Source organism: Coregonus lavaretus, assembly GCF_964263955.1.
Source record: "Coregonus lavaretus genome assembly, chromosome: 12".
Lineage (NCBI taxonomy): Eukaryota > Metazoa > Chordata > Actinopteri > Salmoniformes > Salmonidae > Coregonus > Coregonus lavaretus.
Genome location: NC_139999.1, coordinates 10,525,682 through 10,586,629, shown reverse-complemented (window position 1 = coordinate 10,586,629; position 60,948 = coordinate 10,525,682). Strand labels below are relative to the sequence as shown.

General features: G+C 40.3%; 1 protein-coding gene across 1 annotated transcript; it reads right to left on the bottom strand.

The window, feature by feature from the left end:
• Positions 1-4,137: 4,137 nt before the first annotated feature.
• igfn1.1 (immunoglobulin like and fibronectin type III domain containing 1, tandem duplicate 1) lies at positions 4,138-26,197 on the bottom strand (the record flags this gene model as incomplete). The annotated part of the gene is made up of 22 exons (XM_084173000.1): positions 4,138-4,142; positions 4,307-4,633; positions 5,040-5,336; positions 5,446-5,638; positions 5,780-5,865; positions 6,031-6,339; positions 6,442-6,570; positions 6,717-6,896; positions 7,099-7,395; positions 7,938-8,231; positions 8,342-8,483; positions 8,731-8,855; positions 16,294-16,872; positions 17,035-17,307; positions 17,582-17,750; positions 19,750-19,863; positions 20,017-20,194; positions 20,533-20,623; positions 20,775-20,874; positions 21,355-21,494; positions 22,672-22,791; positions 26,146-26,197. 22 exons carry the CDS (start codon positions 26,195-26,197, stop codon positions 4,138-4,140), a joined length of 4,200 nt encoding a protein of 1,399 aa, XP_084029126.1.
• Positions 26,198-60,948: the final 34,751 nt, after the last annotated feature.

Below are 60,948 nucleotides of genomic sequence, written 5' to 3'. Positions count from 1 at the left end.
AGTAAATTAAAGAATTCCTGTGATCACAGAATACTTAGCATGCCCAAAGTAGGCTGTGGCAAGTGACCTGCCTCATTTTGCATGCAATAGGTCAAATAGATCATAAAACTATCCATCATGGAGCAACATGTGACGCAAGTCACTCGCTGAAAATGGAACAGGCGACTGTAGACTACCTCCCTCATGTCCATTTAATTTTAATGCAATTTTAAAATCAATAGGAGCAAAAGGTCATTCTCAGAAGTATCAGGTCATGAGCCAATATATGTATTGTGTTTGTCCACTTTGACAGAATGCATTGGAGCTTGAATATATGCTACATTTAATGCTATTGCTTATGTGAAATGAATATAAATATTAATTGAATATTTGGAAATGATTATATATCCCATTCTCCTGGCAGTGTTACATTGCTAAAAGCTTCTCCTTGTTCACCATCTTCATCCTGACTTCTTCACCTCCTTTTTACTCTGGCACCTCTGCTTTTTGCTACGAGGTTAGCCAAGGAATGAAATGTTTTTCACATAAAAAAACTAATTGTTGCTAGGAGACAATCCATGATTCTTTTTTCACTAGCTGTACAGTTCACAGTTGTAAGACTTCAAATGCACTTATTTTAGGAATTCCATTAACAACTTTTGCATGCTTTTGGATTGTTAATGAGACAACCAAAGTAATGTAATCCAGCCAGGAGGCGGATTTTCGTCAGGATTCCGTGCAAGTTTGAACGTCGTCGTCTACGCTGTGCTGTACTTCCATATTTGTATGGGATGAAAAATAGCCCTGTCTAGCAACTGCGCTGTGGGATTGATTTATAAATAAGATGGGTATGTGGCAGGTCTATGTCCCAGGACGCCGAGCTCCGTCTAGTGGCAATCAGTCTCTTTTTACTGCCTGGGCAGTTCCAGTGGGGGTTTGTGTCTACACAGCATCATCTTGACAGTTAGAAGATGCCTCTTTTAGCTGCTCCGATCGTTTGAAAGGAGGGCGTCACAAGATGTATCAAACCATTAAAGTTTGGGAACATATCAGTATTGCCCACATTTACTTTTGGTTAGTTATCATTATACTGTATCAACATTGAGCACCCATCGTACATCCACTACAAAGCTAAGCTCATAAGGCATCTAATGCTCAAGCTCATTTCATCTCCAGCTCAAAAGGCATCTCATCTTTTAGTTACAGTACTAGATAGCTGTGTATCCCTGAAAATAGACCATCATCATCTGCCAATTGGTTCCAGATAATATAAACATGATGAATGCCATTTTCCTATGTAATCACTATTGGACTGTAAATTGAGCAACAACTTGAAATCTACTTAATTTCACTATTATATATTTTGGTTTTTAATTGTGTTTTTCAGTTCAATAGACATCTTAATCATTGTTTGTCATCACTAAGTAATGGATGTTTTATTTGGGAATTGGATGCTGTGCCTCCATCTCCATCAGCATTCAATTAGATGTACTTATGCCCTTCCTTGCATCATAACAACCTTACATTAATTTGGATTATTTACAGGACATAATGACGTCATATACCATTAGCCTTTAAAACAGCTTAGGATCATTTTACAATTGGTTTATGATCAAAAAGGTGTGCAGAGAGACCCACTGTACATATAGTGTATTTGAGTATAGGTACACAGGACAGATTTTTATCAATAATGATATCAATATGTCATGAATTATTATCATGCCCACATGTTGACATTTAGCCCCTTGCCCTGTGCCCAGGGAATGGACTTACTTGTTCTCGCTCAGTGGATGGTGCTCTTCTCTCTGCTCCTTCTAGCCACAGTTCTTCTGATACTTGAGTGTGGTGTCTTCGTTTTGAGAGGCAATAAACCCTTTTTGAGATGCTCAGTGCAAGCCTTGGCCGTGTCCTTCCACCGTGACTGCTGGATAGGCTTACTGACATATACATTATTTGGCCCAAGTGCTGCAGGTCTTGAAAAGGAGGTACCAAAGTCAACCAAGAGTTGACGGATAGCTAACTCCTCCCTCAAAATGAAGGTACCCGCTTGACATTGGACCGAATTCATTCTTATAGAGTACGTTTTTTAAAAGAGGTTCTAGAAGTGTCATAATGAGAGCAACAACACACATTGAACACTGTCCGGGCATCTCTACATCCTGCATTTTAAAGGTACGTTTCCACTTCTGTCGATGGACCTAGACTGGTTAGTATGCTACGTAAGATGACTATGGATGTTAGACTGCATGCCACAGGAAATAGTATGCGTATAATGATGACCAATTATCTTTAATCCGGTTGCAAATTAGCAATGTTTAACTTATTTGAGCACGTAGTTTCACTCTATTGGAGTTGGTCATTTATTGGGTATGAGTAATCAAAATCTACTTAAAGTACTGTCTTCTATGAGCAGGGTATTTCAGCTATAGAGAATGATCATGTCAATGTGGAAAAAGAGAGCTTTATCCTGTCAAAACATTAAAGTTAGATTTTATATTGTGTTGAAATTGACATTCCTAACTGAAATTGAAAACGGACTTGGTACCATAGTAAACCTTGGATGGAGTTTTAGCTCTGAGTTAACAGATAACCCTCTCTTCTTCAATGACACCAAACTTGGACAACTGTTCTGACCCCACAAAACAACTATGCCCTGAGTAATACAAGGAGACAGGACATACATTCCTCACATAATAGGTGTGTACAGTATGTCACAAATATTTTTCAAGTAGTATCAGCAAAATGTAAAATGAGTGCTCTATAAAAATAACAGGTTGTTATGTTATATACTGTAATATTCAGTAGGTATAAATTATTCCCACACATTTCAAAGCCATCAAGAAAGCTATGTAGCTGACTAAAACCACTCAAAGTTAGACACGGATCACCTAAGCATTCCGGTGTGTCTAAAAAGCATCACAAAAATGTACATAAATTAAACTAATAATCACTGATTTTTATTGACTCTCCTGTTCAAACATTTAGAATTCAAAATTCCAACATCGTATGAGCTTGAAATATGTATTTACACCAAGCTCTTGTATATAGCGTAACCAACATAAAAACATCTCCTTTACAACACACCATTCAGATCCATTATTTGTTTAATTTCTGCATTGTATTTAGTTGAAGATAGTAGATTGATTAAGTTCTATTATATTAAAATGGTAACCTTTTTAAAAAATAAATAAAGATAGCCTAAAGGAAATGAAAGAGGAAAACAATCACTACAGACATCACCGATAGACAACTCATTTTGATTCTTGTTTTCAAAGAATAAATAGGCAAATCAGCATTACTCCATGAGAAGCATAAACAGCAGGCAAACACATTTCACAAATTACTAAGTACCTTTGAAGTTAATGAACCACAGCCACACATTTGCAGTTCTCATTTGAATGTTTACGCCAGTAAACCATGCAAAGGATTACATTGTGATCCCTCGCTCTCTGCTTGTTTTTACTGTTCATTTTCTAGATCAAATGTACTAAAAAGTCACTGAAAACAATAGCAACATGCATCATTTCAATTTCCAATCATCTTTCCTATACCAATGTTGCACTTTGAGGAATAAAACACAAACACAACACTTCATGACTTGCTTTTAGGCTGCTTTTGATTATTGAACACAATTTTATTACGTTACATAATTGTCTCTCCTTAATTCAAAGAGTGATGCATTGTAATGTACTCAACCTGAGCCTCCAAACATATGCAGCACCCAGAATGTAGAATATTATTACATTAAATGTGATACAGGGAACGCTTAACTAAAAAAATATACACTGTCATTTCTACACAGAACTAGAAAACAAAACAGAGGACCTCTGTGAAAGGAAAATTCCACCCAAAAACGATATTTTGTTATTTGTTTCATTAGTCCATTGTTGATACAATGGTTTTCAAGATACACAACTTTCAAAATACAGAAATCATCCTCCATATGATGCATTTTGCATGATGCTAAATGCATCATACGGGGATGATTTCTGTATTTTGAAAGTGACATATCTTGAAAACGTGATTGCTGACAAGCAAAACATTTTGGGACTATGTCAACAATGAACTAATGAAACAAACACCAAAAGATAGTTTTTGGGTGGAGTTTTCCTTTAAGAAAAAAAATAAGGGCGTGATTGTCTTCTTTCTAATGCCAATCTAATCTGAAAAACAAGAACACAAAATGGGATTATAAGTAAATCACACTGTTTTGAAATGTATTGGTTTCTATTTCAAATTCATTATTGGCTCTCAAAACACTAGAATAAATTAGTTTTGTCTCTGAGATTTACATTTCAATGTAGTACAGCAAAACAGTTGTTTATACCTGAGACAGTGAGCTTAGTGGAGCACTCTGCCCTGCCCAGGGGGTTCTCTGCAATGATTTTGTACTCTCCAGTGTCCTTGGGTCCGACCCTCAGTATGAGCATGGAGCAGACCCCACAGGTGTTGGAGATTAGGTAGTTGGTGTTGGTGTTGAGGCTGATATTATTGCGGTACCATGTGACATGGGGCGTTGGGTCCCCTCTCACGGCGCAGCTCATGTAGCACTCATAACCTTGTGGAGCGTTGTGCATTTTCAACGGGACAAGGAACTTGGGAGGACGCTCTAGGTTGCAGGTCTTAGACTCCGGCATGTCCAGCACAAACCTTTCTGAAAACACAAACACAGAGGCAACACATACCTTGTTAAAGATTACAGTAGTTATTACACACATCCAAATTTGGCAAATGGGGTGGACAGAAATGAAAGGATAGCTGTAGAAAGTATAAATGTCCGCTCACCGTTTGCTGATATATATTTTTTTTTATATTTGATAAAGCTTTAGCATGATACAATAAAGTTCAAAGCGTTATTAAAGATCCCTTCTGGGAGCAGCAAACCATGAATGGACACTTCCCTTCATCTAATGACTAGCCGGGGAGACTTTGGACCAGTCAGTGCCCAAGCTCTCAGTTTTTGGAATTACCAACAAGTGACCCATAAAATTGCTAGCCTTTTTGATGCATTTCAAAGCACGTGGACTATGCAAAGAGTGACCCAAACAGCTTTTACAAACCTCTTTTGCCTGTGATTTCCCACTTTGGTGATTCAGAGGGTTGAGAAGAGCCCATGTCATTCTTGGCGTAGACACGAAACTGGTACTCTCTGCCAGGCATGATGTTACAGGCTGTGAACTTGTTGTTAAAGATGTGATCTGCCACTGTGTGCCACGTTCTCTTGCTCGAGTCGCGTTTAGACACCATGTAGTGCAGCCTGTCGTCCCTCTTCTCATCAGGAGATGGCGTCCAGGAGACGGTCACGGTTCCCGGTACGTTCTCATCTACCTCCACAGGACCTGGAGGTTTGGGCTCGTCTAGATCGGACCACAAATAATTGTGTGATGAATGATTAACACTGGACCTCAACTGCTTTTAACTTGGTTATTTACAGAACCGCAGTCAGCCATGCCATCAGCATCTCACCTGTAACTCTGATCTCAATGCTGAATGTCTCCTGGCCAACGATATTCTTGACCATAATGGTGTAGATTCCTGTATCTGAGCGCTCTGAAGAAGGAATCAAAAGTTGGGATGCCCCTTCAGCATTACTGATGGTAACCCGTTTGGACACAGGCATGCCGTCCTTCAGCCAAGTGACATCTGGCCAAGGGGAGGCCTGTGAAGAATATCAGAATACAATCACTACATCTACATAAGAGTGTTATCCAACCGGTAGTGTGAAGAATTCATTTGGGTTCTTTCCATGTGTATGAAAGTGGATATTTTTTTAGACTTGGAAATAAAACACACTTTTTACCTCAAAGTTCATGTTGAATCGTGCAGAATTCCCTGCTTGCACCACCATGAAACTCTTGACTTTTTGATCAGTGAATCTTGGCCTGACTGGATGACGCAAAAGCATAAGAACAACATTCATTTTTTTTTTGTCTATACAGTCAAAGTTGGGGGTGGGGTGGGGTGGGGTGGGGGGGGGGGGGTGCTTGCAATCAAGCTATGTCATCTCAATATGTTGATGCCAATAGGGATGTTTGAAATTCAAGGTCTTACCAGGAGGGGGCATTGCCAGGATGTAGTTGTCCAGCTCTTGCGGCTTGCCTTCTCCCCCGTCATTGGTGGCGATCACTCTCACCCAGTACATGGCCATTGACTTCATGCCTTTCACTGTGAAGGAGGTCATGGTGATGGGGTTATTGTTACAGCGGTCCCACTCTGGGCTTTCTGCTGGTCTGATCTCCACAAAGTATCCCTTGGCTTCATCCTCAACCCCCTCTTCCTCCCTTGGTTTAGTCCAACCCAGGGACAAGGTGGTGTAGGTGGAGTCCGTCACCTTCAGGTCAAGGACTTTACCGGGGGGCTCTGAAATGATACACATCAGTGACATATTAATAGGTCTCTTAAAACTATGGATTAATTTGAAAGAATTTCTATGTACACAAATTACCATTGAGTATGACCTACTTTTGGGATCCCTGGCAAACACAAACTCAGAAGGAGTGCCAAATTCACCAGCTCCAGAGTTGTTGATAGCTGCCACACGGAACTCGTATTCCACGCCCTCTATCACATCTTTCACACCAAACGCCTTCTCTGTGGTACAAGCAAACATATAAAACAATAGCGCAAGTTATGGGTTAAACCGCTATACTTCATGTATGGAATAACCGTGTTTCATAGTATTTGGAGATGAACAAGAAAATAACAATAAATTAAAACCGAAGTTGTAATGGTGAAACCTTTTATTTTATCATCTGCAGGATTGACAGGGCTCCATAGGTTGCTTCCCTTCTTGCGTTTCTCCATGTTATATCCCAGAATGTTGGTTCCTCCAGTGTTGGAAGGGGGAGACCAAGCCAGGTTGATGCAGTCTTTGAAGGCACTGATCACTTTGGGTGCAGAAGGGGGTCCAGGGTATGCTAAGTACAGAAATATGGTTTAGCGACAACTGTCTTCTGGTTCTGTATTAATATATATATATACACAAAATGAATCACTTCATTTCAGCATTTGAAAATGTGGTATTGGTATTCCATACTAGACAATGCACATTGAGATTTCCAAAATAACAAATAGTATCCTGAATCACGCTAAATTGACCTCACTGATTTATGCACTCACCTTTTGTGCCAGCCTGGACATCCTCTGTCTCCATCAACTCACTGGTTCCCATCTCAGTGTCGGCCCTGATTTTGTAACAGTACCTCCTGCCATGGTCCACATCAGTGTCCTTGTAGTGGGCCTCTGGACCAATTGGACCCAGCTTCTTCCAGGTGTTGCGGCCTATCTGTTGACGTTCCAGGATGTAGTTTTGTATCTTACAGCCACCATCATCCTTCGGGGGCCTCCACTTGACCTCGATGGCATTTTGAGAGGCTTCAATAATCTCCAGAGGTCCCATGGGAGGGGTGGGCTTGTCTGTCAAGAAACAGATGCAGCTTTTACTCTCTGTTGTATTTCTCTTAGCATCATACAATGTCTTCCTGAAGTTAATTAGACAGTGCAATATTTGGGTAATTAAGCCCTTTAACTACTAACCCAGAGTCAGATGAACTCATGCATACCATTTGTATGTCTCTGCGTGCAGTATGAAGTTAGAGTTAGATTTTGAGAGCCAATGCTAACTAGCTTTAACGCAATGACTGGAAGTCTACGGGAACAGCTAACATGGTACCGCCAACTTCCTTCCTACTGGTCGAAGAGAAATACAAATAGTATACATGAGCTCTTCTAACTCTGGGGAAGTAGATAAAGGGCTTCATCTCGCACTATCCCTTTCATTAATCACTTAAATAGTGTAATTATTTTATTTCTTATTATATTGTATTATATAATATATTGCACTGTATTCTAAATACATAGCTTGATAAATAGAATTAGCCCAAGTGACTTGTAACATCCAGGTATTCACACCAAATACAAAATAAGTTATTGTTTGGACCCAGAGAGAATAAACATACCAGTTACAATGATCTTCGCAAAGGCCTCAACAGTTCCAAACTCATTTTTGAGTTTGAACTTGATTTCCCCGGTGTCTTTGCGTTGTAACTTGTTAAGAGTCAGTTGACTATAACCCTCTGCATGCTCTATCTTGATGTTTGTGTCATCTGAGAGCTCCTCCCCCTCATGGTACCATTGGATCTTCATTGGATCCCGACCCACAAATGGTATCTTGAAACTGACTCTTTGACCTTTTTTAATAACGATTGGAACAGCAAACTTTTTCAATTCCTCTGGGTCGAATCTAGGTGGATCTACAAAGAAAGGTACAATAATATAATGAGTGAATTTAAGAATGTTATAAAATATAATTAATGTGGTGCTGAGATTAGATCTAAGATAAAAATGTTAAATAGATTTAGACCTTCAACAACAATCATGGCCTCTGTTTTACGCCCATCTGCCTCAAATTTGTATTTTCCAGCATAGTCCTCTGAGATTTTGCTGATTTTCAGGAATTGGAAGAATCCATCTTTAGACATGGTAAGAACATCATCGGGTTCAATCTGAACAGGAAAACACAATGTTTAGATTGATATATCTCTTCAGTCTTGTCTGCATCTGCAATAGCCATTAAAACAACTAAATTTTTGCTCAAAACACATCAACACTAAACGCAAAATAAGGACTAAACTATAACTATAATAATAATAATAATAATAATAATAACTTATTCGTGTTTTTCTATGGCCATCATAAAAATATGTATTGAAGTGTTGATTGGCTAAATTATACTGCAATGTAGATGCTCACCTGCTCTCCATCCAGGTACCATACCCCATCAACATTTTCTTTGCTCAGCTTACAGAAAAGTTCAGCTTGGTCTCCCACAATGGCGGTGACGTCGGAAAGCCCAAGGGTGAAGTGAACGCCAGGGTCTGGAGGATTTACCAGATTTACAGTTAGTGTCAGTGCTTCAATTGCAGCTCACCCTTATGTAATTACAGTGCCTTGCAAAAGTATTCATCCCCTTTGGCGTTTTTTCTTATTTTGTGGCATTATAACCTGTAATTTAAATGGATTTTTATTTGGATTTCATATAATGGACATACATAAAATAGTCCAAATTGGTGAAGTGAAATGGGTTACAAAAAATTCTAAAAAATAAATAACAGAAAAGTGGTGCGTGCATATGTATTCACCCACTTTGCTACAAAGTCCCTAAATAAGATCTGGTGCAACCAATTACCTTCAGAAGTCACATAATTAGTTAAATAAAGTCCACCTGTGTGCAATCTAAGTGTCACATGATCTCAGTATATATACACCTGTTCTGAAAGGCCCCAGAGTCTGCAACACCACTAAGCAAGCGGCACCATGAAGACCAAGGAGCTCTCCAAACAGGTCAGGGACAAAGTTGTGGAGAAGTACAGATCAGGGTTGGGTTATAAACGGAGCATCATTAAATCCATTATAAAAAAATTGAAAGAATTTGGCACCACAACAAACCAGCCAAGAGAGGGCCGCCCACCAACAAAGAGACCAAAGATAACCCTGAAGGAGTTGCAAATCTCCACAGCAGAGATTGGAGTATCTGTCCATAGGACCACTTTAAGCCGTACACTCCACAGAGCTGGGCTTTACGGAAGAGTGGCCAGAAAAAAAGCCATTGCTTAAAGAAATAAATAAGCAAACACGTTTGGTGTTCGCCAAAAGGCATGTGCGAGACTGCCCAAACATATGGAAGAAGGTGCTCTGGTCAGATGAGACTAAAATTGAGCTTTTTGGCCAACAAGGAAAATGCTATGTCTGGCGCAAACCCAACACCTCTCATCACCCCGAGAACACCATCCCCACAGTGAAGCATAGTGGTGGCAGCATCATGCTGTGGGGATGTTTTTCATCGGCAGGGACTGGGAAATTGGTCAGAATTGAAGGAATGATGGATGGCGCTAAATACATGTAAATTCTTGAGGGAAACCTGTTTCAGTATTCCAGAGATTTGAGACCGGGACAGAGGTTCACCTTCCAGCAGGACAATGACCCTAAGCATACTGCTAAAACAACACTTGAGTGGTTTAAGGGAAAACATTTAAAAGTATTGGAATGGCCTAGTCAAAGCCCAGACCTCAATCCAATTGAGAATCTGTGGTATGACTTAAAGATTGCTGTACACCAGCGGAACCCATCCAACTTGAAGGAGCTGGAGCAGTTTTGCCTTGAAGAATGGGCAAAAATCCCAGTGGCTAGATGTGCCAAGCTTATAGAGACATACTCTAAGAGACTTGCAGCTGTAATTGCTGCAAAAGGTGGCTCTGCAAACTATTGACTTTGGGGGGGTGAATAGTTATCCACGCTCAAGTTTTCATTTTTTTTGTCTTGTTTCTTATATATTCAAAATATTTTGCATCTTCAAAGTGGTTGTGTAAATCAAATGATACAAACCCCCCAAAAATCTATTTTAATTCCAGGTTGTAAGGCAACAAAATAGGAAAAATGCCAAAGGGGGTGAATACTTTCGCAAGCCAATGTACCTGTTAGGGTGAGTGTTGGAATTCGTATTAAGTAAAATAATTGCAATCTTTCTTTGTTATACAGTTCATGCATTTATGTATGCATGGCATACAATATAATGTCATCTTAGTGTACTGACTTACCTAAGCTCCGAGTTCTCAGAATCCTAAATTATTTAAGAGGTGTGATGGACTAAAAACAGATGGCGTTGAACTCCAGTGTGGATGAAGATCGCGAAATGTCATTTCTTCAATTTTGATTGTTTAAGCAAATTATTGAAGATTTCATTTTTCCATGTTATTTCAGGAATTTGTTGATATGTTTATTTTTTTATTTTTTTTCTGTTATATTCTCTTTCTGTTAGCCTGGGTATGGCATGAGTTCATGGTGTTATTCTTCACTCTTCGCCTTCATTCTGGTTTGCCATAGGTCTTCGGTCAAGGTGATCATTGACAAGAGATATTCATATCTTCAGAGTACTGTGTGAATAAATGTAGCCATTCATTCTTGGCTATGCCAATGGTTGTGTGTAAGATGTAAGAGGTGCAGTTTTTTTATGTCACTTTCTAAAACATGAGGTTTTATCTTCCAGGCAAGAAGTCTTCATATATCCTTATTTCTCTTTCTAAAGCTTGAGCTCTTCTTATTTAAGTGATAATGCCCGTGAAGCCGTTGTTTGGAGGATATATTGGCGCGGGTGTTTTTAGGCCTGAGATGAAGTCGAGGGCATTATCACTTTAATACAACGGGTTACCAACATATTCAAATAATGATTGACATATTTTCTTCTTATATTTTCACATCACCTTCCAAACCATCACATCCATTCTTATGTATCACACTTCAATCTTCGTATGGTTTCATGAGTTGCTGACATTTCATGTTTTTTCTTCTTCCTGAAATATGGTTTGAGTCTTCTGTGTTCTTCTGACGTGGTTATATTTTAGTAATGAACCCACATTTTGGAGACTTCGCAACAGTTAATTTAGTACTAGGTTACACAGGCAAGAATGTTTGTTAAGACAAACAAACTACGAACACCGATGCTTTTTAAACACACTGTAGCACACACAAAACACAATTTGCAAACACTAAGGCGGCGACATGGATGCAATTTTGTCATCCATTATTGATATGCCCTGCTAGAAATGACTTGTAAACTACATGGTTTAATAAAATTAAAAAGTTCCTCCCAAACCTATCAATTATAAAACATCTAGAATACATGTAAATGTGCTGTATGATAGTCTATGTGAAGTATGGATTGTTAACCATTGTTAAAGCCACCCTTATTCAAGAACACCATCATCCCAAAGGGTCAGGGAACTAATAACTAAGGATTAAAACCCAGCATTATTCTGAATGATCACACGTGTGTTCTGTAAGCCCAGCCTCAAATAGGAAAAGTCATTTGTTTTATCAAATGACTTTGATCCTTCAACGGTGCCTCCCATGCAGTAGTCAATGCAGTTTCCATGATCTTACCAATGACCGTCTCCTGAAGTATTGGGCTTGGCCTTGTGCGGCCTGTGCGCTTGCCACACTTAGCAGCTTCTGCTGGCTCGTCGGCCTCATCGCCACTTGAAGCCTCATCGCCACTTGCAGCCTCACCATTGTCGGCAGATGCACCGCTGCTTGCTAGCCCGGCGCCACCAGCACCACCTCCGCTCTTTGACTTTCTTTTTTTGCCTTTTGCATCTGTGGCTGTGCCTTTACTATTTGTCTTTCCTATTGATGATTATCATAGTCACTGTCAATCACTCTGATTATTTGTCGATTATCGTTGAGTAAGGCGTTGTAGAGAACAGCAATGGTAACAGTAATAACAAAAACAACATCCACGATAACAAAAGCAACAATAATAACAATAACAATTGCACAACAACAATAACTTTAACAAGGAAGGGGTGGTGAAGAATTTGTTTCCAATTACTTACCCAATACATTGTGATGTGATATGAAGGAGTTCCAGAAACTGACAAGCCTTTTGTATCCATAACTACTCTGGTTAGTAGCTGGATGTAATTAACATTTTCCTCAAAAGAAAAAACATTGATGAAATATGAAGACAATATCCTTTTACGTAAAACTTGTTTTTGTTGTACTTGAATAAGTAACCTGGCAAATTCCTTCACCAATCTCTGTAATGACAAGAGAGCCCCTTTTTCAAAAGCAAACATTCACAAATGGGTCAACACAAGGCACAAATAACATACAGATGAAACATGGAAGCACACACCCGTGGCATATAAAACACAAATATTATGTCATATTTGTCTTTCAAAGAGTGAACAGTTATTATGTACATGCTATGTACATTTTGCATTTTATATAAAGATTAATAAGAGGTATGTTAAACTGTGCATGTTATTATTTGTTAAATTTAGAAGGATGTTAATACTCAAAAGAAAAAAATATAACACCACCAGCTAAGGACTTTCAGAGAAAGGTACTGCTTGAGCTCAACTTGGTTCGGAATTCAATCTTTCCTCATTAAGTATTTATCTGCGGTTCAGACACAAAGTGAAGGGTGCTTCTGCTAGGGACACTAATTGTTTGTTTGGACATTATTTAGACATGGTGGTGACCTGCAATGTGTATGAATTTTACAAACTGCTTCATCAAGTTTATCGCTATATTGTGTAGAACTGTCCAAACAAATAGGCCTATGAATTTATGTATTTCAAATTATGACTATTAGTACATCATAATGTGGCAGATGTTATGTTTAACTACAGTGCCACAGTTTTGGTCAATTATTTCTGACTACATATGAAATCATATGGGACCTATTTTGAATGACATTTTATATATAATGTACAGTGAGGGAAAAAAGTATTTGATCCCCTGCTGATTTTGTACGTTTGCCCACTGACAAATAAATAAAATCTATAATTTTAATGGTAGGTTTATTTGAACAGTGAGAGACAGAATAACAACAAAAAAATCCAGAAAAACGCATGTTAAAAATGTTATAAATTAATTTGCATTTTAATGAGGGAAATAAGTATTTGACCCCCTCTCAATCAGAAAGATTTCTGGCTCCCAGGTGTCTTTTATACAGGTAACGAGCTGAGATTAGGAGCACACTCTTAAAGGGAGTGCTCCTAATCTCAGCTTGTTACCTGTATAAAAGACACCTGTCCACAGAAGCAATCAATCAATCAATCAGATTCCAAACTCTCCACCATGGCCAAGACCAAAGAGCACTCCAAGGATGTCAGGGACAAGATTGTAGACCTACACAAGGCTGGAATGGGCTACAAGACCATCGCCAAGCAGCTTGGTGAGAAGGTGACAACAGTTTGATGCGATTATTCGCAAATTGAAGAAACACAAAAGAACTATCAATCTCCCTCGGAATCAGCCCAGAACTACACGGGAAGATCTTGTCAATGATCTCAAGGCAGCTGGGACCATAGTCACCAAGAAAACAATTGGTAACACACTACGCTGTGAAGGACTGAAATCCTGCAGCGCCCGCAAGGTCCCCCTGCTCAAGAAAGCACATATACAGGCCCGTCTGAAGTTTGGCAATGAACATCTGAATGATTCAGAGGATAACTGGGTGAAAGTGTTATGGTCAAATCGAGCTCTTTGGCATCAACTCAACTCGCCGTGTTTGGAGGAGGAGGAATACTGCCTATGACCCCAAGAACACCATCCCCATCGTCAAACATGGAGGTGGAAACATTATGCTTTGGGGGTATTTTTCTGCTAAGGGGACTTCACCGCATCAAAGGGACGATGGACGGGGCCATGTACCGTCAAATCTTGGGTGAGAACCTCCTTCCCTCAGCCAGGGCATTGAAAATGGGTCATGGATGGGTATTCCAGCATGACAATGACCCAAAACACACGGCCAAGGCAACAAAGGAGTGGCTCAAGAAGAAGCACATTAAGGTCCTGGAGTGGCTTAGCCAGTCTCCAGACCTTAATCCCATAGAAAATCTGTGGAGGGAGCTGAAGGTTCGAGTTGGCAAACGTCAGCCTCGAAACCTTAATGACTTGGAGAAGATCTGCAAAAAGGAGTGGGACAAAATCCCTCCTGAGATGTGTGCAACCCTGGTAGCCAACTACAAGAAACGTCTGACCTCTGTCAGAGGGTTTTGCCACCAAGTACTAAGTCATGTTTTGCAGAGGGGTCAAATACTTATTTCCCTCATTAAAATGCAAATCAATTTATAACATTTTTGACATGCGTTTTTCTGGATTTTTTCGTTGTTATTCTGTCTCTCACTGTTCAAATAAACCTACCATTAAAATTATAGACTGATCATGTCTTTGTCAGTGGGCAAACGTACAAAATCAGCAGGGGATCAAATACTTTTTTTCCTCACTGTATGTACTGTATATCAACTTCAATAACAAACACATCATACATTTGATGGTTAATATTAATCCTGAATTTCAGTGTAAGTATTAAGCTTTCTTTGCGTAAACAAAGATGTCCTTTATTTATCAGGCCGGCGTGCCAAAGTCATTTCCGACAAATGACTGATATTGAACCAACCTGTTTCCATGCATGTTCATCAAATGCAACCTTCACAAAATCTTACCAACAATCTCTTCCTTGAGCAGTGGGCCTTGCCTTGTGCGTTTACCACGTTTCCCCGGTTGCTCACTTGAAGCTTCCTCATCATCATCTATTGGTGATCATCAATTTCAAGATGAAGTCAAACAATTTCAATTGTATGTATTGACCTTGTGAATTTTTGTATTTGCTTTAAAGGCAAAATCATTTTTAATGAAGTTGGTTGGCTAATACATTAATATGATACAATCAGACCATTTTCCATGTACTGATGTTGATTAATAATAATTTCAACTACAATATGCCAAAATGTGCAAGCTAATCACCTAATTAGATTTAGCATCTCCTTTGACAATAATATATGTCAGTTGTTACATACATGGATGTAGTTTCTTACTGTAATTGGATGCTATTGTCTTGGCTGATAAGGTTTTATAATGTTTTATAAGCAGTATAATAACAAATACAATTGCAACCACAATTATGGTAACAAAAATAGCAATAGCATGATTACGAAAGTAACAATGAACAATGTACATTATTAACAATAACAGTATGGGACGAAAATCTGAAAATAAAGCTGGGGTGCCAAAGCGATAACGAAAAAACATAATGATATAATGGACACACACAAAAACAAGTATCTCAGTTGATTTGTACGTTAGTTGACTTGTCAGGGGTGTGTGTCCTGTACTTATTTGTGTATGTTAATGTAAGTACTTCTTAAAGGGATACTTTGGGATTTTGGCAATATCTACTTCCCCAGAGTTAGATGAACTCTTAGATACCATTTTTATGTCTCTGCATGCAGTTTGAAGGAAGTTGCTAACTAGTGCTAGCGCAATTGATAACTAGCATTAGCATAATGACTGGAAGTCATTGTGCTAACGCTAGTTAGCACAGGCTCGCAAAACTACCTCTAACTTCCTTCATACTGGGCACAGAGACATGAAATGGTATCCACAATTCATCTGACTCTGGTAAAGTAGATGAAGGGCATAATAGCCAACATCCCAAAGTATTCCTTTAAGTAGTGTTTTTAAAAGATACCTTACCAAAATTCATCCTCTAGTGTGACTTCAATTACAATCAGGTGTTAATGACCTTCAGACAGTCATCCTAGTCATAGAAATATGACATTTAGGTGAACTATACTTAGTATAGTGGATATACTCTATGGGCCAGTTTCCCAGAACTAAAAAGCATGCTCAATGGAGAATCTCCATTGAAAGTGCTTTTTAGTCTTAATCTGTGTCCGGGATACCGGCCCCGATGTCTTCCATTTAAACTATTTCTAAATCTTATCAATGGAAGAAATAGTTTCTTACCTATGACCGTGTCTGGAACAAGTTGATTGCTTCTCACACGCTTTGTTTTTGTGGCCTCATCTTCCTCATCAGACTCATCTGTGCTTACTACTATGTCTTCATCTGCCGATCCATCTGCAGCGTCTCCCTCAGCCCCACCACCTGCAGCGCCACCAGCTGCAGCCCCACCAGCTGCAGCCCCACCAGCTGCAGCCCCACCACCTGCAGCCCCATCACCTGCAGCCCCATCACCTGAGGCTTTCCCTGAGGCTTTCCTGTTTGCCTTTGCCTTCTCCTTAGCAGCTTTCAATTTAGCAGCTTTTTTCTCTGCCTTAGCCTTAGCCTTAGCTTCCGCAGCCCTAGCAGCCTCTCTGGCGGCTTTGGCGGCTGCATCAGCGGCCTCTTTCGCGACCCGGGCGGCTTCGTCAGTGACACCTCTCTCAGCAGCCTTTATCTTTGCTTCCGCCATCCTCTCTTCCATGTCTTTCTTGTGTTTTTCCGCCTGCTCCTTTGCTATTTCCTCCAGATCCAAATCACTTCCTCCAGCCTGGGTTGTTTTGCGAGCTATCTTCTTGCCTTTATTCGCAGGGTTCTTGTCAACTAAATCAGAGAATTTGAGAGCTATTTAATATAGTGGTAAGACAATGGTAGCCAGTGATGGGTGTGTGTGTGATTCACCGTTCATTTATATGGTTTATGAATACAATTGATAGGCTGAAATATTGTTCAAAAACATTCCATGAGAAAATGAAATAACCTCACCTTCCACCACAAGCCAGGCATTACAGGAATGGATACCTGCCACAGCTGCGTAGATACCAGCGTCCAAAGGCTGACAATCCTTCACTAACAACTTGTGGATGAGCTTGTCTTCAGACACTGTGATTTCAAATTTTTCATTATTTTCTATCGGGGCACTCTTGCCCATCCAGTTAATCTCAGCCATAGGAGCCGTTAAGACACACTGGAAGAGGGCATCTTCTCGTTCTTCTGCCTTCACCTCCTGAATTTTGACGGCGAAATTCACAGGTGGAACTGGTGGATGGATAGAGAATAATAGGGGATAATGCATAACAAGCCCATCCAGTTCACACGATAAAATTGTCATGGTTCTCAAACACACACCTTTTACAAATACTGCAGTTATAGTCCTTGAATGCTGTAATTCCCCAAAAATTAATATTATGATGTATTTGCTCTTGTTTTACTTTAATTCCACATAGTATTATCAACTATTTTGTAATAATCGTATTATTATAGCATTCTTTCTAGTCTCTATTTAGACTGCCATTTTTATATTTATACTCACTTTTGAAATCAGTGGAGAAGACATTAACTCCCTCTACATCCACTGAGTAGAGACCAGCATCTGCCGGGTCTAGATTTTTGATCGTGAAAACAAACTTTTTGCCAACTCGTTTCAGTTGGTGCTTCATTTCTTCTTCCATCTCAACAGTGTAAGGAACCATAACACCATCCTGCAGAGTATTGTTTTTGTAAACATTTAAATCGTTTTGATCTACTTCCCGAGAGTCAGATGAACTCGTAGATACCGGTTTTATGTCTCTGCGTCCAGTATGAAGGAAGTTGGAGGTAGTTTTGTGAGCCAATGCTAACTAGCATTAGCACAATGACAGGAAGTCTACAGCTGTTCCCATAGACTTCCTGTCATTGCGCTAACTCTACTTAGCATTTGCGCAGACTTTTGTTGGCAACTTCCTTTAAACTGCACAGAGACACATAAAAATAGTATCCACAAGTTCATCTGATTTTGGGGATGTAGATATAGTGCATTCGGAAAGTATTCAGACCCCTTGACTTTTTCCACATTTTGTTACATTACAGCCATATTCTAAAATGGATTAAATATATTTTTTCTTCTCATCAATCTACACACAATACCCCATAACGCCAAAGCAAAAACTGGTTTTTAGACATTTTTGCAAATGTATAAATAAAAAATAATCAGACCCTTTGCTATGAGACTCCAAATTGAGTCTCGGTGCATCCTGTTTCCACTGATCATCCTTGAGATGTTTTAACAACTTGATTGGAGTCCACCTGTGGTAAATTCAATTGATTGGACATGATTTGGAATGGCACACACCTGTCTATATAAGGTCCCACATTTGACAGTGCATGTCAGAGCAAAAACCAAGCCATGAGGTCAAAGGAATTGTCCGTAGAGCTCTGAGATAGGATTGTGTCGAGGCACAGATCTGCAGCATTGAAGGTCCCCAAGAACACGGTGGCCTCCATCATTCTTGAATGGAAGAAGTTTGGAACCACCAAGAAGACTCTTCCTTGAGCTGGCTGCCCGGCCATACTGAGCAATCGGGGGAGAAGGGCCTTGGTCAGGGAGGTGACCAAGAACCCGATGGTCACTCTGACAGAGCTCCAGAGTTCCTCTGTGGAGATGGGAGAACCTTCCAAAAGGACAACCATCTCTGCAGCACTCCACCAATCAGGCCTTTATGGTAGAGTGGCCAGACGGAAGCCACTCCTCAGTAAAAGACACATGACAGCCTGCTTTGTTTGCCAAAAGGCACCTAAAGGACTCTCAAACCAAGATTGAACTCTTTGGCCTGAATGCCAAGCGTCACGTCTGGAGGAAACCTGGCATCATCCCTACTGTGAAACATGGTGGTGGCAGCATCTTGCTGTGGGGATGTTTTTCAGCGGCAGGGACTGGGAGACTAGTCAGGATCGAGTGAAAGATGAACAGAGCTGCTCCAGAGAGCTCAGGACCCCTTACTGGGGCGAAAGGTTCACCTTCCAACAGGACAATGGCCCTAGGCAAACAGCCAAGACAATGCAGGAGTGGCTTCGGGACAAGTCTCTGAATGTCCTTGAGTGACCCAGCCAGAGGCCGGACTTGAACCCGATCTCTGGAGAGACCTGAAAATAGCTGTGCAGCTACGCTCCCCATCCAACCTGACAGAGCTTGAGAGGATCTGCAGAGAAGAATGGGAGAAACTCCCCAAATACAGGTGTACCAAGCTTGTAGTGTCATACCCAAGAAAACTTGAGGCTGTAATTGCTGCCAAATGAGCTTCAAGAAAGTACTGAGTAAAGGGTCTGAATACCTATGTAAATGTGATATTTCAGTTTTTTATTTTTAATAAATGTGCAATAATTTCTAAAAACCTGTTTTTGCTTTGTCATTATGGGGTATTGTGTGTAGATTGATGAGGGAGGAATAAACTATTGAATCCATTTTAGAATAAGGCTGTAACGTAACAAATTTGGAAAATGTCAAGGGGTCTGAATACTTTCTGAATGTAAACATCCCAAACTATTCCTTTAAACAAGCAACATTCGTAGTGTGGAATCATGCTTCAACTAAGATCAAAGTGTTAAAGATAACACTTGTTTTAACAATGCACCTTTGTGGCCAATCACCTGATAGTTGGCACCTGGAGGAGAAACTTAAATAAACAGGAGAGGTATTGAACAGTTTTGTATGAGCTTTCATACCTTGTAGAGGAAAATCCTGCTGCTGGGATCCTTAAGATCCATGTCAATTTCAAATGTTGCATTTTCATCAGCATTGACTTCGATGTGTTTGAGCGAACTGATTTGTTTAATAAACTGAAACAGACAAATATAAAGGTATAGTAAAATGACTGAGGAACCATAAGATCTTTTAAAAATCAAACAGGTAACGGACACATTTTACCTTTTTATTTTATTGATATTTTCTTAAAAATAACACCAGCAAAAATATATTCCGTAGTACTATACCTGTGCTTGCTCCTCCTCTCTCTCCCTTTTCATTTCAGCCAGTTTTGTCAGCATCCCACGGAAATTAGTGATGCCATACTCAGCGCAGATGCGCTCATAATCTTTCTTGTTGGCACTCATCAGGATCTCCCAAACTTTCTCTTCAGATTCGAGTGGCTTTTGCTCACGGATTTCTCCACTGCAGATCACACAGGATGATCATTCACCATGCATGCATTCATTTGAATTGCTATTGCAGAGCTGCTGCTTGTATTTAGTCTGCTTTATTAATTCATTGTCCCCTATTATAGAAGTCTTTTCAGCAGTGTTTCCCTTGGTCAATTAGGGCCTGTTTTCCAGACCCGAACCCCTTTCAAACAGAGAGCTTTAACTGATTGTTACCTTATTTTTAGAGGTTTAGGTTGTCTGTATGAAAGGTTTAAGAGATAGGAAACCTGAATTTTAGCCACAAAAAATACCAATTCAAGACTATTTACGCAACCTGTATATAGAGTAGTATGTAATACATTATCTTACCGCTTCTTCAACATTGTTCTAAAAGACGCAGGTTTGGATGCTTCTAGTTCTTCTTTTGACTTGGCTATTTCCTTCGTCTTTTTGAATCCAACTGGAAAGAAAAGTTTCCTAATGTTTATGTCTTGAAGTGTTGATCATTCTTTTTAAATCATTAGAATGCACTTGCTCGTTTGACAAGATAAATATTGCTTAAGAGAGATTTGGATTAGATGTGTTAGAAGTCTATTTTTTATGTGTCATACCTTCAATGACATTCAGCTGGATAGTGCAAACAGCCTTTCCAAACTCATTTGTTGCAAAGCATTTGTAGGTGTCAGCATCTTCTGTACATACTTTGGGGATCTGTAAGCACATTGATCATGTATTTACTGTGTACTTCCCATCAACTGCTATTAAGATCAATAAACCAAATCAATTGGAATATACTTCAAGGGTAATTGTTACTTTTTTGTTTACATATATTTTTTTATTTCAGGAATTTAACCAATCATTATTATAATACATTTTTTCCTAATGTTAAAGGGTTGAAATATAAAGGTTGGAGTAAAAAGGAGGGGACGTGTAGATGTCAAGAGATTGAGCAGCCTTTGATGGAACTGAAGTTGACAATATGTCCCCTTTATTGTTGAGTATAAGCACCAGTTGGTGCTGAGTGGTGATAAATATCCTTACCTCTAGGGTGTGTTCACCAGTTGGTGCTGAATGGTGATAAATATCCTTACCTCTAGGGTGTGTTCACCAGTTGGTGCTGAATGGTGATAAATATCCTTACCTCTAGGGTGTGTTCACCAGTTGGTGCTGAATGGTGATAAATATCCTTACCTCTAGGGTGTGTTCACCAGTCGCCTCGTCATACTTGCTCTGGAACTTCTCCGGGTCGTCTATGTTTCCATTTGCTCGGTTCCATGTCACTTTGGGTGTAGGTTCACCAATCACAATGGCTTTGAACACCCCGAACTTGCCTGATTTGGGTTTAGAGTCATAGAACACATAAATAGTAGCATTTTGTACCATTGTTTTTTTCTTCTGATGTTCAGTATATGTCCATATTTGTGTGTCTAATTAGTCCATCCTTTTGGTGATACAATTTTACATAAGCAACGATTAGTGCGATAGGTAGGACTGTATTTGTTTGATATGTTACTGAATACATTGCATTTTAACCAAATATGATGTGTAACATTTGTTATTCAACTTCCCCCAGTGATGAAAGAGCTAGGCGTTGATTATGGCATATGTTTTAATAAGGAGCTTAACAGACTGCCTCTAGTAAAGGGTGTGTCACCAATCTAAGTGTGTACGTTTTTTTTTTTCTTCCTCAGGTTAAATAAGGATTTGGTATGTGAGTGGGTAGGGCGTAGAAGGTCATCATAATCATAAATAACGTAGAGTCTACATTTCATTTCTGTGTCAAATGAAGTTGATACGAGCCATCTGTAAGGATAGCATTTTGTGGGCTCCACCATACATCACATGCCTTATGACCACTGTCACATGTCATGCTCTGAAGCCTGTGGAACATGCTCCAAATGATATAAATCACTCAACTTGATGTAAAATAAGGCAATCTGGCCTGTCCCTGTCCGTACATGTCCTTATGCTTCTTGTCTTAGTCAGGACATAATATAATATATACAATCTAATTTTATTTGTCAAATGCGCTGAATACAACAGGTGTAGACCTTACAGTGAAATGCTTACTTACAATCCCTTAACCAACAATGCAGTTTTAAGTAAGTATTTCACTGTAAGGTCTGTTTTGGTTGACCCAATTTCTATATGCCATTTAGAAGACACTTTTTATCCAAAGCGCCTTACAGTCATATGTGCATTTTATATATGTTTGACTTATGGGTGGTCCTGGGAATCAAACCCACTCTCCTGGCAATGCAAGTGCCATGCTCTACCAACTGAGCTACGGTGGACCACATGTGTTAATCCCATCAGTACCCCTGCTGCAGTTGGTCACTGTTCCCATTTTGGTTGACCCAATTCCTATGTGCTGCAGCTTGGAATAATATATCTGACTATTTTTTATTTATTTATTTTTTAAAGGCAATAGCAGAACACACAACATTCATTCTAGTATAATAGGAATGTTTGTTAATGCAGAATATTACATGATTAGCTGTTCCTTACCCTCCTGGATAGTCAATGCGATGGGCTTGCGGGTGAAGTCAGGGTGGCTTTTTCCCTCTGGTATTTCATCCACATACTGCGTGATCATAACTCCAGGGACTTTCGATCTGAATTTCTTGCCTGATCACATACAAAAAATACATCATTAGAAAATGGCAAAATTATGATAACATTGTTAGCACTTACTGCTTAAAACACTTGAGATTTACATTTTAATGGATGACCAAATGTAACATACATTATATCTAATGCAATTATAATCACTGTATTATTACATGCATCAATATCATGTAATATTTGACTTTTTACTATGCAAGTGATTGAGGGCCATATTCGGACTCAATATTACTGTAGAAGCAGTTGTAGTACAACTAATAATCCCAAGACAGTCTTTTTAAAGTAATGGCTGATACACCAAAACATGGAACCAAGTAGTAGTATCAGGTCGGAATACTGCCCTAAATCACATGCCACATCTACCAAGAGAATGCACCTACATGCAAAGTTTGCATGTGTTATTTTCATACCAAAAGGAAGCCAACTAAGCAAAAAACATGATATTATCATTATTTTCACTTTAGATCAATGCCTTATTGTTCTGTAAATATTGATGGTAATGTAAGTTCTTCCTTTAAAGCTTAAATCTGTAGTTGGTGAAACTACCATGTCCTGTTTGAGATATTGCAACAACAAATAAGTTACTTCAGACAATGGCACAATGCTGGACGCTCCTCCCGTCCGTTTCATCAACAAAACAATAACAAAGGTGCTGGGGCGAACATTGGCGCTGTTTCCCCTTTTATGGATTTCAGCTTTAATGTGTTATCTCTTCTTTATTATAACAGCTGCAAACTTAGCACTGCTGTAGACTCTTAATCAATCTGACCCCAACTTTTTAAAATTACGTTTGGTCATCCATACTATTTCCATCCATATTTCTATGTTTTACTTGACTACTGTAACTGAACATAAATATAATTCCACAACACTGATGAGTAATCATGAGCAAATAATAGTTTGATGCAGATGTTAATTGTCTGTAAGAACATTTTCTGGATGCCCATAACATAAAACCTAGGTCATGAAGGGCCCAATCTGTTCTCCCACATACTCGACTTGTATTCTCTTGCTCAAGCTACAGTTAGGTTGCAAGACAATATAAGGACCTCATAGCAATCAACCACAATGCCCTTCAGGGACAGTTTGTCAGTATTAATGGATTTGTTTAGAAAACTAAGTGCATCTGTTGTGACGCTGAACGTTTGAGTCACACATGTATACGAATGACACCTTTCATATGATGATGTATAGAGTAGCCTACATGCAACACAGTCATTACTTTCATCCACCATGCTTTGGTACAGTAAAACACCCAGAAAAAAAGATATAAGGTATACTCTCTTAGAAAAAAAGGTGCTATCTAAAACCTTAAAGCGTCCTTCAGCTTTCCCCATAGGAGAACCATTAGAAGAAGCTTTTTGTTTCCATGTAGGGCCCTTTTGGGTTCAATGTAGAACCCTTTTGGGTTCAATGTAGAACCCTTTCCACAGTGGAAACCTTTTTCTAAGATTGTACAAAGAGAAAGACACATTAATGGTAACTCAAGTTGTTGAAGTTTCCTTTTTCTCTTGCATACCTTTTTTGTGGTGGGGCTTTTCCGCAGCACCCTCAGCGCCTTCCACTTTACAAGCAACATGACAGCAAGAGAAAGGAAATAGGACAGGAAACATTAATCCTGACAAAAGCACCAGAGAGAGGCTTGGGAACTTTGACAGGATTATGAATCCACACATACAGTACATAGATACATACAATTAACATTAAACACAAGGACAGGGGAAATATCCAACAAACACAACTTGGAGAGAACAAACCTCCTAAGGTTTCAGAAGATTATTTGTTGGAACAAATGTTTGAAAGAAAGAGTATGGAAGATTAATTGTATATATAAATGAGTAACCATTACACATTTCTGAGTATATCAAATCATGGCGTTAACAGCAATTATATTGTTTCCTAAGTCCTCATGCTGCTTGTCTTAGTCTTAGTTATATATTTTTTTATTCTTTAAAAATATCCTGTTTTTAGCATACAAGGTTATGTTTTCTCTATGACGACGGCCTATTAATACTAACTAAGAACTAATGGTGTTAAATTATACTAAATCTGCTGACCAACTTTGGTGTATCAGATTTCAGATATGCCAGTCCTCATTGGCATCCAATAAGGTCCCATTGAATGTGTTGTGGTTGTCCATAGGGTTGGGCTGTTGGGAATCCTTTTCTGTGCCAGTTACAGTGCATATTAATAGTTGGCTGTAAATTGATTTGGAAAACAGCTGAGGAAGATGAGATATCAGATTATATCTGCTACCAAACAGTTTCTTGTCAGACATCCATCTTTTGAGTCCAGTCTTCCCATTTCAATCTTCCCCACAGTGAAAACTCTTAAAACGCTTCAGTTTACTGGTCAAATATGATCTCAAACGTAATCTTCTGTTTAGATTTGATGACTGAGTAGATATGTTGTCCAGTAGTCAGCACAGGTTTGACCGATTTCTCTTGATGTCAAATCAGTTCTTCAGTTGAGTTTTTCCAGCATAAGTGTGTTGTCTTACAGGTTTGTGATGATTTTTTTGTAAACTACACGTAAATAAAACAATTCACAGCACCTTTCATTCTTCACTCTTCATAATCGCGGTAAACTTCTTAGTTTTCTTTCTTCTGCTGAATCATAGCAATATCTTCATGCCCATTCCCTTTCCAATATCACCCACTGACTGGCTGGTGACATTGCCTTATGATGGCGTTGACAGAGAAGTGTTTGACATGATTGGTTCACTAGAAGTGTTGACATGGTGATTTGACTGCTACCTCACCTTGTAAATTGACTGAAGCAGCTTGTATTTCTTTGTGTGCTGGTCTGGAGAATGCTCCTTTTCTGCAATATCTTCATTCCAAGTATAATTGACACTGTAGTAGGTGTTGTTCATATTTAATCAGAGTGCTCCTGCATGATTCTAGAAGCTCAGATGATTGTGCACAAATATTTGGAGTGAAGGATCTCTTCAACATCCTCTCGATAGCACAAGAGCAGAAGACATTGTTAGGTGATGTTCTTGACGAAGCTTGGCATTTACCTAAATGTCATCTGAAAATATATATCTTCTTATATCTTCTCTTCACTCTGTTGTTTATTGGAAGGTCTAATTGAAACACTTTACATACATCGATTTACTGGCAAACTATCTGTAGAAGACGCTGGAGGACCATGTTGCACACACATTGCAACAATTGTTCTGCCAATACAGCACAACCTAACATTTTAGTGCCTGCAACTGTATCTTGGCAATCAATAATGGGCTATGATTCCTGCCATTTTTGTTATTTCCCCCTTGCATGTGTGTGACTGCATTGGGTGGTTGTCTGTCTTGATTCTAATGATCTGAGGAGAAATCCATCATATTGCACTTACCCTTCTGCCCTTCGGCAGATTGATCTGTCACTTTCGCCTTCATTAACTTCATCTTGGTATCTTTTGGAGCTCTCTTAACTCAGAAGGCTCTGTAACAGACACTCACACAGAGAAAAGGAATGTAAGTTAAAACTGTTAAGTTGAATGGAACGTCACTACCACTGATTTACAGTCGTTGAGATGCCCACTAGGTACGAGACAAAATAAAAAGACACAAGGAGGAAAAAAAAGGGGTTTCAGAAGAGATCATTTACATGAGTGACATTCTCTCCTCTTTGCGCTAATTACCAGCAGGTGCCACTTGGAACTTGGGTTTAGTGTTAGTTTGTACCATGTCTAATCTCATTAAAGGGTTGCGTATCTAAGAAACCCTAAAATTGCTTCATCAGGGTAGTTGTACATTCCAACTCCTCCCAAATGATACAGAAAGAAGCAGCTGCTAGAAACAGGAGGATGAATCTTGATTAAATGGTGTCGTTATTCTACCCAATCAGTAAGAGGCAGCATGCAACATGTCTGTCTATTGGCCTTGTGTCCAACCACTGGATGGATGTCTATCTATCCTAGGAATGTGATGCTGACATGTTTTGATTGAGCCCTGCACTTGTTGAGATCTCTACTAAAACCAAACCATGGGAGGATATTCAGAGGCGGTGGGGTAGCCACAGAGGGACTGAGGGCACTATACACATCAAGGTCTTTGTAGATGGAAAATGGGGAACATAGCTAACGAAGATCTCTGCTGATTACAGATGACTTGTCAATATGATTCTACAGGATTAAGAGTTGATCCTACATTTAGAGAATTCCTTCTAACAGTTTTATGTTGACGATTTAATATTGAATTGTGGTCACACAATACCTGAATCACACAATTTTTCTTAAAGCAATACTATCCTTGCCTGCCTGGTCTTATTTGTATTTTACTTTTTTGTCATTTAGCAGACGCTCTTATCCAGAGCGACTTACAGGAGCAATTAGGGTTAAGTGCCTTGCTCAAGGGCACACCGACAGATTTTTCACCTAGTTGGCTCAGGGATTAGAACCAGCGACCTTTCGGTTACTGGCACAACGCTCTTAACCACTAAGCAACCAGCATATGTTGTTTGGCTTGTCACATGTCCAAGATAAATTAGGATTTTGATTTATAATGTACATCAGGTGTCCTCAGACACAGACTGACAGCACTTTTGGAGACGTATCAGTATCATTGGTCTACACGTGATAGGTAACATAACTCTCTATCCTTCCTTTTTTTGTTGTAGTAGTAAAATTTGACCTAATGGCTGTTCTGCTCATCAAGCCTTAAAATGCTAATTGGTTAGGGGTTGAAGAGGGGGGAGTTATGAAGGGTAAGTTAACTCATATTTTTACATCTCGCCATAGATTCTTAGAAAATACAGTTAAGGAAGAAAACAGTAAGGTGAGTTCTACCGCTTCAGGTCTTATCTAATTATTAATATTTAGGTTTCGTATTTCCGTATCATTGAAGTGATACTTAAGGATAACTTGAGTTAACGTATGAGAAGATAAGTTATTTACGATAAGAACTTAGGTATACAGCATTAAAGCTGAATTACCTTGAAATCATGTAATAACTACATTTTGTTTCTAAACTAGGACTGTATGGTTGCATGCATTGTTTTACCTTATATTCTACTATTATATCTGTACTTTGGATTAGCATTTTACCAGCACTTGCCTGTACTTTGGATTAGCATCTTACCAGCACTTGCCTGTACTTTGGATTAGCATTTTACCAGCACTTGCCTGTACTTTGGATTAGCATTTTACCAGCACTTGCCTGTACTTTGGATTAGCATTTTACCAGCACTTGCCTGTACTTTGGATTAGCATTTTACCAGCACTTGCCTGTACTTTGGATTAGCATCTTACCAGCACTTGCCTGTACTTTGATTTAGCAGGTGGTGCAGATGACTCAGCTTTGCATTTGAAACCGTGAACATTATGTGTTCACATGATTTGCATGGTGCCATAACCCCACCCATCTGTTGGATGTTTTAAATGCATCAACAACATATTAGCGACGTAGCAACTTATTAGCGTCACAGCAACATATTAGCGACATAGCAACACACAGTATGTGTCTTCACATATATAGTACCCTATGAGGACCAGATGGGTATAATTAATTCATTGTGAAAACAGATATTGTAGTGTACAATAAGCTACAAACATGCATCATGAGAAATCTCCCTCATTATGTGATATACAAGTAGGCTAAAGTGGTATTTACTAACATTGGGGATGCTTGAGAACTCAATGCCACCAAACCTGCCTGACTCGACATCCACTGATAACGAGTGAATATCACATGAGAGTTTATACCTTATTTTACTGTTTGTATTTACCTGGTATTAACTACTTATTTTACTGTTTGTATTTAACTCGTGTTATCTTTAACTGGTCTTAGCGTTCTGGTTACCTAATAATTACTTAATATATACATTTGATTGTTTTGGAATTCCATTGAAGCATGCAACGATGTGTACCATTTGGTACAAATTATTAACTAATTAAGTTCCAGTTGGTATCCATTGTTACAAGCTACTAGTTAGTTACCACCTAATAGTAAATAACCAGGTTGATTCTAGTTGTAAAAAATAAGCTAGAGCAGATTTTGTTATCTCAAGCATTCTATCTGAATAATAAAAGCGCTGAACAGGTTTGATAGAATCTGTCCTTAACTCTTCGAGCAGCCTCCACAGGGATGGAATTTAAGGATTTTCGGCACTGGACAGCCAGGCTAGTAGTCCAAAATCTGTGTCATGTGATATTTGTAAATACAAAGTTTCTCTAGATGGCGGGCTACTTGGGCACATTTTCTATTAGGCCGGTCTGAAAAGTATCACTTCAGGCTAGCGGGCTAGATTAATTTCCATCCCTGAACCTCAGGCTATCTTAATAAACACACGAGCTGTGCCATTACTCAAATTGAGAGCTTTATTTTTAGTTCATTACACACTCCCAAGTGTCTGTCCAAAGCAGAGCTGGACTCCAGCAGTGGTCTTGACTCTTGCCGGGGGCTTGAAAATGAACACCAAAGAGCAAAGCAACCTGCCCTAGGAGATATCTGGGCAGGAGCAAAAGGTCCTTCAGGTTACAGGAAACCTGCTACCCTTCTCATCCTCCTAATACACTTTAGATGGCTAAGTTATTAGGCCGCTTCATCAAGTGTTACATCACATTCAGTTTGATGTTTTCTACAATTTCTATCTGTATTAGACAGTATATGCAACCTCCTGCAGAGTAAATTAACTGTCAATAGATCCAGGCTATGCCGTGCCCGTGTGCTATCACGCTGATCTTCACCTGTTTCTCTGATAAGTGGCTGTGCAGTGAGAAATAGGAGCCATGCTTTATAACATAATTACATGCCATGAGTATGTGGGCCATATGCCACGACTGGCAGCATAAGTAATTCACCACACTGGAGGCAGGCTGTCTTGAAATGTGCTGCTACTGTTGATGGAAAGAAGAGTCCTCTTTATTGATAATGTATGTCTGTTTGTATGTATATGTTTACATGACGTATTATTCATGTTGTGGCATATGTTTGTTACTAGTTTTGTACTTTGTTATGTAATTATCACACAAGTGCTTACTTAGACTACTTCATAACTAAATTATATGAAAAAGTGTTGATATTGGATCAGTGATGCAGTTTTGTCTTGTAGCTCCTTCATCTTGCAAATATTCCACATGGTGTTCCACATGAACTCATAAAGGTGTTGTATTACAGAGTGATAGACAACACAGATGTAGCCCTGCCGTGACTTCCAACGTGCAGTCATGAAACTGAATTAATAAACATTTACATTACCATTACATTTACGTCATTTAGCAGACGCTCTTATCCAGAGCGACTTACATTATTCATTTTTTTTTTTTTTTTCATACTGGCCCCCCGTGGGAAACGAACCCACAACCCTGGCGTTGCAAACGCCATGCTCTACCAACTGAGCTACCTCCCTGCCGGCCATTCCCTCCCCTACCCTGGACGACGCTGGGCCAATTGTGCGCCGCCCCATTGGTCTCCCGGTTGCGGCCGGCTACAGCAGAGCCTGGATTCGAACCAGGATCTCTAGTGGCACAGCTAGCACTGCGATGCAGTGCCTTAGACCACTGCGCCACTCGCAACACTCTAAATAAAGTGTCCAGGTTTGATGGAGCACCTTCAACCTCATGACCTTCGTGACTCCATTTAACATGTCCTGTTCACTGGTAAATGTGTTAATATAAACTACACCTTGTTTTTTTGTGATTTAATGTTTAACTTTATCCACTTGGTAGCAAACATTCACACACTGTCCTAACACAAGAAAGTATTGTAATAGTGTGCATGTAAACCTGTGTCAATTTCACCTCTGAGGGAAGATTGACAAAGACCTGTGGGTTCTTGCTATGTAACACTACAGCACCAAGGCCATTAATTTAGGGGCAGGATATAGCTACATTATGAATCAACCAGCTTGACAGTGTGCTGAACCTACAGTGAGCCGTGAGAATGATCTCATCAGGGGCTGAACAGCAAACAAACACATGTTGGTCATTCCACGAAATGGGTGCCTTTTGGACATGCAAACTTTTAAGAAATGAACTTTAAAATATCTCTTCTTTCAATGTTCAATTGCATAGAGGATATGTTTAGCCTATGGAAAAACACTTTTCCCATCTCAAGCATAAACATCCTATGAACTAAGAGCATTTTATCAGCGCTTTTAACACACTATGTGTCAACCCTGTTAAAGACACTTATGTAACTTCCTAACTATTATTTAAAAGCATGTTGGAGATAAATCCAACATGTTCTCATATAATATCAAACTGATAAAGTTACCGTTGGGCCTCTAACAGGGTTGAGGTTTTAGGTGACGATCAGCCATACTCCTCATGTGGTGAAGAGCATGGTACCACATGGTGTTCATTATACATACAGTATGTTCCACAGATTATGAAAGTTTAATCAAATTCAAGTTTTCTTAAGATTAACTGAGCTAACAGGGTTGATGTGTTGAGCTAGACCATCTCATGATTAAACAATTATAAATAGATCAACAACAGTGGTGTAAAGTACTGAAGTAAAAATACTTTAAAGTACTACTTAAATCGTTATTTATTTATTTTTTGAGGGGGGGGGGGGGGGGTTCAGTAATTTGTTATTTTTGACAACTTTTACTTTTACTTCACTGCATTCCTAAAGAAAATATGTAGTTTTTACTCCATACATTTTCCCTGACACCCAAAAGTACTCGTTACATTTTCAATGCTTAGCAGGACAGGAACATTGTCAAATTCAAGCACTTATAAAGAGAACATCCCTGGCCATCCCTACTGCCTGTGATCTGGTTGACTCACTAAACACAAATGCTTAGTTTGTAAATTATGTGTGAGTGTTGGAGTGTGCCCCTGGCTATCCGTAAATAAATTAAAAACAATAAAATTGTGCTTGCTTAATATAAAGAACACTTTTGATACTTAAGTATATTTTAGCAATTACATTTACTTTTGGTACTTAAGTATATTTAAAAACAAATACTTTTAGACTTTTACTCAAGTAGTATTTTACTGGTTGACTTTCACTTTTACTTGAGTCATGTTCTATATAGGTATCTTTACTTTTACTCAAGTATGACAATTGGGTACTTTTTTCCCCACTGCCTATACCAAAGATACTTTTAAGTAACCCTCTGTGCCTATACACACAGCCCCGTGTAGCTCAGTTGGTAGAGCATGGCGCTTGCAATGCGTGGGTTCGTTTCCCACGGGGGGCCAGTATGAAAAAATGTATGCACTCACTAACTGTAAGTCACTCTGGATAAGAGCATCTGCTAAATGACTAAAATGTAAATGTATACTCTCTGGCTCTGCGAATATGTAAGTAGAAACTGATCTAGAATTAAGAATCTTGTTGAGGTTACCATCCCCAAATCTTCACGAAAATTCCAAACTGACCTTAGATCAACACCCAGGGGCAACTTCAGCTTTTAATCCCCGCCTATTCTTACAACTAACGAAATAAAAGGACCAATGAACGGTCAATATGTAAATCTACGAACCACGAAAAGAGATAGAAGACTTATTTCCCTTTCTACCATGCTGTTCAGAAGACCCAAAGGATGTCAACGGCTGTGAATCATTTAACTTGGTGGAATGGTACATTATTTTAAAGGGGCAAATTGTTTGCATAACAGGGTTTCACTTTAAAATTAGAGACAGATGTAAATGCATCACTAATCACATGCATATAAATAATAATCTTCAGAACTTACTTTGTTAAAGCAGCTAAATAACTAGGCCTTTACAATGATGGTGAAAATTGGAGAAATGTTTGGATTAAGTGGGTTGAAATCTTCCTAGAAGTGACAGAGTGTTGATGGAGGGAATGCTGAATTTTGACACAGTAACAAGCCTTTATTCAGATTTTTAAAAAACTGATTTATTGAATTATCCATGTGGTCTATATTAAGTATAGTAAATTCAATATTGGTGGAACATTTGTACTTTAAAAAACAATGGGACGCAAAAGGCACCCATTTCGTGGAATGACCCGCGTACCTATTACTAAAATGGTGCGAGACAAGTCTGAGTAACTCTGTCTTCCACCATTGACTGCACTGTTGACCGCGCACTTGAACTGGCATCTGAGAGGTTCTCAAGTGTCTCTCCCGGCGATTTTTCACACATACCCTGACCACAGCTGAGAGTGTCTAACCCAGATTCTGACTTCAGCTGTATAACTCACACAAAACTGTTCCTTGATGACAAGGGGGTTTTGGCAACAAACGAGTGCTGTATCTGAAGAGTAGCATTTGAATTGGCAAATGGTTTTCTCAATTATTTTCAATTAAGGGAGCTGCCAAGTTCATGCATAAATGACACAATAGAGACTGCAAGGTATGTTTGGCACATGCTTCACCATTGTAACGCACAGGGCATTTTGCTAATGTTATGTTCCTTTTGTTCAACTGCATTGTTTCCAAATACAATCATGTATCTTCTAATTTCTTTCTGTTTCTGTTAAATGACACAACAAAAGTTAATGTAGATACAAGTCATTCGTATTTTCTTAACCGTTAGTCTAAATGTCTGCACACACACACAAGGTACACACTGAGTGTATGAAACATTAGGAACACCTGCTCTTTCCATGACATAGACTGACCAGGTGAATCCAGGTGAAAGCTGTGATGCCTTATTGATGTCACTTGTTAAATCCACTTCAATCAGTGTAGATGAAGGGGAAGAGACAGGTTAAAGAAGGATTTTTTAAGCCCTGAGACAATTGAGATATGGATTGTGTATGTGTGCCATTCAGAGGGTGAACGGGCAAGCCAAAATATTTAAGTGCCTTTGAACAGGGTATGGTAGTAGGTGCCAGGCATACCGGTTTGAGTGTGTTAAGAACTGCAACGCTGCTGGGTTTTTCACGCTCAACAGTTTCCCGTTTATAACAAGAGTGGTCCACCACCCAAAGGACATCCAGCCAACTTGACACAACTGTGGGAAGCACTGGAGTCAACATGGGCCAGCATCCCTGTGGAACACTTTCGACACCTTGTAGAGTCCATGCCCCGGCGAATTGAGGCTGTTCTGAGGGCAAAAGGGGGTGCAAATCAATATTAGGAAGGTGTTCCTAATGTTTCGTATACTCAGTGTGTGTGTGTGTGTGTATATATATATATATATATATATATATATATATATATATATATATATATATATATATATATATATACATTATAGTTTTTTTAATAGTTTTTTATTTTTTTTATTTCACCTTTATTTAACCAGGTAAGCCAGTTGAGAACAAGTTCTCATTTACAACTGCGACCTGGCCAAGATAAAGCAAAGCAGTGCGATAAAAACAACAACACAGAGTTACATATGGGGTAAAACAAAACATAAAGTCAAAAAATACAACAGAAAATGTATATACAGTGTGTGCAAATGTAGCAAGTTATGGAGGTAAGGCAATAAGGCAATAAATAGGCTATAGCCTATATAGCCTATATAGCCTATATATATATATATATATATATATATATATATATATATATATATATATATATATATATATACAGTATATGTATTGTCTAAATTGCACTGATTTCAGAATACCTTTTTGCCGTTTGACTTTAAAACCAGCCCACTCTAGCTATGGCGTCATATATATACATATATATATATATATATATATTGGACTGCATTTTTATTTGACACCTCCGCCTATAGTTAGCCGTCACCCGGCAACCTCACGGCTATGACCTAACGGCTATGACCTCACGGCTATGACCTCACGGCTATGATCCAGCTCCACAAATTCCACAACTGTGAAATTCAAACTGCAGAACACACATGCCCAACTAAAAAGATATTATGCACCACCACCAAGTCAGATGTGCCTCTTCATATGGAATCCCATTCAAATGTACAGTAGAGTATGTCAGACACATAAGTAACTGCAAGTCCATAACAAACTTAATGAGGTATTCAGTAACTTGAGTAACTGAAATTAGAGGGCATTAAAAACTTAAAGACCACAAAGTAAACAGTTGCGACATTTAGTACCCTTCCACCTTTGTCTTTTATGTACCTTTTTAAAGGTATTCAGCCATGCTGAAGTTATTTTACACCCTAATCTTTCAATATCAACTGAAAATCCATGTGGTCATACAAGCACCTGCTTACATACTAATTTGCAGAATAGCATTATCACTATATTTCCCAGAACACCTAAACACTATTAATACTACTTTCTGTACATTATGGAATGTTGAGCTTTCCTCAAGTCACATAATAGAATAACATTACTGGCACAATTTTAAAAAGGTACAAGCCCGGTTTGTTTTTTCCCTCCATGCTGGTCCATCTCGTCCGACCCCCGCATTCTGCCAGAGAGAGGGAAGAACGACCTACCTGCTCACAGTCCTCAGCGCTCTCAGCTGTGCTCCTTTCAAGCAACACTGTGGCTACTCTGATATTTGAGTGCCTGCTCCAAGTTGTGCTAGGTAATAAATCCTTTGCGCAACGTGTGTGTCTCTGCCTGAGGGCCTCTGGTGTCCAGACTCAGCGACTGCCAAAACGAGTTGTCTTTTTGTATTTGTGTTGAGGAATTGCACCAAAGACGTTTGGTTGGGTGGGAAGTGAAGAGGGGGGCACCACTGAGGGTGGGTCAGTAGAGAGAGGGTCTAACTAATACTTCCTTTACAGTGGTACCCTCATAATGCTTATTAACTGGTTCCCATAATCACACCTTCACTTAAAATCATGTTAGAGAAATAATATGAAATGTTCTTGGTGTATATCCAGTGGATTTAACACTGCAAGCTTGTCTGGACCCATTATGGTTATTTTCCACTATACATTTGAGTGTCATTCATTACTAGAATAAGAAGGTCTGTGTTTATTACAGTTGCATTTGACTAATAAATGTAGTATTTTGTGTGTGAATAAATTGTAGTAAGATGTCAATTGTTCATTTCAATAAAGCAGTCAACAAAATGTAAAAGAAAATACAGTGGTTAATGTTTTAATTTCAAAGATTAATCAATATATCAGAAAGACTGCTATGTCATGTCACATTAACATTTTACATTAAGAAATAACAACACAATAGACTACATCAGCTTTATTTACCTTCTGAGTTACATCTCGTCATCCTCAAACCAATTTGCGATTAAGAAACACTTTTATGTTGACCGTAAACCACACAGGTCAGGGCAGGAAATAAATGAAATAAATGCATCAATGTATATTTTTAAATACAAACATTTATTACTGAAAATGACCAGTGATTTTTTATTTTGGCTCAGTGGTTAATATTTGTATGCTCTTCTGTGGTGTTGGAAAGGTTCTTTGGAAGCGTAAATCTTAAGATTTGACTTTGCCCCATTAAATTTAGCGTGGAACGTAACTTGGCTGTTATTTTCCTGCAAGTATGAGGGGCATGGTAGTATTAATTACTGTCTCACTTACTGTAATTCATTTCACTGTGCTTTCTATGGTTACAGTAACCATAATGGTCAATGTTTTTTTTCTTTTTAAATGTTGTGAGAGATTGTATTCCCCCATAACAAAAATGTTTAAGAAAGAAAGAAAATAAACGTGCACTTCTCTTTTCCTACTAGCACTGCCTTTGCTGATAACATCTTTATTGAGGAAAAATGTACTTAAAGCCAGACTCAGTAAGTGTCAGTTTCGTCATTTTGTTTACATTTTATATTTTGTTTTGTCAACAAAACAAACACAGGCAAGACGTCATGACATGCTGTACAGTCGTGGTCAAAAGTTTTGAGAATGACACAAATACTAATTTTCACAAAGTCTGCTGCCTCAGTTTTGATGATGACAATTTGCATATACTCCAGAATGTCATGAAGAGTGATCATATGAATTCCAATTAATTGCAAATTCCCTCTTTGCCAAAAAAAAACATTTCAACTGAATTTCAGCCCTGCCACAAAAGGACCAGCTGCCATCATGTCAGTGATTCTCTTGTTAACACAGGTGAGAGTGTTGACGAGGACAAGGCTGGAGAGCACTCCATCATGCTGATTGAGTTAGAATAACAGACTGGAAGCTTTAAAATGAGGGTGGTGCTTGAAATCATTGTTCTTCCTCTGTTAACCAAGGTTACCTGCAAGGAAACATGTACCGTCATCATTGCTTTGCACAAAAAGAGCTTCACAGGCAAGGATATTGCTGCTAGTAAAATTGCACCTAAATCAACCGTTTATCGGATCATCAAGAACTTCAAGGAGAGAGGTTCAATTGTTGTGAAGAAGGCGTCAGGGCACCCAAGAAAGTCCAGCAAGCGCCAGGACCATCTACTAAAGTTGATTCAGCTGCGGGATCGGGGCACCACCAGTGCAGAGCTTGCTCAGGAATGGCAGCAGGCAGGTGTGAGTGCATTTGCACGCACAGTGAGGCGAAGACTTTTGGAGGATGGCCTGGTGTCAAGAAGGGCAGCGAGGAAGCAACTTCTCTCCAGGAAAAACATCAGGGACAGACTGATATTCTGCAAAAGGTACAGGGATTGGACTGCTGAGGACTGGGGTAAAGTCATTTTCTCTGATGAATCCCCTTTCCGATTGTTTGGGGCATCCGGAAAACACCTTGAAGACAATGTGAGCGCTGCCGTCAGTCCTGTGTCAAGCCAACAGTAAAGCATCCTGAGACCATTCATGTGTGGGGTTGCTTCTCAGCCAAGGGAGTGAGCTCACTCACATTTTTGCCTAAGAACATAGCCATGAATAAAGAATGGTACCAACACATCCTCTGAGAGCAACTTCTCCCAACCATCCAAGAACAGTTTGGTGATGACCAATGCCTTTTCCAGCATGATGGAGCACCTTGCCATAAGGCAAAAGTGATAACTAAGTGGCTCGGGGAACAAAACAAATGTTGGGTCCATGGCTAGGAAACTCCCCAGACCTTAATCCCATTGAGAACTTGAGGTCGATCCTCAAAAGGCGAGTGGACAAACAAAACCCCACAAATTCTGACAAACTCCAAGCATTGATTATGCAAGAATGGGCTGCCATCAGTCAGGATGTGGCCCAGAAGTTAATTGACAGCATGCCAGGGCGGATTGCAGAGGTCTTGAAAAAGAAGGGTCAACACTGCAAATATTGACTCTTTGCATACACTTATGGAATGCTTGTAATTATACTTCAGTATACCATAGTAACATCTGACAAAAATATCTCATAACACTGAAGCAGCGAACTTTGTGAAGACCAAATACGTGTGTCATTATCAAAACTTTGGACCACGACTGTAGAGTCTAGGCTACCTGAGAGTTGTCAAGCAGCTGCTGGGCCAGCCATCCTTTGATCCATATCAACCACTAGGGTCTAATCAAGTTAAAGCATGTAGGCTGCTGTGTTCTAAAAGTCAACTATGAACGTAAGATATAAAATGTAATTCTAATTTACTTTGCTAGACAACAATACACTGTGGGGCAACTATAGTGCCGTTAGCTGCTTGATCTCAGTCTTGCAGTGCAAACACTTGTCTGGAAAAGTCTAACCTTAGCAACTAGCTAGCCTATGTTGAGTTATAAAATAAATTCGCTATTCAAAAGGTTGCAATAGTAAACAAAACATCCAAGAGGAAAACAATTAGCCAGCTAACAACTCCAGAAAAGTTTGCAAGTGCACAAACATTTTGTTTTACTATAGTAGGCTACACCACCGGTTTGCACATTTAGCAATGCTTGAATAATATATCGACAGCTCTTTGCTAGGCAGCTAAATTAGCTCGCTAGCTTGCTGTTTAACTACTGTACTGTAGTTTCACTTACCAGTAGACAGCTAGCTCAGGCTTTTGTGATTATCATTGGCACTGTCCATAGCAGCGTGATACTGGCACTCGTCAATGAGGAATCCCTGTCTTGCTGAATTAAAATTGCCCACAATTCCAGTTTCCAGTTTTATTCAGAAAATCAAGCTAGCAACATCAGAGCAACAGATAGAACGTGCGTGACAAAAATGGTCAACAGGCCTATGCGTGCCTATGCATTATTTTTACCTGGAGAAATCTGACCTGCAATGTGTAAACACAGCTGCTGTACTTTTAACTCATTAAAATGTATCACTTTGAAGTGACCCAAATTTTATTTATTTAACCTTTATTTAACCAGGTAAGCCAGTTCTCATTTACAACTGCGACCTGGCCAAGATAAAGCAAAACAGTGTGATAAAAACAACAACAACACAGAATTACATATGGAATAAACAAAACGTACAGTCAATAACACATTAGAAAATATATATACAGTGTGTGCAAATGTAGTAAGTTATGGAGGTAAGGCAATAAATAGGCCATAGTGCAAAATAATTACAATTTAGTATTAACACTGGAGTGATGGATGTGTAGAACATGATGTGCAAATAGAGATACTGGGGTGCAAATGAGCAAAATAAATATCAATATGGGGATGAGGTAGTTGGGTGGGCTAATTACAGATGGGCTGTGTACAGGTACAGTGATCGGTAAGGTGCTCTGACAACTGATGCTTAAAGTTAGTGAGGGAGATAAGTGTCTCCAGCTTCAGAGACTTTTGCAGTTCGTTCCAGTCATTTGCAGCAGAGAACTGGAAGGAATGGCGGCCAAAGGAGGTGTTGGCTTTGGGGATGACCAGTGAGATATACCTGCTGGAACGCATACTACGGGTGGGTGTTGCTATGGTGACCAATGAGCTAAGATAAGGTGGGAATTTGCCTAGAAGTGATTTATAGATGACCTGGAGCAAGTGGGTTTGGCGACGAATATGTAGTGAGGGCCAGCCAACGAGAGCATACAGGTCACAATGGTGGGTAGTATATGGGGCTTTGGTGACAAAACGGATGGCACTGTGATAGACTACATCCAATTTGCTGAGTAGAGTGTTGGAAGCTATTTTGTAAATGACATCGCCAAAGTCAAGGATCGGTAGGATAGTCAGTTTTACGAGGGCATGTTTAGCAGCATGAGTGAAAGAGGCTTTGTTGCGAAATAGGAAGCCGATTCTAGATTTAACTTTGGATTGGAGATGCTTAATGTGAGTCTGGAAGGAGAGTTTATGGTATAACCAGACACCTAGGTATTTGTAGTTGTCCACATATTCTAAGTCAGACCCGCCGAGAGTAGTGATTCTAGTCGGGCGGGCGGGTGCAAGCAGCGTTCGATTGAAGAGCATGCATTTCATTTTACTAGCGTTTAAGAGCAGTTGGAGGCCACGGAAGGAGTGTTGTATGGTATTGAAGCTCGTTTGGAGGTTTGTTAACACAGTGTCCAATGAAGGGCCAGATGTATACAAAATGGTGTCATCTGCGTAGAGGTGGATCTGAGAGTCACCAGCAGCAAGAAAGAGCGACATCATTGATATACACAGAGAATAGAGTCGGCCTGAGAATTGAACCCTGTGGCACCCCCATAGAGACTGCCAGAGGTCCAGACAACAGGCCCTCCGATTTGACACATTGAACTCTATCTGAGAAGTAGTTGTTGAACCAGGTGAGGCAGTCTTTTGAGAAACCAAGGCTATTTAGTATGCCAATAAGAATGCGGTGATTGACAGAGTCAAAAGCCTTGGCCAGGTCGATGAAGACGGCAAATGGCAAATTAAGCTTTCATTTATCCTTTTCGAAGTATGTTAAGCAAGAAAATAATATTTTATATTTTATTTGGGACTTAGTGAGTCTGGCTTAAATACAACTGTGATATGTGGTTGTCTCACCTAGCTATCTTAAGATGAATGCAATGTAAATGTTTGGGAATGTACTGTAGCACTTTATGGATGAAGCTCTTCTCCAGGGGCCATGTTATTCCGTTATCCAATAAATTATCCATTAGATGGACCTGAAATGATAATTGATATCAAATGTACATTTTATCACAGCCTTTGTAAACGTTCCTTCCATTTTTTTGTCACAATGGTATATCATTCCGATGGAGGATGTTAAATGCAGCTGTTACAATTATTTAAAGCAATATGATCTTATGAGTAAAGTTACAGTTGGTTTATTTCAGTATGTGCTTATAATGAGTATACGGGTGTAAGGAAGATGTTTATTTAGGCGCTGGTTGACATTTGGCATAGTGTTTTAAAAGAGGGTCTAAGTTGTGCCAACTGTGAGTTGTTTAAGTTAATAGGGTAGCTATATATTTTAGGACATAAATAAAAGTTAACTATTGCCCTTGACCCCTGACATAGGAAATTCACAGCAAGATGTCTGAAAAGTCATCTCATCCTGTCGGTGTCAAGCAGGACATACAGCTGTTCTTGTCCCATTACAAATCAATACCATGACCATAACCACCACCACACCACATACAAAGCATACACTATTTATTTATTTATTTATTCATTTATTTATATCTCAAATCTCAGAAACCTTTCCTAGCAATGATACAGTACACTGAATATGTAATGAAAAGTGAAGTTACATTATCCTTTTTAAGCTAAGTTAGATGATAAATAGCTTTACGGTCAAATTCCAAGTCTTGCCCCAATAATGCTTAGTAGTACTGTCCAATGTTACGGACTTGGTTTATGAGTTCGTATTAATAACTGTCTACTTGCAGAGAATGCACCTGCATTAGCTGTAAATATTAAATTACCTTATATATTTTATTACCTTTGGCAAAACCTACCAACACACTCATTTACAGAGAACAAAATGAGATCTGAGGACCTTGAAATGCCCAAGCTTGTTTCCTTCCCTGAGCTGTTCGTTTCAAGCCAATCTTCCTGTGCTCACCCTGCCTGGCCCTTGCAGTAAAACTATTGAACTTTGCCATTAGTGGCAAGAGGTGACATAAATCTGCTATATTAACATAATTATTTTCTGTGGGTATCAAATTTCCATTCTCTCGAAAACCTCATCTCGTATAGTGATAATTCTCTCGTTGTGATAATGGGATAACTAGACAGTGTGTAATTTACAAAATATGTACATTATTATGTGAAACAAATGGTTTTTGGTCAAATATAGCAACTGCCTGGACTTAATAATATGTTGTAAGGTTTACAGGGCTCGATTCAATCCATATCGCAGAAGTTTAGCGCTGTAGCTCGCTTGAAACTTAAAAGGTAATTTCCGATTGAGCATTTACTGTAAATGCAGTCTCCATTAACGCGGGAACATTGCCTTTAAAAACGTAAATTGCGCTACAATGATGATCTTCAGCTCTATGGATTGAATCGAGCCCCTAGCCAGTAAATAACTGTAATTATATTAGTCGTAACATGTGGACAAGGATGACATGTAAGAATACTGTCTACGCTGGATCACAGCACCTCCTTAGGGCATCTCTTCTCTGTTGATGCCATGTCCACGGTCACCACTGTGTTGGAGTGGCTTTACACGTAATCCTTACACAGAGAAGGTGTACATTACATCCTACTTTCTCACATGTTGTTGTTTTTATTTATAATTCAGAAGGACTCAAATTAAATTTCAATGATAATAGTTACCAGGGTGGACTAACTAATTAACAAGTTAATGGATATATTTTTTTATATTTTTCTCCATATAGCAATATTCAAATTGACCATACAATGTATACAATAATAATATTGCTTACCGAAAGTATGTACTACGGTTAGTATGTAACCATAGTGACAAATATCAACATAATAGGCTTTTCCATACTAAGAAGACGTCATATGTTGAGCAATCGTGTTATTCCCTGCCATTTGTTTGTTTTGGTATAGCCAACCCCCTTATCTGATTATATGTAGCTGTTGTCTCACCATACATGTTGATTTGGAAATATATATAAATTTGCATGTTGTATGTTTTTTTATTTTTTTACATTTGATTTCAAATAATACATTTATATTTGTGACATTTTACTCAGTCTGTAGCTCCAATTTCAACTTCAGCACCAAACCCTCTAAATAAGCTGTCGGGTCCGTTACATTGTCACAAATTTACTTTTTCTCCCGGGAAATGTTTTTTTGTCTCCTGAAAATATACTGCTGAATCCAGCTGAACATATTTTAGTTAATTTGTCAAGTTTGTTCTAACAATGAGTACTCTTTGGTACTTCAGTTGGTTACTACCTGGTCCAAATTATTTTAATGATTGCCAAGAAATCCGAAAGAAACCAAAAAGCAATTATTATGTCATTTTCTAAAAGAAAAAATATATTAAATAAACTGTAATTAAAAAGTTATTACACATAATTCTCTAAATTACTAAAATGTAGAGTGTGTATGCAATGTGGGGGGAAAACATTTATATAGTATACTCAATGGGAGAAACAGCTGTCTTACCTCTTGAGACATTTGCTTTGCTAATGTACTCCAAGATATTTGGTGATTGGGCAGCAAATAGTCTGCCAGTTTCATTTACTCTCATATGATGGATGCTCTCAATACAGTCTCACGGTAGAATCAAATGTCAGGTCCTACATATGTTTGATTCTGGATTCAGGGCCAAAATACAGCATGTCTTGATCAAGATGTTCCTGAGAGTATCCCCATCATCATCATCATCATCTTGGAATATTGATTCCGAGTCCATCAACCTTCACCTTAACTTGTAAGATGCTCTTGAAGTTTCCGTTTTGTGATTTGTTCCCTGACATCACGTAGGGGAAAGACATTTCTGTTTTCTCAACCGTCTTGTTTCCGCAGTCATCTCATATGACTCAGGCACAGACAATGATGTCTCAGTTTTCCTCAAATTCCATGACCAGAGTTCCCACAACTCGCTTCTTATAACTGCCTCCATCTGTTTCGAATGCTCTGCCTCATAATTTACACCCTCTTCTGGCTCCCTTTCGACACCCTGTCTGCCACTTTGTTTGCCCTCTGTGTCTGGCCATTTGTTGATACCCCACCCTCCCCCTTTTATTGCAACCGTATCAGAGGTTGTACACCATACCGTATCAGAGGTTGTACACCATACCGTATCAGAGGTTGTACACCATACCGTATCAGAGGTTGTACACCATTCAGTACCAGTCAAAGGTTTGGACACACCTACTCATTCCAGGGTTTTTCTTTATTTTGACTATTTTCTACATTGTAGAATAATAGTGAAGACATAAAAACTATGAAATAACACATATGGAATCATGTAATAACCAAAAAAGTGTTAAACAAATCAAATATATTTTATATTTGAGATTCTTTAAATAGCCACCCTTTGCCTTGATGACAGCTTTGCACACTCTTGGTATTCTCTCAACCAGCTTCATGAGGAATGCTTTTCCAACAGTCTTGAAGGAGTTCCCACATATGCTGAGCACTTGTTGGCTGATTTTCCTTCACTCTGCGGTCCAACTCAACTCAAACCATTTCATTGGGTTGAGGTCTTGTGATTGTGGAGGCCAGGTCATCTGATGCAGCACTCCATCACTCTCCTTGATCAATTAGCCCATACACAGCCTGGAGGTGTGTTTTGGGTCATTGTCCTGTTGGAAAATAAATTATAGTCCCACTAAGCGCAAAATATTGGGCTCCCGAGTGGCGCAGTGGTCTAAGGCACTGCATCTCAGTGCTTCAGGCGTCACTACAGACCCCCTGGTTCGATTCCAGGCTGTATCACTACCGGCCGTGATTGGGAGTCCCATAGGGCGGCGTGCAATTGGCCAAGCGTCGTCCGGGTTTGGCCGGTGTAGGCCGTCATTGTAAATAAGAATTTGTTCTTAACTGACTTGCCTAGTTAAATAAAGGTCAAATTAAAAAATAAATACGTGCAAATCAGATGGGATGGCGTATTGCTGTGGTAGCCATGCTGGTTGTGTGCCTTGAATTCTAAATAAATCACAGACAGCGTCACCAGCAAAGCACCCCCAAACCATCACACCTCCTCCTCTATGCTTCACGGTGGGAACCACACATGCGGAGATAATCCGTTCACCTACTCTGCGTCTCACAAAGACATGGCGGTTGGAACCAAAAATCTCAAATTTGGACTCATCAGACCAAAGGACAGATTTCAACTGGTCTAAAGTCCATTGCTCGTGTTTCTTGGCCCAAGCAAATCTCTTCTTATTATTGGTGTCCTTTAGTAGTGGTTTCTTTCCAGCAATTCGACCATGAAGGCCTGATTCACGCAGTCTCCTCTGAAAAGTTGATGTTGAGAAGTGTCTGTTACTTGAACTCTGTGAAGCATTTATTTGGGCTGCAATCTGTGGTGCAGTTAACTCTAACGAACTTGTCCTCTGCAGCAGAGGTAACTCTGGGTTTTCCTTTCCTGTGGTGGTCCTCATGAGAGCCAGTTCCATCATAGCGCTTGATGGTTTTTGAGACTGAACTTGAAGAAACATTCAAAGTTCTTGAAATGTTCCACATTGACTGACCTTCATGTCTTAAAGTAATGATGGACTGTCGTTTCTCTTTGCTTATTTGAGCTGTTCTTGCCATAATATGGACTTGGTCTTTTACCAAATAGGGCTATCTTCTGTATACCAACCCTACCTTGTCACAACACAACTGATTGGCTCAAATGCAAATTAACTTTTAACAAGGCACACCTGTTAATTGAAATGGCTACCTCATGAAGCTGGTTGAGAGAATGCCAAGAGTGTGCAAAGCTGTATTCAAGGCAAATGGTGGCTACTTTGAAGAATCTCAGAAATAAAATATGTTTTGATTTGTTTAACACTTTTTTCGTTACTACTTGATTCCATATGTGTTATTTCATAGTTATTCTACAATGTAGAAAATAGTAAAAAATAAAGTAAAACCCTGGAATGAGTAGGTGTGTCCAAACTTTTGACTGGTACTGTACATAAAAAAGGAAAACAGGAGAAATAAGAAATTAAAGAGGAAGCTATGTACATGGTAAGTGCCAATATCAAATGTACAATGTGCAGTGATACCGGAGTATTTGTAGCAGATACATACATGTAGTCGGGGATTAGAAGAAAGTGACTGGTAGAGGAATAAATAATAATAATAATAATAATAATAATAATAATAATAATAATAATAATATATACATGTGAACAGGAGTAATAGCAACCGGAAGCATGATAAATAGAAACAGTGCATTCGGAAAGAATTCAGACCCCTTGACTTTTTCAACATTTGGTTACATTACAGCCTTAATCTAAAATGGATTTAAAAAATATATATCTTAGTTAGTCAACACACAACACCCCATAATGACAAAGCAAAAACAGGTTTGTACGCTCCCATCCATTCTGACTGAGCTTGAGAGGATCTGTAGAGAAGAATGGGAGAAACTCCCCAAATACAGTTGTGCCAAGCTTGAAGCGACAAACACAAGATGACTCGAGACTGTAATCGCTGCCAAAGGTGCTTCAACAAAGTACTAAGTAAAGGATCTGAATACTTTTGTAAATGTGATATTGTTAGTAAATGTGCAAAAAAAATAACAAACATCTGTTTTTGCTTTGTCATTGCGGGGTATTGTGTGTAGATTGATGAGGGGAAAAAAGTTATTTAATCCATTTTAGGATATCCAGTTCATCGTTAGTGACAGAAAACAGACTCCAATGAGAGCATTCTCCCCCACCGACAGGGCTTAACAAAATGTGTAAAAAGTCTAGGGGTCTGAATACTTTCCAAATGCACTGTAGATACTAATATAGAGGGTACAAAGTACATGAGGATGGCTGGGGGGTGGTCCGGAAGGTGGTCTGGAGGGGGGCTATGCCATCAGCTGAAGAATTAAGCATTTTTCAAACACCAGAAACTGCTTTTTTCTGCAATCTAGAGCCATAGTAATTGTGTTTAATTCTATGTGAAAAATATTTATATTTGTATGCATATCTAAGCATACATCTTGAGCTGTCTGTATCCTCCTGACTGGTGGTTAGTTTTTTAAAGAAACTAAATTATGCTTCTCTGCATCTCTGCTAAAATCTGGTTAAAAGATTGAAAGGAATGTGAGTCTTATTCAGTAAATTTTAGTTATTGCTTGCATTTCTAAAGTCTACCAACCTTGCCAGCATGCATGCCAGGTAAGATAGTTAGACAAGCTAGCTACTATAACTAGTTTTGAGGTTAGGAGATGGGGAACCTATCTGGGCTAGCTAAAGCTAACTTCATAAAAGTGGCAAGTAGTATTTCAGAGAAAAAACAAACAAACAAAATGTTTTTAATGAATCAAATATACTGTATACTGTATATATATACAGTATATTTTTAAACAGGACAAATCTGAGGGGGCATGTGCCCCTGTGCCCCCTATGGGCATGACGACTCTGCTAATATATAGGAGTAATAGTCAGCTGTTGCAGGATAAATAGATAATGGTAATGGTAATCAATAATAAATTAACAGTAGCATAGTGGTAGTACTAAATCGAATCAATATAAATGTTAGCAGCAGTGTACAGTCGTGGTCAAAAGTTTTGAGAATGACACAAATATTAATTTTCACAAAGTGCTGCCTCAGTTTTTATGATGGCAATTTGCATATACTCCAGAATGTTATGAAGAGTGATCAGATGAATTGCAATTAATTGCAAAGTCCCTCTTTGCCACAAAAGGACCAGCTGACAAGGCTGGAGATCACTCTTTCATGCTGATTGATTTAGAATAACAGACTGGAAGCTTTAAAAGGAGGGTGGTGCTTGAAATCATTGTTCTTCCTCTGTTAACCATGGTTACCTGCAAGGAAACACGTGCCATCATCATTGCTTTGCACAAAAAGGCCTTCACAGGCAAGGATATTGCTGCTAGTAAGATTGCACCTAAATCAACAATTTATTGGATCATGAAGAACTTCAAGGAGAGAGGTTCAATTGTTGTGAAGAAGGCTTCAGGGCACCCAAAAGAGTCCAGCAAGAGCCAGGACCGTCTCCTAAAGTTGATTCAGCTACGGGATCGGGGCACCACCAGTGCAGAGCTTGCTCAGGAATGGCAGCAGGCAGGTGTGAGTGCATCTGCACGCAAAGTGAGGCGAATACTTTTGGAGGATGGCCTTGTGTCAAGAAGGGCAGCGAGGAAGCAACTTCTCTCCAGGAAAAACATCAGTGACAGACTGATATTCTGCAAAAGGTACAGGGATTGGACTGCTGAGGACTGGGGTAAAGTCATTTTCTCTGATGAATTCCCTTTCCGATTGTTTGGGGCATCCGGAAAACACCTTTTGCGGAGAAGACAAGGTGAGCGCTACCGTCAGTCCTGTGTCATGCCAACAGTAAAGCATCCTGAGACCATTCATGTGTGGGGTTGCTTCTCAGCCAAGGGAGTGAGCTCACTCACAATTTTGCCTAAGAACACAGCCATGAATAAAGAATGGTACCAACACATCCTCTGAGAGCAACTTCTCCCAACCATCCAAGAACAGTTTGGTGATGACCAATGCCTTTTCCAGCATGATGGAGCACCTTGCCATAAGGCATAAGTGATAACTAAGTGACTCGGGGAACAAAACATCAACATTTTGGGTCCATGGCCAGGAAACTCCCCAAACCTTAATCCAATTGAGAACTTGTGGTCAATCCTCAAGAGGAGGGTGGACAAACAAAAACCCACAAATTCTGAACAAACTCCAAGCATTGATTATGCAAGAATTGGCTGCCATCAGTCAGGTTGTGGCCCAGAAGTTAATTGACAGCATGCCAGGGCGGATTGCAGAGGTCTTGAAAAAGAAGGGTCAACACTGCAAATATTGACTCTTTGCATAAACTTAATGTAATTGTCAATAAAAGCCTTTGACACTTATGGAATGCTTATAATTATACTTCAGTATACCAAAGTAACATCTGACAAAAATATCTAAAAACAATGAAGCAGCAAACTTTGTGAAGACCAATACTTGTGTCATTCTCAAAACGTTTGACCACGACTGTAGGTGTGAGGGGAAGCAGTAGTTGTTAGCCATTTAACAGTCTTATGGCTTCTTAGGACTCTGTTGGTCTGAGCCTTGATGCACCGGTATCGTCTTCCGGACGGGAGCATGGAAAACAGTCCATGTCTTGGGTGGCTGGAGTCTTTGGCAATTTTTCAGGCTTTTCTCAGACACCGCCTGGCATGTACGTCCTGAATGGCTGGGAGCTCATCCCCAGTGATGCGCTGGGCCGTCTGCATCACTCTGTAGGGCCTTCCGGTCGAGGGTGGTGCAGTTGCCATACCAGATGGTGATACAACCAATCAGGATGCTCTTGATGGAGCAGTTGTAAAAGTTTTTAAGGATCTGAGGGGCCATGCCAAATCGTTTCAGCCCCCTGAGGGAGAAGAGGCACTGCCGTGCCTTCTTCACAACTGTGCTGGTGTGAGAGGACCACGATGAGTCCTCAGGGATGTGGACACAGAGGAACTTGAAGCTTTTGACCCTCTCCACTGCGACAACAGCGATGTGGATGGGGGTGTGTCTCCTGAAGTCCACGATCAGCTCCTTGGTCTTGATGACGTTGAGGGAGAGATTGTTGTCCTGGCACCACACTGCCAGGTCTCTGACGTCCTCTTTGTAGGATGTCTCATCGCCGTTGGTGATCAGGCCTACCACCGTTGCGTCGTCGGCAGTCTTGATGATGGAATTTGAGTCGTGGGTGAACAGTGAGTACAGGAGGAGGCTAAGCAAACACCGCTGGGGGGCCCCCGTGTTCTGGGTCACCGTAGCGGAGGTGTTGTTGCCTACTTTTACCAACTGAGGTCGGCCAGTCAGGAAGTCCAGGATCCAGTTGCAGAGGGTGTTGAACGCTGAGCTGTAGTCATTGAACAGCACTTCACATAGGTATTCATCTTTTCTAGGTGGGAGAGGGCAGAGTGGAGTGCAATTGAGATTGCTTCATCTGGGGATCTGTAGTATGGTGTCAGGAGGAATGATAATATACAGTGGTTTGCGAAAGTATTCTCCCCCCTTGGCATTTTTCCTATTTTGTTGCCTTACAACCTGGAATTAAAATGGATTTTTGGGGGGTTTGTATCATTTGATTTACACAACATGCCTACCACTTTGAAGATACAAAATATTTCACCCCCCCCCCCCAAAGTCAATACTTTGTAGAGCCACCTTTTGCAGCAATTACAGCTGCAAGTCTCTTGGGGTATGTCTCCATAAGCTCGGCATATCTAGCCACAGGGATTTCTGCCCATTCTTCAAGGCAAAACAGCTCCAGCTCCTTCAAGTTGGATGGGTTCCACTTGTGTACATCAATCTTTAAGTCATACCACAGATTCTCAATTGGATTGATGTCTGGGCTTTGACTAGGCCATTCCAAGACATTTAAATGTTTCCCCTTAAACCACTCAGGTGTTGCTTTAGCAGTATGCTTAGGGTCATTGTCATACTGGAAGGTGAACCTCCGTCCCAGTCTCAAATCTCTGGAAGACTGAAACAGGTTTCCCTCAAGAATTTCCCTGTATTTAGCGCCATCCATCATTCCTTCAATTCTGACCAGTTTCCCAGTCCCTGCCGATGGAAAAACATCCCCACAGCATGATGCTGCCACCACCATGCTTCACTGTGGGGATGGTGTTTTCGGGTGATGAGAGGTGTTGGGTTAGCACCAGACATAGCGTTTTCCTTGATGGCCAAAAAGCTCAATTTTATTCTCATCTGACCAGAGTACCTTCTTCCATATGTTTGGGGAGTCTCCCACATGCCTTTTGGCGAACACCAAATGTGTTTGCTTATTATTTTCTTAAAGCAATGGCTTTTTTCTGGCCACTCTTCCGTAAAGTCCAGCTCTGTGGAGTGTACGGCTTAAAGTGGTCCTATGGACAGATACTTCAATCTCCGCTGTGGAGCTTTGTAGCTCCTTCAGGGTTATCTTTGGTCTCTTTGTTGGCTTTCTGATTAATGCCCTCCTTTCCTGGTCCACGAGTTTTGGTGGGCGGCCCTCTCTTGGCAGGTTTGTTGTGGTGCCATATTCTTTAAATGTTTTAGTAATGGATTTAATGGTGCTCCGTGGGATGTTCAAAGTTTCTGATATTTTTTTATAACCCAACCCTGATCTGTACTTCTCCACAACTTTGTCCCTGACCTCTTTGGGGAGCTCCTTGCTTAGTGGTATTTTTTTCGTTTCACTTCACCAATTTGGACTATTTTGTTCATGTCCATTACATGAAATCCAAATAAAAATCCATTTAAATTACAGGTTGTAATGCAACAAAATAGGAAAAACGGCAAGTAGGATGACTACTTTTGCAAGGCACTGTATGTAATCAATGTTGTGAGTGGACTGAAACCAGCACAATTTGTCTCACACACTGGCGTAGCACACAGCCCCACAGCCACTGCATGATGGGGGGGGCACGAGCTTTGGGGGGCCTCAACCCCCACCCCCATTATTATTTATTTATTTTTGGAGAGTCAGCTACACCATAAGGACCCCTTATTCATGTCCTCATTACATGGATTGCAACAAGACCACTCATGGTCTGTACAATTCTCTATTTAAACAAACAATAGTGGAATCACAATGGTCACAACCAGAACCTGTCAACGCATCTGCCTGATAGATTAAAATAGAATATGAATCCTGCTTCAAATATTTAATTAGGTTTTAGAGTCATAAAGCAACTGAGGAAATACTCAATTGCTAATGAGTATACCACTTCAATGAAGAAGAAAAATGCAATTTTTGTCAACTCCGTAAAACATTGACATGTTTCAGAGTGCTGAAATCTGATAGAATGGTTATGTTTTTATTGGGGATTTTTAAATGAATCATTTGACAATTGAAAATGTCATTGAACTTGTATTTTTAGAGGCAAAAATATGTCTGTTTTGAGCATCTGCCAACTTCATCAGTGGGTTGTCAACTCCGTCACTGAAGGCTAACCCCCTTAATAGATTTTCTGAAAAAATATTGTAATCACTGTTCTGGTGGTCCTCTGTAGCTCAGCTGGTAAAGCACGGCGCTTGTAACGCCAGGGTAGTGGGTTCGATCCCCTGGGACCACCCATACACAAAAATGTATGCACGCATGACTGTAAGTCACTTTGGATAAAAGCGTCTGCTAAATGGCATATTATTTATTATTCTGAAGGTTTTCAGAACCCTTGACTTTTTCTACATTTTGTTACATTACAGCCTTATTCTAAAATTGATTAAATTGTTATTTTTTCTCATCAATCTACACAAAATTCCCCATAACGACAAAGCCATTTTTTTTTTTTTTTTTTACATTTTAGCAAATGTATATATATTTTAACTGAAATATCACATTTACATAAGTATTCAGACCCTTTACTCAGTACTTTGTTGAAGCACCTTTGGCAGCGAGTACAGCCTCAAGTCTTCTTGGGTATGATGCTACAAGGTTGGCAGACCTGTATTTTGGGAGTTTCTACAATTCTTTTCTGCAGATCCTCTCAAGCTCTGTCAGGTTGGATGGGGAGCATCGCTGCACAGCTATTTTCAGGTCTCTTCAGAGATGTTCGATCGGGTTCAAGTCCGGGCTCTGGCTAGGCCACTCAAGGACATTTAGAGACTTGTCCCGAAGCCACTCCTGCGTTGTCTTGGCTGTGTGCTTTGGGTTGTTGTTCTGTTGGAAGGTGAACCTTGGCCCCAGTCTGAGGTCCTGAGCGCTCTGGAGCAGGTTTTCATCAAAGATCTCTCTGTACTTTGCTCTGTTCATCTTTCCCTTTATCCTGACTAGTCTCCCAGTCCCTGCCGCTGAAAAACATCCCCACAGCATGACGCTACCACCACCATGCTTCACCGTAGGGAAGGTGCCAGGTTTCCTCCAGAAGTGACGCTTGGCATTCAGGCCAAAGAGTTCAATCTTAGTTTCCTCAGACCAGAGAATCTGTTTCTCATGGTCTGAGAGTCTTTAGGTGCCTTTTGATAAACTCCAAGCGGGCTGTCATGTGCCTTTTTCTGAGGAGTGGCTTCCATCTGGCCACACTACCATAAATGCCTGATTGGTGGAGTGCTGCAGAGATGGTTGTCCTTCTGGAAGATTCGCCCATCTCCACAGAGGAACTCTGGAGCTCTGTCAGAGTGACCATCGGGTTCTTGGTCACTCCATGACCAAGGCCCTTCTCCCCCGATTGCTCAGTTTAGGAAGAGTCTTGGTGGTTTCAAATGTTTTCCGTTAAAGAATGATGGAGGCCACTGTGTTCTTGGGGACCTTCAATGCTGCAGAAATTTTTTTGGTACCTTTCCCCAGATCTGTGCCTCGACATAATCCTGTCTCGGAGCTCTACAGACAATTCGTTCGACCTCATGGCTTGGTTTTTGCTCTGACATGCACTGTCAACTGTGGGACCTTATATAGACAGGTGTGTGCCTTTTCAAATAATGTCCAATCAATTGAATTTACCACAGGTGGACTCCAATCAAGTTGTAGAAACATCTCAAGGATGATCAATGGAAAACAGGGTGGACTTGAGCTCAATTTTGAGTCTCATAGCAAAGGGTCTGAATACTTATGTAAATATGGTATTTCTGTTTTTTATTTTTAGTAAATCTGCAAACATTTCTAAAAACCTGTTTACGCTTTGTCAGTATGGGGTATTGTGTGTAGATTGATGAGGAAAAAAAGATTTTAATCAATTTTAGAATAAGGCTGTAACGAAACAAAATGTGGAAAAAGTCAAGGGGTCTGAATACTTTCCGAATGCACTGTATGCTTAAACAAGTATTTGCTGTGCTAGACCTAAGGGATAATGTTTGCTTCATGAATGTTAATTTATGTTCTAAATCCTGAAAGATATGCCAAAATGTTCACGAAATTTGTCCTGGAGCATTTAATAGTGATATAAAACAAAACAAAAATATGTTTGGACATTTGTATTATATATTGGAATAATCTAACGTTATAATTCAACTATTAAGGCCTTTAAATACTTACAAATTTTACAAATGAATTGCCTTTGATGGTGTCTAACGGAGTTGACATGAATCCAGATAGTTGCATTTTATGATGTTATATTATATAGGAGGTTGTTCCTTCACATGGTGATAGCTAATACTTTGGTATTTTTTGTGCGGGGGTTGGAGGGGCTTGCTCGAACCTTGCGAAACTGTGCTACACCACTAGTCTCACACCATCATAGGCCAAAGTATATCCCTTCCTTGGAGCTGCTAAGTGGATTTAGAAGGCTTTGCAGTCATTTTTACGCTGACAGTAACAGTTCATTCAAGACTGAATGGTGCTGTGAGCTGGAAGAATGAGTCAACCATGTTTCAGATTTTAGGATTGTTGGGAATGTCATGCTGTGATCAGGAAGCAAATGTTCCCAGTCCTTATAAAGGGCATGTATTCATGAGGTCACTGGCTCCCTCACACCCGTGGGCCTGATTTACAACTCTGTCAGGGTCGCTATGCTGAAACAACCTGCTCAAAATACAATCCTGGACAGCATTTAAATCAGAGGATATTTTTGAGCCCCATGGTCGTTAAAGAACTGGTTGTAGGGAGGTTATGAAAGGTTGGAAGAGTTGCTCGGCAATGCTTTTGCGCCCAACGTACATGATTGCCGTATAAACGATGGAAGATTCCCAAATTCAGTTCTGTAGAAACAGAAAACTTTTAATAGGCCTTTACAGAATGCACCCATAGTCCTATTTCAACTTGAGGTTTGGTTGTTGATCCAGTTAGGAAGTTGTATTAAAGATTCAAATTTTGCCAATTTACAAAGCTATTTGATCGTTATGAGACATTTGGCTGCAAAAGAAGTGGCAAAATCCGGAGACATTACTGATACTCTTATCTATGCATAGTCACTTTGCCCGTACCTACATCTACAAATGACCTCGACTAACCTGTACCCCCGCACATTGACTCGGTACCGGTACCCTCTGTATATAGCCTCATTATTGGTATTTTATTGTGCTACTTTTGACTGTATTGTTGGTCAAGGGCTTGTAAGAAAGCATTTCACTGTAAGGTCTACACCTGTTGTATTCAGCGCATGTGACAAATAAAATGTGATTTGATTTGATTTGATTCGTTCCATTGTTTAGTTACAGACTATATTACATTGGTTTCTCAGCAGCTCTACCAGTAAGGACTCACTGCACAATCATTGCAAATAAAAAATATGAACAATGGAATAGACAAAAGGCAATATATATATATATATTGTTTTTACTGCAATGTACTCTGCAAAGTTCACAAACAGTAGGCCTACAGCTGTCTCTTAGCTCAATATACATCACAGGAGATTGGCAGCACCTTAATTGGGGAGGACGGGCTTGTGGTAATGGCTGGAGCGGAATATGTGGAATGGTATCAAATACATCACAGGGTCTCCATGTGTTTGATGCCATTCCATTTGCGCCGTTCCAGCCATTACTATGAGCCGTCCTCCCTTCAGCAGCCTCCACTGATGTACTGTTCATGTACTGTGTCAGATCACTGAGTTTGTTATTCTCCATAAAAACTAAAACTATTTCATACACGATCAATTACACAACAAATACATATACCATCCCAGTTTATCTAAACATCTCTTCTTGTCACCATAGTCATTAGACTGTTTGGTGACCAACCATTGTTGTTTGCACGGTATGCTGTCCATGTCACGTACTACTATACAGATAAATTCAATTCCAAATAAGAAGATGTAGATTTTGATGCGGCGCTCATGTCTATAAATAATCATGCAGTATCTCGCTCTGGCATGTAGCAGTTTAGCAGTTGATGTAAAAGCATGTGTGGTAACAGAGGGAGCAGGATGATACCAACTACAAACATGTTAATCAAGAATTTAGCGCAAAATGTTCCACTGTTTGGCAATCTGCCACTACCATTATTTGGGGGAGTTGATGTAAACGACTTATTATGGCACAAGGGGCTGAAAGTGGTTAAACACAGCTTTTTATCCAGTTTCCAAATACAGTAAGATAAACAATTATATGTGGGGTAATTATATGTTTAACAGTGATCATAGGTTATATAATTTGTCCTAACACAGATCCCTTAGCTGAACAATGGGCCAAAATAACAAAATGTTCAAAACTATGTTCATGAGATGCCTTAGCAACCCTTTCTAGATAATCCTGCTGTGTCTGCACTACATTGTTGATGTTGTGTTATTCTATCATTTATCAAACAGTTTTCAAGTTCAGTTTCAAGGCTGAGTGAAAACTTGCATTAGTAACTCTTCCTGTCCTATACATGGTGTTTTTATGTTGAATGATCCTCTTGTTTTTGTGGATTAATGAGATGGAAACATAAGGCCCTGCTAAGCACATCACGGAGCTGTGAGGCTGTTGAGGGTCTTGAGGCTGTTGCTCTTTGGAATCATGTGCTATCTGAAAGAGTCAGAGGCTGCAATACTGATTTAGTGACGAATCGGTTCATAGTAAGCCTCGTGCTCTTGAACCGTTATTGAGTCTAGATTCTTTGGGGTCCTCTCCCCAGCTGGAGTCATGAGCAGCAGCCTTTGGGTTAGTCAGGGGGGGTGGCCTCCCTGGTATTTTCTCTGAATCATGTGGTCAGGTTGTGGAGGGAGGGGAGGGGAGGGGAGGGGAGGGAGAGTGGGGAGGCTGGGGAGGGGATAACTGAGATGTCTCTATTTTCAGCCATGGGACGATCTGTTTCATTTTTAGTCATCATCCTGCAATAAGAGAAGGCAGTACCCTAACAGCCCCACCTGGTGCGATGTTTTTTTAGTTTTTTTCTCAATGCTTCTCCCTATTACCCACACCTCTAGCCATTACACTTCAGTGGCTCATCCCCTGACATTAAATCCCTGTTCCCCTCACCCTCTCTTTCCCTGACCAGAGTGATAAACTCTGAGTCTGTCCCTGTCATATAGCTCCCAGTGCACTCATAAAGGGACCACCTGTTGTTTGTGAATGACGGGAAGCTTTAGTTGGAATATTGCAAACACGGCACTCACCAGTTGACTTGACCTCCCTAATATATATTTACTGGTGACATGTGTCCAATTAATGCCACTCAATCCAGTGCTAATACAAGACACATACAATTGAAAAGGTGAAAGATAGCAGAGCCGTGACTTGGCTGCTACTAGGAGGGATCAACACAGTATCATGATGATGAACAAGGCTCTCTGACTCTCTGAGATCTGTTGTGAGTCCGCTATGTACTGCTGCAGCCTACAGGACACTCCCAGCCTCCAGCTCCACCTCCAAGCTCCACCTCCACCTCCCAGCTTCCAGCTCCACCTCCCAGCCTCCAGCTCCACCTCCCAGCTCTCTCCCCAACAGTAGCCAGCCAGGACTAAATATGTTTCCCACCAGAAATCAGAACACTAATTATCACTGGTGTGAACTACCAGATTCCCACCCTTGAACTCTAAACTGGAGCACCGCTGATGCCTCGCATATGGTCTGTCATTGTCAGGCCAAGCGTGAAAGGGATTTTAAGGGACATTCTTGCATCACCTCTCTAAAAAGGATACGTGTGCACATATGCGTTCTGTCAGCGAGCATTGTTACAGGAGCCCAACGATGGGGATAGCCATTGTCAGCTCGCTCAGTGGATGGGTTGTCTCACTATGATGATCTGGGTTGTGGTGAGGGCTAGCTGGTGATTGTTGACAAGAGAGAATGTAATGAGGACAGCACGAAATCTGACATTCTCAAATAAAAGCACACAACATGGCTTCCCACCTCCCCCTGGCCAACACATCTGTCCATCCCATCCAACATTCTACTGCTACAGTCATGATCTATTATTCATTATAAACTGGGTGGTTCGAGCCCTGAATGCTGATTGGCTGACAGCCGTGGTATATCAGACCGTATACCACAGGTATGACAAAACTGTTTGTGGCATATGGCCAATATACCATGGCTAAGGACTGTATCCACTCCGCGTTGCATCGTGCCTAAGAACAGCCCTTAGCCGTGGTATATTGACCATATACCACACCCCCCCTTAAATGTCATTGTTCTTTATAAATGTAACATACAACCATTTAGAGGGGGAGTGGACCTGATTGGACCTGTTAGGGTTATGGTTAAATTATTAATATGCAGTTCAAACAACAGAGGCTCCCTGCCACTGATTTGGTAAACAGCTGAGGGATGGGGCTGGAGAAATACAGTATAACCGCTCTCAAACTCATAGACAGAGCTATAGATACAAGGACTGACCATCCATGATATTAAAATAAAGTTTTAGCTACAGTATGTTTTGGGGCCATACAGTGTTTGTTTACATTGACATTGTTTACCAACAAAGGAGTAAAACAAGCTTTTTGGGGGGGTTTGATGGGATGCAACTGTTGATCTAAGCCAGTGCTTAATTTGTAAATCGGGAGGTTCTGGAACACATGTGAGAGCTAAAAGCGGGGTTAACCGGAGGACTCTGAGGTACTGGAACACATTGAGGAAAAAAAAGTGTCAAACACATCGTAGCAGCACAGCAGACAGAGTAAACAGTCAAGGAGCCTACTGTCTATGGTGGTGAAACGGACAGCACTCTCCAAGGAGCCTACTGTCTATGGTGGTGAAACGGACAGCACTCTCCAAGGAGCCTACTGTCTATGGTGGTGAAACGGACAGCACTCTCCAAGGTGCTGATTAATTCAAAGCATTTTAGAAGTTACTGCAGTATGCCCACATACTTGAGTATAGCTGCGGGGCTTACACAAGTCTGAATTTCTTATAGCCTAATTTTCTAGACATCAATGTAGAGCAAAATTTTTAGACGACACTGCAGAACACCCGCCATATGCATATGCACACATACTCAGCTGTTACAATAATTTCATACAATTTCCAAGACATCAATGTAGCAGTAGAACAAATATCACAATTTCAGAATATAACTTCAAATAAAATAAATCAATGTAGGCTACAGCAGAACACAGATATGAGAATATATAGGCCTCCTGCCTATGTGATAATATGAAGCACATATTCAGATTACCTTCACAGTACCGAACGAGTTTGTAAAGGAAAAAAAAAGTTTTCAAAACCTCCAACAATGACTCTCCCCATGTCAAGTCCATTTAACTCCTGAGTGTCCATTTCTTGCTCAAAGCCATGAGCGGGCCTGTGGCTGTGACGTTTAGCCTCCTTCTAAGGCTGTTCTGAAGACTAGCTGTAGTGTATTTTTTCATTTTGTGTGTTAACTATAACCTGGGTGTCCTCTCTAGCCTTGTATACAAGGCTTGCTGCCACCAAATGCGCCTTGGTTCTGGCATGTTCAAAAACCTTTTTTCTGAGGGCTCTTTGTTATTTTATTTTGTTTGTTTTGTTTACGTCTGAGGCATGGGATGTTCATTTACTGTACATTCCACCCACTCTTTAGCTAGTTTAATCCCTCCAGTCATTTCTAGACCCAAGCTCCCTACCTTTTTGCATGTTGTACAGCCCAACTTTTAATTCTGCATGACAAGCCATGGGTTATACGTTTGCTTGTTCTTGAAGTTCTGGGTGACTTTAACCTCCCTACGTCTACCTTTGACTAATTTCTCTCTGCCTCCTTCTTTCCACTCCTCTCCTCTTTTGACCTCACCCTCTCACCGTCTCCCCCTACTCACAAGGTAGGCAATACGCTTGACCTCATCTTTACTAGATGCTGTTCTTCTACTAATCTCACTGCAACTCCCCTCCATGTCTCCGACCACTACTTTGTATCCTTTTCTCTCTCGCTCTCATCCAACACTACTCACTCTGCCCCTACTCAGATGGTAATGCGCCGTCGCGACCTTCGCTCTCTCTCTCCCGCTACTCTCTCCTCTTCCATCCTATCATCTCTTCCCTCTGCTCAATCCTTCTCCCTCCACTCCTGATTCTGCCTCCTCAACCCTCCTCTCCTCTCCTCCCTTTCTGCATCTTTTGACTCTCTATGTCCCCTATCCTCCCGGCCGACTCGGTCCTCCACTCCTGCTCCGTGGCTTGACGACTCATTGCGAGCTCACAGAACAGGGCTCCGGGCAGCCGAGCGGAAATGGAGGAAAACTAGACTCCCTGCCGACCTGTCATCTTTTCACTCCCTCCTCTCTACATTTTCTTCCTCTGTTTCTGCTGCTAAAGCCACTTTCTACCACTCTAAATTTCAAGCCTCTGCCTCTAACCCTAGGAAGCTCTTTGCCACCTTCTCCTCCCTGCTTAATCCTCCTCCTCCTCCTCCCCCTCCCTCCTCCCTCTCTGTGGATGACTTCGTCAACCATTTTGAAAAGAAGGTTGACGACATCCGATCCTCATTTATTAAGTCAAATGACACCGCTGGTCCTGCTCACACTGCCCTACCCTATGCTTTGACTTCTTTCTCCCCTCTCTCTCCAGATGAAATCTTGCGACTTGTGACGGCCGGTCGCCCAACAACCTGCCCGCTTGACCCTATCCCCTCCTCTCTTCTCCAGACCATTTCCGGAGACCTTCTCCCTTACCTCACCTTGCTCATCAACTCATCCTTGACCACTGGCTATGTCCCTTCCGTCTTCAAGAGAGCGAGAGTTGCACCCCTTCTCAAAAAACCTACACTCGATCCCTCCGATGTCAACAACTACAGACCAGTATCCCTTCTTTCTTTTCTCTCTTTAGCCAACTTTCTTGTTATCTCTCTCAGAATGACCTTCTTGATCCAAACCAGTCAGGTTTCAAGACTGGTCATTCAACTGAGACTGCTCTTCTCTGTGTCACGGAGGCTCTCCGCACTGCTAAAGCTAACTCTCTCTCCTCTGCTCTCATCCTTCTAGACCTATCTGCTGCCTTTGATACTTTGAACCATCAGATCCTCCTCTCCACCCTCTCCGAGTTGGGCATCTCCGGCGCGGCTCACTCTTGGATTGCGTCCTACCTCACAGGTCGCTCCTACCAGGTGGCGTGGCCTCTCCTATTCTCTCTATAGACCAAGTCACTTGGCTCTGTCATATCCTCACATGGTCTCTCCTATCATTGCTACGTAGATGACACACAATTAATCTTCTCCTTTCCCCCTTCTGATAACCAGGTGGCGAATCGCATTTCCCCCCCCCCCCCAAAAAAAGAATAAAAATAAAATAAAACATGTTTTTATGTATTGTAAAGTGGTTGTCCCACTGGCTATCAAAATGTGAATGCACCAATTTGTAAGTCGCTCTGGATAAGAGCGTCTGCTAAATGACGAAAATGAAAATGAAAATGTAACTGCAAATTGCACCTGCTTCGAGCACTTCGTCGGTACATGCACTGTCCCCCTCCCCCACCAGCTCCCCGTCTCCCGCTGAGTCTGACTCGCTAGTAGGCCTACTAGCTAGTGGAGGTGCCGGTGGTGATGCTGAACTGGCGGGATTAGTAGCGCTGCTAGCTAAGGCATAGCCATCAGGAACAGTTTGCCCCTCACTCCTCTCCTCCGGCAATGACAGTTCTCTGGCAGTTCTCTGGCACAATAGGTATATATTATTAAATTAAAAGGTGAAGACGTTGGGATGATTTGGATATTAAACATAAAATTGCTAATACAGGCTTGACTTGGTTTTTGGACACAAATGCTAAAAAGT